This window comes from Mus musculus, chromosome 17, assembly GCF_000001635.26.
Source record: "Mus musculus strain C57BL/6J chromosome 17, GRCm38.p6 C57BL/6J".
In the NCBI taxonomy this organism is placed as follows: domain Eukaryota; kingdom Metazoa; phylum Chordata; class Mammalia; order Rodentia; family Muridae; genus Mus; species Mus musculus.
This window is the reverse complement of record NC_000083.6, coordinates 65,052,379-65,124,467: the sequence shown is the minus strand read 5'-3', so window position 1 is coordinate 65,124,467 and position 72,089 is coordinate 65,052,379. Positions and strand designations below refer to the sequence as shown.

Sequence of the window (72,089 nt, the reverse complement as noted above, 5' to 3'; positions counted from 1 at the left end):
TTATAACATTATAATTAAAGTTATAACTCAGTTACTTCACAACTCTTCTTTCACTGTTACAACCTCTGAATAATTTCTGTTTTCAGTTCATTGAGCAATCAGATTAAGGTTCTACATATGACCCAAGATAACCTCCTTCCTCAAGATTATTTATTTTAAAAAAGTGAGTAGTATCCCCTCTTTCCTGTAAGATGACATATTTAGAGATATAAAGCTTGCAGCATGGACATCTGTAGAATGCCACTGGTCTCTATGTCCCACTTTTAAAGATAAGCTTTAATTAAGAATATTTCTTGACCTAACTACTTCTCAGCTGCTCTGTACTATTAATAAATGGTGACCGAGAGTTTCCAGGTCTCCCTCTGCTCCATCAGAAAAATTGGTTGATTTACGTCTGCATCATCTCCGATAACTGATCGTGACTTTCTTTCCTCGTAGCAACAGACCTGTGAGATAGTCACTACAGGGGTGGCAAGAGAGGCAGTTATGCACTTGTTAAGCCTGTAACAGTTTGATAGAAAATATTTTCAGCAAAATCATAGAAGAAGATTTCTCTAACCTAAAGAAAGAGATGCTTATTTATGTACAAGAACACCAAATAGATTGAACCAAAAAGAAAATTCTCTTGCCACAAATTACTCAAAAGTTAATGAACAAAAAAAAAGAATATTAAAAGCTGAAGAGGAAAAAGGCCAAGTAATATATATTAGAATTATACCTGACTTCTCAATAGAGAATTTGAAAGCCAGAAGGGCCTGGGCAGATAGATGTCATGCAGTCTCACAGGTGCCAGCCTAGACTACCATATTCAGCAAAACTTTCATTCACCATAGAAGGAGAGAACAAGATACTCCATGACAAAGCCAAATTTAAACAATACCCATCCACAAATTCAGCACTACAGATGAAACTAGGAAAAAAAAAAAACACCTCCAACCTTAGGAGGTTAACTACACTCAAAAAAACACAGGTAATAAGTAATTTCACACCAGGAAAAAAAAAAAGAGGGGAAACACATACTACCACCACGAAGAACACCAAAATAAGAGGAATTAACAATCATTAGTCTTTAATATCTTTCAACATCAATAGATTCCCTGTCAAAATAGATATCTACAAAACATTTCACCCCAACAATATATATATATATCTTATTCTTAGCACCTCACAGAACCTTCTCCAAAATTGGCCATATACTTGTCACAAAGCAAGTCTCAATAGATGCAAGAATATTTAAATAACCTCCTTTATCTTATCAGAACATCCTGGATTAAAGCCGGACTTCAACAACAACAGAAAGGACAGAAAGCCTACAATCTCCTGAAAACTAAATAACTCTCTACTCAGTGACCACTGAGTCAAATTAAAAATGAAGGAAGAAATTAAAGACTTTCTAGACGTCAATGAAAGTTGTGCTCCTCCACCCTCCACCCTGCCCCCTCCAGCCTTGAGCTGGCTGAACAATCTCTGACACTGGAGCCAGGTGTCTGGCCTTGCTACATTTATATCTTCCTGACAGAGAACTGAGAACTGCCAGCCTGCTGAACTACTGAAGAGCCTACTTTGCAACTCATTCTGGCTGAAACAAGCAACAGAACCCAGCTGAAACAAAGGGATGGGTTTTCCCATATATATTTAGTGTCATACATTAAAATTTGAGCCTTGATCAGAGAGCTTTGTCTTGGCTTGTTATTTCTCTTGATCTCCTTCCCATCCATCTTCAGCTTTCCCTTCAGGAACCCAGTAACCCCTAGGTGGCTACAAAAATGAAGGCACAACATGCCCAAACTTATGGGACACAATGAAAGCACTAAGTACCATCATAAAGAACTTAGTGAGATCTCATACTAATGACTTAACAGCACACCTGGAAGCTTTAGAACAAAGAGAAGCAAATGTACCCAAGAGCAGTAGATGGCAGGAAATAATCAAACTCAGGGCTGAAATCAATAAAATTGAAACAAAGAGAACAATATAAAGAATCAGTTAAACGAAATTGGTTCTTTGAGAAAATTAACAAGATGGACAAACTAACTAAAAATAAGAGAGAATATCCAAATTAACAAAGTCAGTAATGAAAAGGGGACATAACAATAGCTGTTAAGGAACTCTAAAGAGTCATTAGGTCTTACTTCAAAAGCTGTACTCCACAAAATTGGAAAATCTTAATGAAATGGATGATTTTCTAGACCGATACCACTTACCAAAGGTAAATCAAGATCAGGTAAACTATTTAAACAGCCCTATAATCCCTAAAGAAATAGAAGCAGTGATCAAAATCTCCTACTCAAAAACAAAACAAAACAAAACAAAAAAACAGACAACAAAAAACAAAACAAAACAAAACAAAAAACCAGAGCCAGATGGTTTTAGTGCACAGTTCTACCAGACTTTCAACAAGAGCTTATACCAATACTCTTCAAACTATTCCACATAATAGAAACAGAAAGATCACTGGCAAATTAATTTTATGAGCCACAGTCACCTTAATACCTAAATCACACAAAGACTCATATGACAATGCCTGATGTAACCCACCATATAAACAAACTGAAAGCAAAAAAAATCATAGTGTCACATGGTTATCTTGATGCTGAAAAGCCTTTGGCAAAATCCAACACCCCTTCATGATAAAAGTCTTGGAGAGATCAAGGATACAATGTACATACCTAAACACAATAAAGGCAATAAACACCAAGCTGATAATCAACCTCAAGTTAAATGGGAAGAAACTTAAAATAATCCCTCTAGAATAATGGATAAGACAACACTGCACACTCTCTCCACATCTATTCAATATTATTCTTTTGAAGTTCTAGTGAGAACAATAAGACAACTAAAGGATAACAATAAGACAACAAATTGGAAAGGAAGAAGCCAGAGTATTGCTATTTGCAGGTGATATGATAGTATACATAAGTAACCCTAAAAACACAACCTACCAAAGAACTCCTACAGCTGAAAAACACCTTCAGCAAAGTGTCTTAATTCAAAATTAACAAAAAAAAAAAAATCAGTAACTCTCCTATATACAAATGATTAAGCAGGCTGAGAAAGAAATTAGGGAAACAATACCTTTCACAATAGCCACAAAAATATAAAATATCTTGGTGTAACTCTAATCAAGCAAGTGAAAGACCTGTATGACCAGAACTTCATATCTTTGAATAAAGAAATTGGAAAATATATTAGATGGTTGGAAGAGCTCTCATGCTCATCAATCAATAGGATTCACATGGTAAAACTGGCCATACTATCAAAAGATTCAATGCAATTCTCATCAAAAGTTCAACACAATTCATTACAGAAAAATACTCAATTTCATATGGAAAAACAAACCAGGATAGCTAAAACAATCCTGTACCATAAAACAACATCCCTGATTTCAAGCTGTACTACACAGCAATAGTAATAGAAACCATATTGTACTGGCACAAAAATAGACAGGTTGAGCGATGGAATAAAATCTAAGAACCAGAAATAAACGCACATACCTATGGACACTTGATTTTTGACAAAAAAAAAAAAGCCAAAACTATACATTGAAAAAAGAAAACACCTTCAACAAATGGCACTGGTATAACTGGATGTCTGCAGGCAAGAGGAATGCAAATAGATCCATATTTATCACCCTGCACAAAACTCAAGTTCAAGTGGATCAAAAACCGCAACATAAAACCAGATACACTAAATCTGATAGAAGAGAAAGTGGAGAATAACTTTGAATGCAGGTACAGGAGGCAACTTACTGAACAGAATGCTAATAGCTCAGGCACTAAGATCAATAATTACTAAATGGGCCTCATGAACCTAAAAAATGTTCCATAATGCAAAGAATAACATCAATAGGACAAAACAGCCACCAACAGAATAGGAAAAAACTTTTACAAACTTTGTATCTGACAGAGGGCTAAAATATATAAACCATCAAAAAATATATAAAGAACTCAAGAAACTAGACATCAACAAACCAAATAACCCAATTATTAAAATAGGGTACAGATCTAAACAGAGAATCTTTGACACAGGAATCTCTCTAATAGATGAGAAACACTTAAAGAAATGTTTAGCATCCCTAGTCATCAGGGAAATACAAATAAAAACACTCTGAGATTCTATCTTTTACCCATCAAAATGACAATTCATGCTGGTGAGGTTGTGGAGCAAGGGGAACACTCCTTTGCTGGTGAGAGTACAAACGTATACAACTATTTTGGAAATCAATTCGGCAGTTTCTCAGAAAATTTGGAATAGATCTACCTCAAGATCCAGCTATACTACTCCTGGGCATATACCCAGAAGAAGGTTGACTATACCACAAGGACACTTGCTCAACTATGTTCATAGCAGCTTTATTCATAATAGAAAGAAACTGGACAGCCTAGATGTCCCTCAACTGAAAGATGAATAAAGAAATTGTACATTTGCAATGGAGAATTCCTCTGCCATTAAAAACAATGACATCATGAAATTTGCAGGCTAATGGATGTAACTAGAAAAGAGCATCCTAAGTGACATAATCCAGACCCAGAAAGACAAACACGGTATGTACTCACTTATAAGTGGATATTAGTCATAAAGTAGAGGATACCCATGCTACAAACCACAGACTCAAAGAAACTAGGTAACAAGGAAGGCACAAGGGAAGAAACTTGAATCTAACTAAGAGGAAATAGATTAAATATTGGAGGTAGATAAGGGGAGGGGAGTGGTTCAGGAAGTGGGTGGGAATGGGAACAGATGGGATGAAGTAGGGGAGGATGGGGGAAGAGATTACTGTGAGAGAGAACTGGGAGTGGCAGAGATATCTCTAGGACAAGCTAGAAACCTAGGACAATGGAATCTATGAGGGTACTTATAGCTAAGACACCTAGTAATGGGGGATATGGAACCTAAAATGGCCAGCCTCTGTAACTAAGCAAGACTCCCAATGGAAGGATTGGTACACCAATACAGCCACAAAAACCTAGACTCACAATTTGTCCAGCCTAAAAGATGTACATGGAGAAAAGATGGAACAGAATTTGAGGGGAGGGCCAAGCAATGATTGAGACCATTCCATGAGACCCATTCCATGAGAGAGAGAGTCTACTCCCAACACTATTAATGATGCTCTGCTATACTTATAGACAGGAGTCTAGCATAACTGTCATCTGACAGCAACTGATGGGAACTGATGCAGAGCCCCACAGCCAAATATTAAGTAGATCTTGTGGAATCCTGTGGGGGGGGGGTGGAGAAGAATTAAAGGCACCTGCAGGGGGAGGGGGTCAAGGACACCACAAGGAAACCTACAGAATCAACTAACCTGAGTGAATCAGGCTCATAGATACTGAACTGACAACCAGAGATCATGAATTGGACATATCTAGGCTTGCTGCACGTATGTAGCAGTTGTGCAACTGGGCCTTCCTGTGAGACTCTTAAAGTGAGAGCAGCGGCTGCCTCTGACTCTGTTGCCTGCCTTTGGATCCATTTCCCCTAATGGGGATACCTCGTTTAGCCTCAACAGAAGAATATTTGCCTAATCTTACTGCAACTTGATATGTCAAGTCTGGTTAATATTCATGGGAAGACTCCTCTTTTCGGAGGAAGAAGGGTAGGTGGAAGGGGAGTGAGAGGGACAGAATGGAAGGAAGGGAGGGACAGGAAGCTGTGATTGGGATATAAAGTAAATAAACGGCTTAATCAATAAGAAAAAGAAAACATCACTATCATCTCCATAAATCTCTAAGTATGAAAGATTAAATATTTTAGGTACATCTAAGAACAAAAAACAAAACAAAACCAAGCCAAACCAAACCAGACCAAACCAAAACAAACCAAACCAAACCAAACCAAAACAAAACAAACCAACCAACCAAACAACCAAGAAAGCAAGCAAGCAACCAACCAAACCTGATGCCCTATACCTGATATCATCAGGTAGATGACAGGTAGGTAGGTAGGTAGATTAGATAGATAGATAGATAGATAGATAGATAGATAGATAGATAGATAGATAGATAGATAGATAGAGGTATAGGTATATATAGATTTAGATATATATTACTGTCAAAGAACAAAACAAAATAAAATCATTCTGCTCACTCCAACCAAACAAACCCGATGCCCTATACCTGATATCATCACATGCAGAAATTCCAAATAAATAAAATGTAAGTTCACACTCTTTATCTTGAGTAGAAATTGGAAGTTCCTTGGAGAAAGTGATCACCATTTGTCTGAAGATAAGCACAGGGGGCCTGAGATCTTCCCATGACAGTCTTTCTTATCTTACAAATGCCCATATATAGACCTGCTCCCCTTTCATAAAACATAGTAACCATCCTTTTGGTTCTAAAACCAACAACAGCAACATCGATTCATGAAAGCCAGACTTGTCATGAGGCAGCTGGTTCAGTCTCAACCAGAGCAGGAAGAAAGTTTGAATAAAAAAAAATCTCAGCGTTTTAATTTGGTGGTTAGTTCTTCAAGGAAAGCTATACCATAGACCGAGGAGAACCATCTATCCCATTAATGAGTCAAGCAGAGATGATCAGATTTTCTAACTTCTGAATAAAATAAAGCCACTTGCATAGGTTCTTGAAAACACCATGGTTTATGATAGAAACAACAGCACCCTCTTTTCTCTGTCTTCTCTGTAGAATGCTTTATGAAAAGTTTTCCCTGGTTTAGAGAAAGATGATGAGTAAGACTCAGGCTAAAGCTCATCTGTGTTTCAGTCTGGGTCTGTGGTACCAATGGTATATCTTCCTGTGGGAGGGTGGGAGACATGGAAGAGGAGTCGAGCTGGAGGGGGTGGGGAGAGGATGCGGGGGCATGGGAGGAGTGGAAGGAGGGCAAACCGTGGTCAGGATTTAATGTTTGAGAGAAGAATTAAAAAAGAAAGAAAGAAGTTGAAGGCCATCAGTAACCTTAAAAAAATCACGGTCCTTTGCCCAGACAATGGCTGTTGGTTCATTCTTAGATACTCATAATTTCCTGGCAACGATGAGCAGTCTCTGGTGAGCACCACACAGCAATATGTACCAGGAACAACGGATCACCATCTGTCCCAATGGACACTTACTTTGCTACTCACATATGAGTGCATGTCAATGCCAAACATTCTTAACAGAAACAAAATTAAAATGAATGTTTAGGGGCCCAAAGGCCATCGGTCTCCCCTGGACTGAAGGAGTTGAAGTGAGAGCAGGGCGTGGCTTACTTTGAGTACGCTGGACCCATGGACTGTCTTGGTACTCACTACCCAAGATGCTGAAGAACTGATGACAAACCAAACCCAAGGTGATAGCTCTCCATTCACTTCTCAGCCTGAAAGGCAGAGTCAGGACAGAGGGAAGCTCCTTGGCAGCCAACAGCCTTCTCTGCTCACTGTCAACACAGAAGAACTGAAGAGATTCCTGAGAGGTCTGCTGCGTCATATATTCATGTATTATGCCAGGATGGCATTTTTTATGAAAGCTTGAGAATAACAGTGAATCACCTCAGATTTGTTCTTCATAGTCTTAAACACTGTTGCTCCTGCCACCCCTTGTATAAGCAAAGCAGATTACAATGATTTTAGGTTTATCACCTGGTAAATGGCAACTGACATAGTTTTCATCTCAATCATGAGGGAGGGCTGAAAGCAATTTGCATTCCTTTAAATTTACATGAGACACCTACAGTCTTAGCTTTGTCTGTGTTAACTGGCTTTCTCTGTGTATAATATGGTTCTGAGGGATCCAGTCTGTTTGAACATCACTCTACCTCACGATGTGCAAGGATAATAGGCTACCACAGTTTGAGTAATTCATAAAGGACAGAAATCTATTCCCTCCCAATTCTGGAGGCCATAAAGTCGGAGATCAAGGCATTGGTATGTAACGATGCCTTTCTTATGATTGCCAACTAGAGAACAGAACAGAATGGTGGTGAATACTTTGTGCCCAGTCATCAGAAGACTATGAGAGAAAGGATCTAACCTTGGCACCCTTGTTCTGTGTCATTAACCGATTCCTGAAGGCAAGGCACTTAAGACCTAAAGCTCACACTGAGCCTGTCTCATCTCCAATACTGCTGCACTCTGCACTGGTGATGAAGTTCCAAAGCATGAATTTGTGGTGACTCATTTTTAATATAGAAGATATTCAGAAGAAAATTGCAATGATCCATTTACTTATAATGTCCTATTAATCAAATTGGATGAACAAATCATGACGAAAATGTTGGAGCTGTAGTGAGATGCATATGACCCAGGTAGTTGGAAATAAACCTCAGAGTCATTTCATATCAATGAATATTTTAAGAATTAAGTAATGGAGACACATGAGGATATCACTACTGGTGGAAAAGGTAAATGGTTGTGTTTCAAATAATTGACACAGAAGCACAATGCCTAATGGGCTTCTTTTGTTTCTGAGGACAATATATTTCAGTCTTTGAAGCATTTCCTGTGACCACTTATCAATGGCACAATGGCTTAAATTTGGGATCCAAGCCAAGAGAGCCTACTGATGTGAAGCCAGCCCCACTGTGTGATTTACAGAAATGGACAGATATCTAATAAGAGATACATATATAGTGGGAGGTCTATGACTCTGTGATACATGTTCCATGCAGCATTCTAACATTGCAGCATGGAGCTGAGCGTTCTAGCACTGCACTATGTGCTAGGCATTATAACATCGCACCATGCAGCTGTGCAGAAGGAAAGCTGTGTCATGGCTTGGCCATTCAAAAAGAGTTTCTGGCACGGTACTAGGCTCCAAGAAAAGTAGAAGAACTGATCATAGTCTTGATGCTAGAATAATCACATGAACTTGTTTATCTCAAACCCACTGACGATGGCCAGTTCATCACAAGGTAGAACTATGTTTGGAATCTGGTAGGGTCAAGGCCAAAACGGAGTAGCAAGCTGCAGGTGCATGGGTCTCTAATCTCTAAGTGCTCCACCACAGATGTGCTGTTTTGGTTCCTCACCTCATATCCTCAGCGGCACAATGTATAAATTTATAAAGTTTCCATAAGACTTCCATGGACAGTCTGGCTGAGTATGGTGGTCCAGGCTCAAATTGAATTGTTTGCATCTTGAGATGCTGAAGGAATGTATTCTGATGAGAATTTAAATAGTGAGTGTGGTCATTCACATGCTGCAAAAAGAGATGTTTATACCAATTAACTGACATTAATGAATGGCTTGAGTAGATAAAGATGGGATGATGTGACAAGGAAGGAGGGGTATGTAAATGTGCCCATGAACACTGTACAGAGGACAAGTCTTCATGCCCTCTTATTAACAACCACCTGACTTTCCTATGGAAGAAACTCACTATTCAGCTTGACAGAATGGCTTAATCAGCTCACCTTGATCTTGTCCATCATCAGCAGTGTTCATGTTTTCACCAGTTAACACGTTAACAGTTACTGAACGGGAAGAGTGGAGGAGCTGCAGGGGATACAACGACAATTCTTATTTCTCCCACTGCCCAAACATCCAACTTCTCAGAAAGGAAACTGAATGCTGAGTCCTTGACACAGTGCCAACCCACAAAAGAAGCTTAAGCAATCCCAAACCGAAATGTCCATCACACTGAAGTGTGCCCATTACTGTGTATTCACTGCAGAGGTCAGCATGCCCTCGGGAGAAAACCTGATACGTATTCTTCACATACTTAAAGTCTTTTGATTTGGACTCACTGAATTGGGACCTTATCTAATGAAGCATCCACTGGAGCATAGTTTTATAGATGGAAACAAGTGCGCTGAGCACAGGACTTTGAAAGCTGAGCCTGCCCTGTGTGATGATGAAAGAATGTAATTCCAGTCCTTCAGAGGCTGAGGCTGGAGAAGCAATCATTTGAGGGCCACCTGTGATGTATGTCAAGTTCAAGGCTACACAGGATTAGATATTGAGAAAAGAATGAAGGGGGAAAAAGAAGGAAGGAAGGGAGGAAAAGAAAACAAAAAGAACATATAAATAACCACATGTAATAGTTCTGAGACAAATCTAGCAGCCTTTTGAAGGCAACACTACATCTGAGGTATCAGTGTAGTTATAGCACTCATGATTCCTGAACAGTGCTGGCCGAGATCCTACAACTGTTACAAGGTGCTAAATCCAGAGTATGTGAAACCAAGAGATGGGCTTATATTAAGCAAATTACAGTAGTGTGAGAAAAATGAATTCTGTGTTTTTTTCTCATTTATCGATCCTAGATTTTATATAGTTACATAAAATCAAGGTCGACCTGAAAGCAGAAGCAAAACAGTATTGGATAGCAAAGAATCCTGAGGGGAGGTGTGGAGACACAAAGGAGGGTACAGTGATAGGACCTGAGAATATGCTCAAAGCGTGCTTTATAATTACAGGAAAAATGTCCTTATGAAACCCAGTACCATGTACAATGAACATATGTTAATTAAAAGAGTTTTAAAGGAAGCAGTAATTCTACTCACCTTCATTCCCAGGGACCCACTTAGAGTATTTTATTTTTCTTTCATCAGCTTTCAATCTGTGCACAGATATCTGGGTTCATAGAAGAAATACTTTTACCAGAGGACAAAGACCCACTAAAGTGTCTGATATTGTAGTAGTATCACTTGGTGTTTCTGGTGCTCAGCAAAACAAGCCATGAATAACTGATGTTCTGTCAGGCCTAATCTGCCCAAATCATAGGTAGGAGGCAGGTTTGCTGTTCCACACTGGAGGCTGGGGATCCTGGTGGTTGCTCAGGGTACCCCAACGTCCACCCTAATCAAATCAATCAGTGGATAATTATGGTAAGTGTAGCCTAGAGAAGTCACGGAGGCTGAAGGTATCAAAGGACCCTTATCAAAAAAGTCCACACAGACAAGCAGAGGTGTTAAGGAAAAACTTAACTGAGTAACAGAGGAGAGAGAGCTTGACCTGAAAGTGCATCTCCCAGTGAGTTGAACTTCCATGGCAGGAAGCTACAGTCTGTGCTATTGAACATTTCATCTATCACAAGGTAAAATGGACCACAGTCCTACTGAAGCTCTTCCCCAATAGGATGAGAAAGACTTTACATGAAGCTAGTAGGTCTCAATAGGCTATAATGACAGCTGTTGGGTGCTACCCAGTTCCCCCAAGGTACTCCTCCTCCAGCTGCCAGGGTGTTGCCAGCCAAGGGCTCACAGATTGCTAATCGACCTCAGCTGACAGTTTTGGCATCCCACATGCTTACCCATCCTTCCCCGGGGCAGGCTTCAGCAACCACTGGTTAATATGAAAGTACAAAGGCCTAATCGCCAACTGGGCCACTTGGTAAGGACCAGCCCAGCTCTCCAGCTCTCTTTGGAACAGGATGAGGCCTCTGATGCACACTGTTTCATATTCTTTGCTTAACTCCCCTCCCTTCCGTATCTCACTGGCAGTGTTGTGAGGATCCCATGGTGGTGTTTCTGGTCCCATGAACTCTACAGGTAAATGTATGTTAGGATCTGCTTCCTGGTACTGAAAACCACAGATCAATCACATCATGGTTACCTACTCAGAAAACACAGCTGATGAAAACATAGGATTTGTACTTGTAAGGCTATAACGTTGGTGGTAATTTAGGCTCACTAAATGTAGAGATGGCTCAGTGGGTAAAGATGCTTGCTATGAAATCCTGCCAATCTGAGATCAAACCCCAGAACCCACATAGAGGTGAAAGAACCAAACTACACAAAGCTTGACATAGATCAATGTAAGATTATGTATAAAAATTACATAGAAATTAGACCTGAATTTTGGGTGGTTTCCCTAAAAGCTTTCCAAAAAACTGAATATCCCACTTTGGAAAAGAATGAAGTTTGTCTGTTTGTTTTTAACTGAAAATGTATGCTGCTATGACAAAAAGTACCATAAACTAGGTAGTTTATAAAACACACCAATGTATTTCTCAGAACTCTGGAGGCTGGGAAGCCCAAGATCAAGGCAGGTATCACCAATGTTTGATGTGAGAACTGGCTTTCTGTTTAAAAATTGTCAGCTTCTACCTGTACAGTTACATTTACAAGAGAAAGGCAGGCATGTCAGGCCTTTCATATGGCACTGGTTTCATAGGGCTCTTTCCTCATGATCCTATCCCACAATGATCACCTCATCTCATGCTGACCCCCTAGTAGGTTAGCATTTCAATATACACATTTAGACAGAAGCTAAAAACACTCATGGGTACATGTAAGGAGAAACCATATATTTGTAAACATTGTCAATATCATAAGATAAACTGTGAGTTATGTGTTAGTTTATTCGATAACAATATCCCACAAAATTATTGGGATAAAGTATGGAAATATATTATGTCACAGTGGGTCAGAAGTCGGCCATGTTTTGGCTGAATTTCATCAGAGTAGCCAGGTCTGCAGCATCACCAGATGCCTGGATCCCTCTCTTGAGTTCACATAAATGTGGGCAAGGTGCACATTTACTTGCAACTATTCAACCGAATCCCCTCTTCTTGTCAGTCTGGTCCCCTCAGATTACTATAGGACAGTAGACGTCCCTTTCCACAGGGGCTCACTAGAGTTCATCACACGCTCATGATCTTTCAAGAAGAGCCCGGGATCTTTCCAAAGACCACTTGATTAGCTCATTCCCACTAGGATAAATCATCTGATAGCCAATGGATTTCCAGCACTACCATAAGAGGGGTACCATATTATACTGCAGATTGGGCCCATACTCAATAGCAGAGGCATTGCACCAAGGGAAGAGATATCTTGGAAGCCACCTCAGAAGTCTGCCTGACACAAAGTGTTTTCCTCCTGTGCATTTCCAGTGTTCAAGTCACATGCTTACTCAGAGGTGGTCAGGGAACTGAAGGTTTCTAGGATGACAGATATGCCTCCTGGATGGTGGTACTGTAACAGTATGAAATGAGACCATCCTCAATCAATGGTGCCTCAGAGGTGTCTTGGGTTACAGCAGTGGGATCTGAATGTTTAAAGCAGTGGTTCCCAACCCGTGGGTTGTAACCCCTTTGGGGGGGGTCAAAGGAACATTTCACAGGGGTCACCCAAAACCATCAGAGCACACAGATATTTACATTACATAATTACTGTTATGAATTACAATTCATAACAGTGGCAAATTACAGTTATGAAATATCAATAAAATAATTTTATGGTTGGAGGTCACCATAACGTGAAGATCTGTATTAAAAGTCACAGCATTAAAGGGAGGGGGAGGGGGAGGGGAGGGGAGGGGGGGAGAGTTGAGTATCAAAGGCCAGCTTTGACGTCATAGGGTAAACTGAGGTAGAGTGCAGACTTTTCTCTGAGGGAATGACGGTTGATTCTCTGAGGCCAGCAAAATATTCTCTGGGGCCATCAAGAAAAAGAGAGTCAGTGCACACACGTGTGCACTCATACACACACACACACACACACACACACACACACACACACACACGGTGGTTGGAGCAAATCTTTCCTACAAGTTTATTTTTTTCTCCCACAGCTTATATATCTCAGCAAAATCTTTCAAGCAGTATAAAAATTATGATATGATTACATTCTATTTTTCTTTAAGCGAACGATTACAGTGAGTATATGTAAAAACATTTTCCCAATACCCTCACATGATCTAATGTTTCACATATTATCAGTGAAAAGAAAAACCAAATTATTCCCCCTACATACATTTATAACTAAGCAACTTGTTATAGATTAACAAAGTGTAAGCAAGGTAACTTTTTCAGCCAGTTTCTCTTACTGGCAGGCTGCAATTTGTAGATATGAAGAAAAGAACAATTATTTTATTATTTATCTTAAAAAGTAATCTTATAAAATTCTTAAAAGAATCACAAATCTAAACTTTTTTTTAATTAGGTATTTTCCTTGTTTACATTTTCAATGCTATCCCAAAGGTCCCCCATACCCACCCCCCCAATCCCCTACCCACCCACTCCCCCTTTTTGGCCCTGGCGTTCTCCTGTACTGGGGCATATAAAGTTTGCAAATCCAATGGGCCTCTCTTTGCAGTGATGGCCGACTAGGCCATCTTTTGATACATATGCAGCTAAAGACAAGAGCTCCCGGGTACTGGTTAGTTCATATTGTTGTTCCACCTATAGGGTTGCAGTTCCCTTTAGCTCCTTGGGTAATTTCTCTAGCTCCTCTATTAGGGTTATATATATAAAAGAAAACCAATTAGTCGTTTTCACTTTAAATCCTTAGGGTACACATCTACTTATTAACAATTTTTTATTAAGTCATATCAGGAAGCTGAGGGCAAAATGGGTATAAGAAATTATCACCTAGATCACCAACCCAGCTTTAGCAAAAGAGTCGAGACAGCTAGGACTAGTCAGGCTTTCATTGTTCTTGTTCCCTGACCTAAAAATATCCCCAGCTCAACTATTAAGAGTGTGCCTTGCTGAACTTCAAATTGTTCCCTAAGATTTTTCTACATCAGAACCATTAACAAAAACATCTTAACCCAACTTTACTATTTCTAAGGCATTTGAATAATTTGAATCTACTTCTTCAAATTATTTCTAAGGGCGGTGGTCATTGCTAAGAATCTACATCTCTTATGTTCTTTTCCAAAGGTGGTGGCTGAATCATTAATCTGCTTCAGCAGCAATAATTGAGAATTATCAAGAAATATTATTAATAAATGTCAATGACACTGCCCAATAAGGAGCTGGACTCCCCACCCCCTTAGAGTTTCCATTCACCTCAGAGATTAGGAGGAATGTGAAGGCTACAAGCAGAGCAAAACTCCACAACAGCATGAAGTTTGTAGTCCTTGGGGCTCTGCTTCTCCAAGGCAGACCCACTGTGAGTATGCTAGCCATTGGGACACATTCTATGAGCTCTAAAGCTGTTTGGTGTCCTCCTTCCATGGCCACCAACACTTGATAACCACTGGTTTAAAGCAACACCCATATTACTCTCACCTTTCTCAGAGACCACAAACCTCACAGGTCTGGGGTAAGCTGGGACATGAGTACTTTACAGCACCAGAAAGAACAGCTTCAAACACCCAGGACATTGTCTGGCACTAGGAGACACACGTTCTGGGAAAAAAACAGTATCTCTTAGGAATGAAATCGGAAAGGGTCCAGTTCTCTTTAGCTAATTCTTTCTTTCTGTTTTCAGATTTTCACTTGGAGACTAGTGTGTTAGAATATTCTGTGCACAATTACAATAGTCACTAAACTGAGGACCCTTTCTGAAGAGGAGGGGAGAATCACGAGGCTGGAGTTCAGAGATGGAAAGCCATACGCTCTAAGAACCTGGCCACAGATGCTGCCAGGCCCTAAGGTAGGCGAGGGAAGCATAATTATCCCTCACCCTGATGGGCCAGCATAATCTGCTCTCATTGTATGCGGCTACTGCCTCCTGCAGCCAAGGACCTCCAAATCAGACAGAAAAGGATTCATTTGGCTTCATCGAAGTGGGAAACTGGGAAAAGCATGGATTCTCCTTACGTCTTGGCTTCCGGTTATTGTATCATTGGCACCAAGCGCTGAGCCAAGCAAATAGATCTTTATCTTTGCTCAGTGAGCAGCACATCTAGTCACCTCTGTAAACAAGTGTTCACTGTTGGGCAGCTTCTAAACAAAGGGGACATGCATGGCAAAGCATTTCTAAGGAGATGGATCTCCTGTTAAAATCATGGCCAGGTGAATGTTAAACAAGCATTCAGGCAAAATCAAACATACTCTTTTTATAGGCAACAAAGCACTTAATGTATTTGAACTAAACATTTTTTTTGATTTTTACCTATATTGAATTTTAAATATGTTCTATTAGGTTTATGATTATTTCAATAACCGAGAGAAAGGACTAAAGAGAATGAAGAAAAGCTTCAAAGAAAAATACAAAGGCGGCTTGTTTTCTTTATTTGGAGATGACCAGCACAAGTGTTTCAAATTATACCCATCACAGCTTTGATATATTTCATATGATCATGAATGCCATTTGGTAGATTGAATACTTTAAATAAAAGTATATCATGCATGAGAGTGAGATGGCAAGGATCATAAATTCCTCCAAACCTCAGCATCTACTCTTGATATCACTCTGGGACTCCATCATGAAACCTCTTAGCAGACTTTGCTCTCTGGTGTGCTGGGCCATGCCTGTTAGGCAATAAGAAATATGTTAGCCCTTCTCATTGAGGGCTGCCTGAGAGAGTTTATTATTCCATTTCTTCTAGATCCATAGGCTCATTGTAGATGAAAGGGAATCTAGAGCCCTTTCACACAGGCATCATAATTATTCTGTTTGTCTTTGGTCATAACAAGTTATCCACCATCTAGCAATAGCCAGGCTCCCTTCTTTCATCTACAGGGTCCTTTCAATAAGGAAGGAAAACAATCTTTCCAATGCCTTTCTCACTCTTAGGAATCATCAATGCCTGGCATTTTAGCAAACATTTTCTCAATTAATTAAATATTTGAATACTTACTTTTCGTGAATCAAGAGTATTCCATTTTCTTCATGGACTTTACTCCTACTTTGTTGGAATATTCGTGCTTCTCAGCATCTTAGTTTAGATAAAATGATGTTCAACGTCCATCCTCATGGCTCTTTCAAAAAGATTTCCTTATCACTATTTAACAAAAGAGATCGAAATCAAGAGGTAATATTGCAAAAAGAAAATTTGAAATCAGAGAGAGATGCAGCAAAAGAGAAAGAATGGGACAAAATAAAATCAAAATGTCCAGAGCATAATTTACAAAATGAAGTAAATCAATAAGTCACCGCCTATCAATAAGGACAGGTAATACTCTCCTTGATGCAATAGTGATACAAATGTTATAGGAGCAACCTACAACTTTCTGATTGAATTCAAAGCCTACTCCACGTGACAGAACCCGTGCCTGGTACCATTGATGGAGACGAACTTGGTGAGTTCTCATCAGTGAAGCATTTCTTTTCAGAAGATGATGATTAATATAGACCCATAACTGAGCAACATGCAAAGTATAAAGGACTGTGGAGTGCGAAGGTTTAAATGGGACATCTATATCATACACATCTTCTAAGGCTTTGGGGATCACTGCAGAGGAAGGAGGGGATGAGTCTAAAAGCCAAAGGTAGTAAACTCTTGCATGAAGCAGTATTTGACAGACATGACATTGTCATTGCATGCGTGGATCGTTGGGGCTATGACTGTATGTATGCACAAGGCCTGCACAAGATCAAACCAGACAAACCCCAGGATGAAAAAGGTGGGGTTCATGATATCCCATCCCTATCTGAAGAGCTATTAGCAATTTACAACTGCTGAGGGTGGGAGAGTCTGTCTTCTTCACGGTAGCTGCTGGGGGCTACTTGTGCCCACTCCTCTATCATGCCCAGCCAGCACTAAATAAACTCAGTGGGTTTTAGAAAAAGAGCATATGAATTTTGGAGGGAGAAATGGCAAGTCAGGGATAAAGGAGAAATCAGGGGGAGGGGATAGGTGGTGGAATATCTTTTAGGCATGTATGAAACTCTTAAACAATAAAAAAAAAATCAAATAAAGTTACTAACGTATAAAACCAGACATGAATTATTTAGGCTTTTTTTTTTTTATGAGAGCAGATAGGATTAACTGATATAAATCAGAACTTAGAATGAAATTTAAAAATAATCTTTGGTAGAATGTATCTCTAATAACTAAACTTGAAAGTTAATTAGTATTGTTAAAAAAAAAACCCTACTGAGTAAATAGTAAAATTCTAAGTTATTTATAGCCACTATGGAAATAGAAGTTCTTTGATTTATATACAAAGCTTAAATGGCAATATTATTTAATACCATATCTAGACTTATATCCAAATGAAATTAAGTCAATACCTCAGAAAAGATCTACCCTCATATGCATATCACAGCACTATTCATACTAGCCAATCAGAAGCATGTGCACAGATACACACGCACACACAAAGCATATTATTTTATTTAGGCAAAGACAAGAAAGAAATTCTTCATTTCAAAAACCATAGATATTCATGGAAGACATTCTGATAAAATGGAATAACTCAGACATAGATAGACTGTTAAATCTTTTTAAATATGGAACATGCAAAACTTTAAACTGGTAATTTGGTGATTAGCAGGTACTATTATGTAGGATACATACAGGAGTATTAGTTAAAATGATAACACATTCAGTTACAATTTGAGTAAGTTCTGCGCTCTGATTCATGGTGTGGTTACTATAGTTGATAAAAGAGTGTGAGATGAATATAGATGATAGGCTCGGGAGAGCATCAGGGAAGAGAGTGCTTGTCGGACATTTTTTTTAGGGACACTTTTGTCCCTGTTACTAAAATGCAGGCTCCTGCTCCACCTCCTTTTGTCTTATTCCCTGTGCTTAGTTTCCCTGGGGACACAGTAAAAATATATTCAAACTATGGGCTGAATATCTCCCAAGGGAATAGCTCTGCAGCCAAATTTCCCTGTTCCTTAAATAGTTGGTAAGTCTGATTCCCAAGAGTATGGTGTTAACATCAAATTATCTGTCAGGGATATTGGGAGTGGGACATCAGGGGGCAGAGATAACTTCATGTGCAGATAATAGCCCAATAGAGAGGATACTCTATGTGTTTATTTAATTCTTGCTAGATCCCATAGATGTGACATTACCTTGAAATAACCATTTCTTCCTACCTTATCCCGCCCTCCAGCTTTGCAATCTGTTACACTCACACACGCTATAGAGTCCCATCTAAAAATACTGTTGCATGGGTTTATGTGAAAATACCATACCATAAAGACAAATAAGAGATAGAACCCTCAAAAAGTAGCATGGAGCTGTAAGAAGAGAGCTGAGCTGAGCTGAGTTGGCCAATGAGGTGCACTGGCTCATAATTTTCATCCTCTCTAAAGGTGCAACCATGTCAATCTCTAAGCTTTGACTCTTGCAAGTAAGCAGTTTGGGTACCATGCAACCTGAATCTACTCTAGGGCACAGTCACACACATCTGCATGCTAGACAAATGAAGGCTTTTTTGTTCTGCTTTGAATATTTCTATCCATGAAGTCTTGCTTTATACCTATTTATTTTTTCTTTAAATTCTTCAATTAAAAGCCATTTTTTTTTTGGCATATGCACAAAACAGAAACCCATGCCTTAAAAATTAGCCAAGAACAGGGCCTGGAGACAGAAATGAGAAGATCAAGCAACCAACTCCAAGAGCTGGAGAGGTGGCTCTGTGGTGAAGAGCATCCATGGCTCTTGCAAGGTTAGTTTCCTAACACCAATACTGGGCAGTTCATATCTACCTGTAACTCTAGCTCCAGGGGATCTGTTATCTTCTTCTGACCCAATACCCTCATGTCTATGTCTTGACACACACCCAAACACACCTAATTAAAAATACGAATAAATCTTTAATATTTTAAAATTTTAGTTTAGTATTTAGTTATTTTTAAAATTACAACATATTTTGTCATGTTCACTCTTTTTTCCCCCTCCCCACCAAGAGTTCAAGGTCACTCTAGGATACATAGTGAGATCTTTTATTAAAAACAACAAGAAACACCAACAAATCCATTTGTATTTTAGGATTTGAATTCAAATTTGAAGTTTTTTTTGTTTTTCTGTTTTTGTTTTTTTTTACTTAATTAGAAAGTAAATCCTGAAAACCATATTGAATAGAAAGACAGATGTAAACTTCTGAGATAGAAACATTTCTCTCACAGAAAAATTCTTTTCCCTAAAAGTAAATTTCTTAAATCCTGGCAGTTCTCAGTCTTATTTAATCTACTTTCAAATTACATAAAATGTCTGGAGACACTATGGGCTCTCACAGCTGGTGGGAGCATTAGCATTATGCTGGCTAGTTTTTATGTCAACTTGACACAGGCTAGAGTCATTTGACAGCTGAGAGCCCCAAATGAGAAATTGCTACCATAAGGTCCAGCTGTTTCCTGAAACTAATTTTCTTAATTAGTGATTGATGAGGAATGGCTTAGCTTATGGTGGGCAAGGCCACCCCTGGGCTGGTGGTCCTGGGTTCTATAAGAAAGCAGGCTGAGCAAGCCAGTAAGCAGCACACCTCTGTGGCTTCTGCTTCTTGCCTATAGGTTCCTGTCCTGTTTGGGTTCCTGTCTTGGATCCCTCTACTGGACGGCAACTTCAGAGATAGAAACCAAACTCCCCTCCACCCCACTCCCCAAGTTGGTTGTGGTCATGGTGTCTCATTACAGCAATCCAACCCTAACTAAGATAAGAGATTAAAACAAACAAACAAACAAACAAACAAACAAAAACCAAACCAAACCAAACCAAACCAAACCAAACCAACCAACCAACCAACCAACCAACCAAACAAACAAACAAAAACAAAAAACAAAACAAAACAAAACAAAACAAAAAGACAGGAGAAAGGAAAAGAGTGTCAGAAAGAAGTAAAAGTTACAATTACAAAAAAATGTGTAAACAAGATTAGATAAAAACAAGCAGAGGAATAAAACAGAGGAATAAAACTTAAACAAAGCAACAGTAAGAAAAATAAAGTAAGAGCATAAAAAACTAAGAGATGTAGATGTTCCTTTCTGTGCTGGCTAGTAACACGAAGCCACCATATCTGGGGGCAGGTGGGTCATGAGTTCCCCACTCTTCCCACCACACCAGCTGGCCCTGAATGGGAGCTGCGGGCCACACTCGTCAAGGGCATGTTGTCAGCAACCAGGCTGTACTCATCTGAGAGGTTTCCCTTCTCTGCATACGAGGACTCTCTGTTACAGACCCTAATTCATTTTGTAGTCTACCTACTGCAAACAAGAGAGCAAGCCATGAGGACAAGCCAGGAAGCAGCGCCCGTCCATGGCTTGTGTGTCCACACCTGTCTGCAGTTCCTGCTGTGTTTGGGCTCCTGCCCTGACTTCCTCTGATGATGAGCTACAAGCCAAATACTTTTCCTCCCAGCTCATGCATTTCATCATAGCCATAGCGACCCTAACAGAAGCTGTTTGCATGTTGCTATTGGATAGAAACAATGGATGACGCTGTTAAGTTTACTATAGTGCACAGGCAGCTCAGAAAAACAAAGGATGATCTTGCCCAAAGCAGTTAGCATAGAGGGTGAAAATCCCAGATACAACCCTTTCAACACCATTCATCACACTATACCAAACTCAAAATACTCAGTTTGACATTGAGACTCATAACCTCAGTACAAAAGTTCTCTTAAGGTTTTGGACTTCACACAAGTAAATATTTCTATATTCGGAGTTAAAAATTCCACACACTCAGTTATTTTGTACTCTGTGCATTATTATTTCACATGCTCATTTCTAAATACTTTCCCAATCAGTAGCAAGAACAAAGCCACCTACTGTGAATTCTGGTCACATTGATACATGTGAAAATCCAGGAGGCTTGTCAGACTTGGGGGCATTGCTGAGAACGATTAAATCAAGAGTTGTTAGCAGGGAGACACATGATCCCTTGTGTATCCCATTTCAAGCTATTTGCTTCTCTGTTCTCAGGCTATGGCAATGGAAATCAGTCTTCAGTGTAGTTCAGATAGTCACTAGATGGGAGGAAAAGAAGAGAAGAACTAAAAGTGATGGAAAGGTCTAATGTGAACTACATACATTGTAAGCATTTCTGGGAATGTTACATGCTTGACACCTGTTAGACACATGCTAGAGTTTTCTGGAAAGGGTGAGCCTCAGGTGAGAAAGTGTCCCCATCTGATTATCTATATGCCGGTCTGCAGGGCATTATTTTGGTCAGTGATAAGAAGCCAGGCTGAGCATGCCATGGGAAGCCCCAGTCAGTAGAAGTCCTACATGGTCTGTACTTCACTTCTTGCCTCCAAGTTCCTGGCATCTGGTTTTGCCTTCATGACAAACGACAACTGAAACAAAAAATTAACCCCTTCTTTGCCAAGTTGGTTTGGATCCTAGTGTTTTATTTAACAATAGAGAGCAATGTCAGGTATAGGGTTTAAACATTCTTCCTTCTTCTTTTCTGTTTCTAAACTAAGTTTTTGGCAGTTTCATTGGCCAACACATATGTCAAAGTCACAGAATTAGAAGTGATGGCCTGTGACAACTTATGAACAAAATTTAAACAAAGAAACTGCAGGTAAGGGTGTTTGGTGGTAGAGCATTTGCAAGGGCCTGGACTCGATCTGCAACACAAGAACAAGGGGGAAATCTACCCAGGGTAACACAATTAAACCTGGTAGGGTTTTGAGATTAAGAAATATAAATGATACAAAATAATTGTAAAGTAGGGAAATGAAAGGCTTGTGTGGAAATATATATATTTCATAGTGACTGTAGTGTTTCAGAGCAGATTTTGGCCCTTTCTGTATGGAAAAGGCAAGCAAGAATGTGGCACTAGGTGAATTTAGAAATCACCCGCAACACACACACACACACACACACACACACACACACACACACACACCCCACAGCACTGGATCTGAATCCATGCATGGGAAAGCAGTAAGAAAAGTCAACATGGAACCATAAAGTAAAGAAAGCACTTGGCTCTGACTCTCTAGTGCCAGTCACACCACTTTTATTCCATGATCCCCACCTCAGAGCCCGTAGGCTGTTAATTAGAGGGCTTCAAGTATAAACCAAACTGCACAGATTTATGTACAACTGAAGGTGTGGTTGCATTTTTATAAGACCATCCAGCATATTAATAATGTTTTGTAAGTTTTAGATGTTTTAAAGCAGGACTAAAACTGATAATGACCCAGGCTTTATTGGGAACTGCAATCATGTCAAAAACAAAACAAAACAAAACAAAACAAAACAAAAACACCAAAACATGTTCTCCATTTTTTTAAAAAAAGCAAATGGATATCAATAGGCCAGAGGTCATAGACTTCAATCTGATATATCTCTATCTGAATTTCATACTCTGTAGAAATGGTAAAATATTCAGTGAGAATACTTAGAGTCAACATTTAATATAAACATGGATCTCATATTTATTTATTTATTTTAAACCATCCTATTGTGAACATGGCAGGCAGAGGCAAACCTGAAAATCACACATATATTTGAGAGCAGGGCAGCCCTGCCTCCTCACTTGCTAAATTTAGCAACTGGAGCTACAGAGGCGTTGAAGAGCAGCTATTTCTGTTGATTTCTCTCTGGCCTCAGTGTGACCTGACACATGGCGTAGAGGAAAACGGGAGGTTTCAATTCCACAGAGTGAGCAGAGGGCTCTCACGATGAATGTAGCCAGACTTCCATTCTGGGAATGGGAACTTGATGCTCCATAAAGCTTTGTGAAGTGTGGCCACTGCAAAGCTGAGGAGGGAAGCGCATCACTCCTAAGAGCAGCTGAGAGGTGAGAGGCGTGAGCCTTTGCAGTAGCTTGGCCCAGAAACCTGTAAACGTCCAGCATATCGATCAGAGGAGGCAACTGAAGCAAAACAGTTCATTTGAGAATTGCTTTTCCCAGAAGAACCAATCTCGCGGTGCCTTCGAGATCAGTTACACACATCTGCTAGGGTGTACTTAAAACACAAGTTGTGGGGCTCCTTGAAATCCATTTTGGAAATCATCATCATATATACAACAGACAGGCCTCACAGAGATCACCAACACCCGGCAGAACAGCTCCACTGTGGAGGTAAAAACATGCATACTTGTGTATCTGGGTGTTTTCTCAGTCGGTCAGTTGATTTCATTTTAATTCTGCTTTGTGTTATTGAAGGAAACGAATTTATTTATAGCATAAGGCATATATTTAACATGATTCTTTAATATTTCAGGACTCAGCTTGTTATCATCTTTTGATTCCAGGTCACTTAATTTCTCTCCACATTAAATGTATCAGAGAGAGAGGAAGAGAGAGAGAGGGAGAGAGAGAGAGAGAGAGAGAGAGAGAGAGAGAGAGAGAGAGAGAGAATGTGTGTGTATGAGAAAGGCAGGAGATCTTCAGAATGTATGGTTAAAGGTGTTTTTAAGAAGTGTACATGGTTTCAATGTAAAGAGGTATTGCTGATGTTTCCATCCTTAGAATTCTTACTGTAGACAATATTGTGCTTTAAAATAATTTTATCCATGCATTTTAGCCTCAGTTCCCCTGAAAAGTTGAGACAAAGGCTTCTACATAGGGTTTTTTTTTGTATTATTATTTTTTGTTTTACAAGCTCAGAGTACAAGTTCTGAGAGTCAACACAAATATGTTCCTATGCCTCACAGCCTCGGCCAACTAACTGTCCTGCTTCTTTTGAACTTACCCACATTATTGCAATAGCAGAAAAGTTTTCAATTTCACAAAATCAGTCAAACATCATTTCTGTGTTTAAATTTGTAGCGTAACTATCTGACAAGAAAACAAATGCTATTGGTTCTCCCCAGATATGGGAAAATGTGAGACAACTGTGCTGTCGACAAAGGATTTTCAGCACCTGGACTCATTATCTGGCTGCCTGCCATTTTCTTAGTGAGTATATTGGGAAGTGTGTAGTTCGAAGTCAAGGTTCATGGACAGAGTCCTGCCAATTCCCTAGTTGGCTACATTGAGAACTGTGTGCCCATGTTTCATTTCTCAGAGATATTAAATATTTGTCCACAAAACACAACATCAACCGCTGCTTTGAAGACTAAGATGATGAATATGAGAAAATATAAACATTGATATGTGTAGCATATGCCCTTCCTACCCCATTGGAGATGGGTGACTAGGTTAGGTTTGCTATGATAACAGCCACCAACTCACACAGAACTTCCTCATGTTGTCTGTAGAAAGCTCTAAAAGCCTGCCTTTAGTCTTAGATCAGCACTTGGGGCTCCTTTGATCTTAGGCACCTCAACTGCAACATACTTATTTTATGTTGCAGGAGAACAGGAGATAAAGAATCAGGCTCAGAAACACACACACACACTTTCACTGTCGAAAACAAACTCAAAGGCCTTGGGAAATTAATATTCTGTGTAGTAGTCAAGGAAGCAGAAAGGGGCCTTGATGGATTCGTTTTCTCTACCAGGTAAAGAACTAAAAAGCAGGGAAAGCCCAGAGTGCAAAGGTAGCAACAGGGAACACCTCTGACATAGCAGACAGCATCAACCAGTAATGAAGACTTTTGTTACAAGTGAAGAATCACACTCACATAGCAAGGCAAACACAGAGAGATCATGTGCAAAGCACATGGCAGAATTGGGAAGCCAAGGTCTAGTCTCTCCTTGAGGGATGGGGGATTGGAGGAGCTTTGAAGGTAGGGGAGGTCTTCCCCAAACTGAGGGTTAGTTGGTTTGAGCAGAGATAGGGAGACAGATAGGGCATGGATACCCTAGCCTGACCTTAAACTCCCCAGGTTGGTCTGCTTGCCCAGCGTGCCTACCAGGAGAAGAAGTATGCCAGGCCTTTGTCTCAAGTCTGGAGACTGAGGAAGAAGCAAGACATTTGCTGCTTTATTATCTATCTGTTCCCACCCCGTGTCTGTCTATCAGGGATCTTGCTAACTCCTAGCCCCTCGGTATTAGTGAGCATGAGTGGCAAGTACCATTTAGCTTAACTTCTTCATGGCTCTTGAGAATATCCAGGGTAGTAGCCCAAGGAGAAAACTATCTATACCTCTTAAGCTGAAGGAATTGTCTATGAACATGAGCACAGTAGCTTAGTCATCTATGGAAGGGGAAGGCCAGAATCAGTCGAAATGGTTTTCCTTCCCTTTCTAGTAGGTTACAATCAATTATATCAAAGAGAAACAATTGATGAGCAAGTAAGAAAAAGGAAGATATGAACATGTAATACAAAAAGTGCATTTCCATGTTTGAAACAGACACTTGTAAAAGCACATTAGCATGCATGTGTCGAACATGAGGAAACATGCATGTACATATGCATCCACATATGGACACAAATATATATGAAGTTAGGTTTATTTTGCCAATGGTATTTGTGTGTGTGTGTGTGTGTGTGTGTGTGTGTGTGTGTGTGCACACACTCTCCATTTGACCTTGTTTCTTTAAATCATGGGAGTTACATTCACAGTGCCCAAGAAACATGATAGAAATGTGTAGGTTATGGCGAACACAGCATGATAAGTTTTTAGAAACAGAATGGACGTTGTAGGCCAGTTCAAGTTAGTATCATCCACCCCTCAGCTTATTTGTCAAAGATAGCATCTGGTGTCCAGTGTGCTCTACATGAGGGCACCATGAAGGCTAGGAAGGATTGTGCTTACGCTCTATGGCATGTGTTTTGTGAGTGCTGACAGATTTCTACCCAGCAATCAGCATAATACAAAAGCACCAGAAAAACGCACCTGGACAAAGTTTAGATGACACAAACCCAGCCCAATTATTGGTCTGTAAGTCTACAGGCGAATTGCAGCTTGTCATTTCCATGCAATTGGAAATGATATAATAGAATTTATACAAAAAGCCATGTTTAAGGATGTGGATTCTTTATGTTGAAGAGAAATAGAAAGAGAGAGCTTCAGGAAGAGACAAGAAACATCTGATGTTGTTTCTCTACTCTATGTGAACAAAAAGGCTGCCAGAAAGCAATGGCGTATGCAAACTTCAGAACATGAGGAAACATTTAACGTTCAGAAACCCAGTTGTCATAAGCTGAATCATTTGGGCATAGCATGATGATGTCATGACCTTGTTCAAATGGACAAAGGACAAAATGAAATGCATTATGGGTACTTCATCAGAAGATAATATTATTTATTGCTGGCCAGTGCGCTAACCTGTTCCCTCCATTCCCAGTCCTCCCTGTATTGCCCTCTACTCTTTTCTATGTCCCCAATCACACCAGCTTTCCATTGGTTTCCTAGACAGTCCTCATTTCTTGTGTTCTGTCTTCCTTCAATGCTACATGCTTTGCTAACTCACTTTTTTCTGGATTAAATCCCTTTTACAGAGTGAACCTCCTGGGTGCCTAGAAGTTTTCCCCTTTGATAGTTACAAGCTCACCATGTAACTACTTCACTATATCGATCTTTCCGATCAGTACTTTAAGGTTTAGTGGGAGGAAGTTTTCCCTAAAATCACATTTCTTATTATGCTCCATAACTGAATTTTAAACCCCCATTTCTGTCAAAGTTGAAGATTGCTGGCCTTTACCAGCAAACTTTAAGAGATGATCCTCTTGAGACAGTCTCTTCCAGGCAGAAAAGGACTGAGGCACATACAAAACTCACAGAGACCGGGGCAACATGGCCAAGACCTGCAAGTAGTCCAGCCAGATGGGGTCCCAGAACTCTGAGGGGGAAGTGTACCCTGTTCTACCTCTAACCAAGGGTGCCTTGTGCAATTGATACCCATTTGAAAAGGGAAAATCCTTCCGTCCAATGGAATATCACTGGGTATTTTGACCACTCTTCATGCCAGGCTTCATACCAAATAGTTTGCCAACACAGCATAAACTCAGTTAACTTATGAACTTAAAAAAAAAACATTTTGCTGTTTTTTTCATTGCTTTTATTGGTCATTGGTTTGTCTGTTTTAATTGTGTGTGTGTGTGTGTGTGTGTGTGTGTGTGTGTTGGGTTTTTTTGTGTTTCTTTTTTGTTTCTTTCCTTTTGAATATACAGTTGGGCGCACGGAGGATGGAGAGAATCTGGGGGAGAGTAAAACATGATCAAATATATTGTATGGAAAAAATTACAAAAAAGGAAAAGATTACCCTTTTGCTATATTATAACATCAAATTCAATCAAATGAAGGCATGTTTCTTATCATATATTATGTACAAGCTACTATCAGAGCACTGGAAGTAAAAATTATCCATACAAGAATTATTTTTGTGTTGGTCAAAGTCTAGGCAGGAGATGTTACGCTTACTGGTTGCTTTAACAGAAAGAAAGTCATATATACATGCAATGAAGAGAGCAAATCAGAAACTCAACTACTGCAAAGCTACAAGCCTGGGAAGTTTTCTGATACGGGGAAGGCCATAGGACACAGTTTGAACCTCTGGGATTGAAAGGTTGGAAAAGGGGTAAGATTTCTAAAACTGGTCATCGTGAAGATGAAGATCCAAAATTCTGAAATCAGAACCTCTAAAGCAGAGGTTCTTAATCAGCCCCATTGGGCATTGCATGACCCTTCCACAGCCTTTGCATAGCAGATGTCCTGCATGTCATGTTTACAGTACAGTTCATAATGGTAAAAAAATTACAGCTATAGAGTAGCAAGAAAAATGATTTTGTGGTTGGGGGTCACCACAACAGGAGGAACTGTTACAGGGTCAAAGTGTTAGAAAGGCTGAGAACCACTGCTCTAGGAGAGGGCAGACCTCAGATATGACTGTATCTTAGCTCACAGGAAGGTTGTACAGCTTGGTAAGGAGATAGTCAAGGAAGGCTTGGCTGGCTGAAGCTGGGGTCTCTGACAGGCGTAGTGTCAGTTTTGCAAGCTAGAAGGCTGTAAATTAGAATCCAGAGCCAGATGACCTAAGTCCTCTGAAATACAGAAATTTTGCAAGTATGATCATCCTGATAAGAACAGAAAGCAATTAGTGAGTAAGTAGTCCTTCTTGGTCAAACCTTCCTTCTCCTCTGGCTTCCCATGTGGCAAAATTTAAAAGCTAGTCAATGCTCTGAAAAATAAAAGTTGAGAAATAGCTAAAAAAAAAAAAAACAAAAACCATCATCCCTAGCAATTGAGGTAAGGTAGATCAAAACAACTCTGAGATTTCATCTTACCCCAGTCAGAATGGCAAAGATCAATAAAATATCAACAAATGCCAGAAGGGGGTCCAGATAAAAGGGAAACTTTATTTGCTACATTTATTTGCTACATTGGGATCTCAAACTGGTGCAGCCATTTATACAAATCGGGGTGGAGAATTCTCAAAAAGCTAAAACTAAATCTACCGCTTGACAAAGCTGTACCACTCCGTGGCATGTGCCCAAAGGACTTGACACCTTACCCTACAGATTCCTGCTCTGCCGTGTTCACTGAGGTTCTGTTCTCAATACCTGGGAAATGAAAACAACCTAAATGCCCTGCAGTCATTAAATGAATCATGATATGTAGTACATACACCCTATGAAACACTATTAACCTGTAAAGAAAATGGAAGTCATGAACTTTGCACATAAAAGATCATATTGAGTAAAGTAGCCCAGACCCAGAGAGGTAAACATCACATGCTCCCTCTCGTTGGAAACTTCTAGATTAACATCTTTAGATATGAGCACATATATTGTAGTAACTACAGGAACCAGGAAAATAAAAATGGGCCATTGTTGGGTTGGATGAAGAGGGATAGGGCAATAGAGAGCAATAGAAAGAGGAGTATCAGGGTACAAGTGATTGCATTGGGGGAAATTGGAAAGATGGAGAGAAAAGTATAGAAGGGGAGTAATATAAAATAACAGTAAAAATTGTCTGAAAAAAGTCATAAGAAATCATACTATTAACTATCTACATAGAATAGAATACCTGTAAATCTGTGCATAAATATACACATATAGTTAGATGAAAGTCTCTCATCTGAGATAAGAATACTCCTTTCAAGAACCAAAGAATACCTAATAAAATCCCCGACACCTACCATGAGAAGCCTTGTTGTGAATTTTTGACTAGGGTTGTTTAACAGACTTTCAAAACTTATAGATTATGTTGTACTCCAGAGGTAGCAGATAAGTCCATATTGCTAAAGACATCATGCACTTCAGGATGGACGCAGAGGCCCCTGTGGTAGAACAGACCTGAATGCCTCCTCCCTGCAGACTAGCCTTCATGGTACCAGAATGCAATATGTAAAGTTTCAAAGGAAGGGAGCAGCCAATAGTCCTGCCCAGCTATGATACCTATGAACCACAGCAAAGTACAGCAGGGCACTAGAAGCCTAAGGTGCATCAGTGGTGCACATACCTACATGGCAAACAACTGCTCTCCCATTGGACTTAAAACCCATGAACCCTGCCTGGTACTGGAAACCCAGTTAACTACCCAGGTCTAGTGGAGTCATAGATCTTGGAGGAGAGCCTACACCTATAACCTTATTAAACCAACACGATTCCTAACCACATTCTGAGGATTTGTCATTATACCCACAAGTAAGGGTAGCCCTTACCTCTCTCATGAAGGAAACTTCTCTTTGCAACAGAGAGAGACCATTATAGAGAATCACAACCAATACAAGCACAGGGTTGTAGAGCCCAGTCTCAGTGGATACATCTACCAAACAATTCTCACACCTACGGCTTAGAAAACAATGCAGAAGAGGAAGCAGAATGCTTGTAAGAGCCAGAAAATTAGAGATTGTGTTTCCTAGGAATGCTAGAAGCTACAGCCACAAAGTCACCTGCATGAGTACCTAAACATGAGCCAAACAAGCTGCACCAATAAAGCCTCACCAGCATGAAGGGCAACCACAGTAGACATGTCAAAGTGGGTGGGACAGCTCACAAGGCCTCTGCTGTACACAAAGAACTACAGGCAGCTAAGAAATACTGAGAGTGGGAGAAATAGCCTTCCCCAGGGAAGAGCACACTAATCAGTTATCCAATACCAAACAGTCAGCTTTTAAAACATACATACAAGTAACGTTATACAAAATGAGTAGGTTAGGTTTAGCATGTGTGTGTGTGTGTGTGTGTGTGTGTGTGTGTGTGTGTGTGTGTGTGTGTGTATAGGGCAAAGCAAAGAATGGCAGAGAAAGCAGACCTGATGTCACAGAGGTGAGTGTGAAGCTCGGGCAGTAGGTCACCATGTTACCCACTTGAGGATCAGTCTAGTAAACTGACATTTGCAGATTATCACAGATGGCATTTTTAATATTGCCAGGACATGGGGTAAAGGGAAGGCATGACTCTACCCTGTAAACTCTTGTAGACAGGAAAATAGTCAGTGCCTTCCCTATGAATTCTTTGACATCTGATTTTCAGTTCAACTGCAATCACTATGATGGTTCCTTCTCCAGAGTTTGCACATCCTTTGGCATTCTGTGGTGTGCAGAAGGTTGCTTCTGCAATTCCCAGGAGTCCCTCCTCCTTCCCCGGAGACATCAACAGCACTTCTTAAAACAACTTAGGGCTTTACAAAAGGCATGGAAAACCAGGCTTCACATGCTATTTTGCTTCAGGATCTACAAAAACACCTTGAAGCATGAAAATATTAAGGGGTTATTTACTTGCTTGGAAAAAACATGAGAAAAGTAAAAAGAAAAATTAATATTTTAATATGCTTGCTTGCCACACAAATACAATGCTTATGGGTATAGAATTAATGAGACTTGAATAAATGCAAGTGAAAATGGTATTGCATACCAAAATTAAATACTATATTCTATCTTATACCTACTGGGACCTGTTCATCTCCCAGGTATTTAGACAAGACATTATACTGTCTAGATTATTCTCCATACTATGATGGAATAGAAAAGGTAAACATGTCCTTCATGACAAGTTCAGCTGATATTTACCTACGAAATTGCAAGTCTTTTGACAATGAAAAGCTGCTTTCTTTTGCTTTATCATCATCAGACTTTTCAAAATGCCTAAACCACTAATTTCTCCAGGCTTGCATTGCTATTGGGCTCCATGAAAAACCGCTCCCAACTCTTGGCTTATTTTTCTCAATGCAGAGAAAAGGCTTTCAGACATTTTCCTTAATTCCAGCCCTAGTGTCAAGGTCCTTGGAGGTAAAACAGACACACAGCTTGATTTACATGTTAAGTGTTACTTGCCTGCGTGATTTGTGTTTGTGAGACCCTGAATGCACTGTGGAGTCTGGGCCAGTGCTCAAGTGTTGTGTGCAGGGGCTCTATTTAGAGAAGGCCTTGGGAAATGAGGCTCCTGCTCCTTCAAACAGTCCTAGGGATACCTATTACTGGCAGGTGTGCAAACTATGTGCAGCAACCTGAACACAAAGAAAGCATTTTCTAAGTGACTTCCTACGGCTGTGCATCGCTGACACACTGCCTCTGTTTCATTGGATTTTTAAAGCAACCCTGTTTGGGGTCTGGTCTCTGCCTGTGGATGGATTTTAGTGACTATTATACCCCAGGAATAACTGGGCATGATAACAACAAAAGACTCCATCACAGGGCTGGGAGATGGAACCACATATTGTTATCAGAAACAAAACAGAAATCTGGGAGCTCGGTTACTTTTAACACCTCGCAAAGGTGAGATAGCAGTTCAAAGTTATTTCCTAGTTAGATTTTACATTTGAACCATACTCCCGACCCCAGAATTATGACAGCTAGTCTGTCTGTAGGATCCACCTCTGCGTATTCTGTACTATTGTTATACAATGATTTCAAGTTACTCAGCTAGAACCCTCCCTACACCCTATAATGAATGCTCATTAAAAACAGATATAGCGGTCGCCATCTTGGTCCGGGACCCGCCGAACTTAGGAAATTAGTCTGAACAGGTGAGAGGGTGCGCCAGAGAACCTGACAGCCTCTGGAACAGGCAGAAGCACAGAGGGGCTGAGGCAGCACCCTTTGTGGGCCGGGGACAGCCGGCCACCGTCCGGACCGGAGGACAGGTGCCCGCCCGGCTGGGGAGGCGGCCTAAGCCACAGCAGCAGCGGTCGCCATCTTGGTCCGGGACCCGCCGAACTTAGGAAATTAGTCTGAACAGGTGAGAGGGTGCGCCAGAGAACCTGACAGCTTCTGGAACAGGCGGAAGCACAGAGGCGCTGAGGCAGCACCCTTTGTGGGCCGGGGACAGCCGGCCACCGTCCGGACCGGAGGACAGGTGCCCGCCCGGCTGGGGAGGCGGCCTAAGCCACAGCAGCAGCGGTCGCCATCTTGGTCCGAGACCCGCCGAACTTAGGAAATTAGTCTGAACAGGTGAGAGGGTGCGCCAGAGAACCTGACAGCTTCTGGAACAGGCAGAAGCACAGAGGCGCTGAGGCAGCACCCTGTGTGGGCCGGGGACAGCCGGCCACCTTCCGGACCGGAGGACAGGTGCCCACCCGGCTGGGGAGGCGGCCTAAGCCACAGCAGCAGCGGTCACCATCTTGGTCCCAGGACTCCAAGGAACTTAGGAATTTAGTCTGCTTAGGTGAGAGTCTGTACCACCTGGGAACTGCCAAAGCAACACACTGTCTGAGAAAGGTCCTGTTTTGGGCCTTCTTCTTCGGCCAGGAGGAGGTCCAAATACAAGATATCTGCGCACCTTCCCTGTAAGAGAGCTTGCCAGCAGAGAGTGCTCTGAGCACTGAAACTCAGAGGAGAGAATCTGTCTCCCAGGTCTGCTGATAGACGGTAACAGAATCACCAGAAGAACAATCTCTAAACAGAGTCAACTATAACTACTAACTCCAGAGATTACCAGATGGCGAAAGGTAAACGGAGGAATCTTACTAACAGGAACCAAGACCACTCACCATCACCAGAACCCAGCACACCCACTTCGCCCAGTCCAGGGAACCCCAACACACCTGAGAACCTAGACCTAGATTTAAAAGCATATCTCATGATGATGGTAGAGGACATCAAGAAGGACTTTAATAAATCACTTAAAGAAATACAGGAGAACACTGCTAAAGAGTTACAAGTCCTTAAAGAAAAACAGGAAAACACAATCAAACAGGTAGAAGTCCTTACAGAAAAAGAGGAAAAAACATACAAACAGGTGATGGAAATGAACAAAACCATACTAGACCTAAAAAGGGAAGTAGACACAATAAAGAAAACTCAAAGCGAGGCAACACTAGAGATAGAAACCCTAGGAAAGAAATCTGGAACCATAGATTTGAGCATCAGCAACAGAATACAAGAGATGGAAGAGAGAATCTCAGGTGCAGAAGATTCCATAGAGAACATCGGCACAACAATCAAAGAAAATGGAAAATGCAAAAAGATCCTAACTCAAAATATCCAGGAAATCCAGGACACAATAAGAAGACCAAACGTACGGATAATAGGAGTGGATGAGAATGAAGATTTTCAACTCAAAGGTCCAGCAAACATCTTCAACAAAATTATTGAAGAAAACTTCCCAAATCTAAAGAATGAGATGCATATGAACATACAAGAAGCCTACAGAACTCCAAATAGACTGGACCAGAAAAGAAATTCCTCCCGACACATAATAATCAGAACATCAAATGCACTAAATAAAGATAGAATACTAAAAGCAGTAAGGGAAAAAGGTCAAGTAACATATAAAGGCAAGCCTATCAGAATTACACCAGATTTTTCACCAGAGACTATGAAAGCCAGAAGAGCCTGGACAGATGTTATACAGACACTAAGAGAACACAAACTGCAGCCCAGGCTACTATACCCAGCCAAACTCTCAATTATCATAGAGGGAGAAACCAAAGTATTCCACGACAAAACCAAATTCACGCATTATCTCTCCACGAATCCAGCCCTTCAAAGGATAATAACAGAAAAAAACCAATACAAGAACGGGAACAACGCCCTAGAAAAAACAAGAAGGTAATCCCTCAACAAACCTAAAAGAAGACAGCCACAAGAACAGAATGCCACCTTTAACAACTAAAATAACAGGAAGCAACAATTACTTTTCCTTAATATCTCTTAACATCAATGGTCTCAACTCGCCAATAAAAAGACATAGACTAACAAACTGGCTACACAAACAAGACCCAACATTTTGCTGCTTACAGGAAACTCATCTCAGAGAAAAAGATAGACACTACCTCAGAATGAAAGGCTGGAAAACAATTTTCCAAGCAAATGGTATGAAGAAACAAGCAGGAGTAGCCATCCTAATATCTGATAAGATTGACTTCCAACCCAAAGTCATCAAAAAAGACAAGGAGGGACACTTCATTCTCATCAAAGGTAAAATCCTCCAAGAGGAACTCTCAATTCTGAATATCTATGCTCCAAATACAAGAGCAGCCACATTCACTAAAGAAACTTTAGTAAAGCTCAAAGCACACATTGCGCCTCACACAATAATAGTGGGAGACTTCAACACACCACTTTCACCAATGGACAGATCATGGAAACAGAAACTAAACAGGGACACACTGAAACTAACAGAAGTGATGAAACAAATGGATCTGACAGATATCTACAGAACATTTTATCCTAAAACAAAAGGATATACCTTCTTCTCAGCACCTCATGGTACCTTCTCCAAAATTGACCACATAATAGGTCACAAATCAGGCCTCAACAGATTCAAAAATATTGAAATTGTCCCATGTATCCTATCAGATCACCATGCACTAAGGCTGATCTTCAATAACAAAATAAATAACAGAAAGCCAACATTCACATGGAAACTGAACAACACTCTTCTCAATGATACCTTGGTCAAGGAAGGAATAAAGAAAGAAATTAAAGACTTTTTAGAGTTTAATGAAAATGAAGCCACAACGTACCCAAACCTTTGGGACACAATGAAAGCATTTCTAAGAGGGAAACTCATAGATATGAGTGCCTTCAAGAAAAAAAGGGAGAGAGCACATACTAGCAGCTTGACAACACATCTAAAAGCTCTAGAAAAAAAGGAAGCAAATTCACCCAAGAGGAGTAGACGGCAGGAAATAATCAAACTCAGGGGTGAAATCAACCAAGTGGAAACAAGAAGAACTATTCAAAGAATTAACCAAACGAGGAGTTGGTTCTTTGAGAAAATCAACAAGATAGATAAACCCTTAGCTAGACTCACTAAAGGGCACAGGGACAAAATCCTAATTAACAAAATCAGAAATGAAAAGGGAGACATAACAACAGATCCTGTAGAAATCCAAAACACAATCAGATCCTTCTACAAAAGGCTATACTCAACAAAACTGGAAAACCTGGACGAAATGGACAAATTTCTGGACAGATACCAGGTACCAAAGTTGAATCAGGATCAAGTTGACCTTCTAAACAGTCCCATATCCCCTAAAGAAATAGAAGCAGTTATTAATAGTCTCCCAGCCAAAAAAAGCCCAGGACCAGACGGGTTTAGTGCAGAGTTCTATCAGACCTTCAAAGAAGATCTAACACCAGTTCTGCACAAACTTTTTCACAAGATAGAAGTAGAAGGTATTCTACCCAACTCATTTTATGAAGCCACTATTACTCTGATACCTAAACCACAGAAAGATCCAACAAAGATAGAGAACTTCAGACCAATTTCTCTTATGAACATCGATGCAAAAATTCTTAATAAAATTCTCGCTAACCGAATCCAAGAACACATTAAAGCAATCATCCATCCTGACCAAGTAGGTTTTATTCCAGGGATGCAGGGATGGTTTAATATACGAAAATCCATCAATGTAATCCATTATATAAACAAACTCAAAGACAAAAACCACATGATCGTCTCGTTAGATGCAGAAAAAGCATTTGACAAGATCCAACACCCATTCATGATAAAAGTTCTGGAAAGATCAGGAATTCAAGGCCAATACCTAAACATGATAAAAGCAATCTACAGCAAACCAGTAGCCAACATCAAAGTAAATGGAGAGAAGCTGGAAGCAATCCCACTAAAATCAGGGACTAGACAAGGCTGCCCACTTTCTCCCTACCTTTTCAACATAGTACTTGAAGTATTAGCCAGAGCAATTCGACAACAAAAGAAGATCAAGGGGATACAAATTGGAAAAGAGGAAGTCAAAATATCACTTTTTGCAGATGATATGATAGTATATATAAGTGACCCTAAAAATTCCAACAGAGAACTCCTAAACCTGATAAACAGCTTCGGTGAAGTAGCTGGATATAAAATTAACTCAAACAAGTCAATGGCCTTTCTCTACACAAAGAATAAACAGGCTGAGAAAGAAATTAGGGAAACAACACCCTTCTCAATAGCCACAAATAATATAAAATATCTCGGCGTGACTCTAACGAAGGAAGTGAAAGATCTGTATGATAAAAACTTCAAGTCCCTGAAGAAAGAAATTAAAGAAGATCTCAGAAGATGGAAAGATCTCCCATGCTCATGGATTGGCAGGACCAACATTGTAAAAATGGCTATCTTGCCAAAAGCAATCTACAGATTCAATGCAATCCCCATTAAAATTCCAACTCAATTCTTCAACGAATTAGAAGGAGCAATTTGCAAATTCATCTGGAATAACAAAAAACCGAGGATAGCAAAAACTCTTCTCAAGGATAAAAGAACCTCTGGTGGAATCACCATGCCTGACCTAAAGCTTTACTACAGAGCAATTGTGATAAAAACTGCATGGTACTGGTATAGAGACAGACAAGTGGACCAATGGAATAGAATTGAAGACCCAGAAATGAACCCACACACCTATGGTCACTTGATCTTCGACAAGGGAGCTAAAACCATCCAGTGGAAGAAAGACAGCATTTTCAACAATTGGTGCTGGCACAACTGGTTGTTATCATGTAGAAGAATGCGAATCGATCCATACTTATCTCCTTGTACTAAGGTCAAATCTAAGTGGATCAAGGAACTTCACATAAAACCAGAGACACTGAAACTTATAGAGGAGAAAGTGGGGAAAAGCCTTGAAGATATGGGCACAGGGGAAAAATTCCTGAACAGAACAGCAATGGCTTGTGCTGTAAGATCGAGAATTGACAAATGGGACCTAATGAAACTCCAAAGTTTCTGCAAGGCAAAAGACACTGTCTATAAGACAAAAAGACCACCAACAGACTGGGAAAGGATCTTTACCTATCCTAAATCAGATAGGGGACTAATATCCAACATATATAAAGAACTCAAGAAGGTGGACCTCAGAAAATCAAATAACCCCCTTAAAAAATGGGGCTCAGAACTGAACAAAGAATTCTCACCTGAGGAATACCGAATGGCAGAGAAGCACCTGAAAAAATGTTCAACATCCTTAATCATCAGGGAAATGCAAATCAAAACAACCCTGAGATTCCACCTCACACCAGTGAGAATGGCTAAGATCAAAAATTCAGGTGACAGCAGATGCTGGCGAGGATGTGGAGAAAGAGGAACACTCCTCCATTGTTGGTGGGATTGCAGGCTTGTACAACCACTCTGGAAATCAGTCTGGCGGTTCCTCAGAAAATTGGACATAGTACTACCGGAGGATCCAGCAATACCTCTCCTGGGCATATATCCAGAAGAAGCCCCAACTGGTAAGAAGGACACATGCTCCACTATGTTCATAGCAGCCTTATTTATAATAGCCAGAAACTGGAAAGAACCCAGATGCCCCTCAACAGAGGAATGGATACAGAAAATGTGGTACATCTACACAATGGAGTACTACTCAGCTATTAAAAAGAATGAATTTATGAAATTCCTAGCCAAATGGATGGACCTGGAGAGCATCATCCTGAGTGAGGTAACACAATCACAAAGGAACTCACACAATATGTACTCACTGATAAGTGGATACTAGCCCAAAACCTAGGATACCCACGATATAAGATACAATTTCCTAAACACATGAAACTCAAGAAAAATGAAGACTGAAGTGTGGACACTATGCCCCTCCTTAGAAGTGGGAACAAAACACCCATGGAAGGAGTTACAGAAACAAAGTATGGAGCTGAGATGAAAGGATGGACCATGTAGAGACTGCCATATCCAGGGATCCACCCCATAATCAGCTTCCAAATGCTGACACCATTGCATACACTAGCAAGATTTTACTGAAGGACCCAGATGTAGCTGTCTCTTGTGAGACTATGCCGGGGCCTAGCAAACACAGAAGTGGATGCTCACAGTCAGCTAATGGATGGATCACAGGGCTCCCAATGGAGGAGCTAGAGAAAGTACCCAAGGAGCTAAAGGGATCTTCAACCCTATAGGTGGAACAACATTATGAACTAACCAGTACCCCTGAGCTCTTGACTCTAGCTGCATATGTATCAAAAGATGGCCTAGTCGGCCATCACTGGAAAGAGAGGCCCATTGGACACGCAGACTTTGTGTGCCCCGGTACAGGGGAACGCCAGGGCCAAAGGGGGGGAGTGGGTGGGTAGGGGAGTGGGGGTGGGTGGGTAAGGGGGACTTTTGGTATAGCATTGGAAATGTAAATGAGCTAAATACCTAATAAAAAAAAAATGAAAAAAAAAAAAAAAAAAAAAAGAAGTGGTGCCGAAACCTGGGAAAAGAAACATCTTCAGGCAAGAGCGAAGACCCCCTGCTACAGGGAGGATTCAGAACTGCATAACGGGGAAGAAGGGGTTAATAAAGGTTCTCGTAAAACAGACTGTTGAGAAGGATCTGGCGTGGATTCAGAACTCTTCAGCTGGGGAACGGTACTGATGAAGAGAAAGAAGAAAGATGAAGACAATAAACTGCTGTTAGAAGGACTGGTGGTCGTGTCGTTCTTGCTGGTCAAGAGCGGACGCGACAATTGGTGGCCCGTATGGGGAACCGACTCCCCCACCGAGTTCAGAACTTTCAGCAGTCAGTGGTTGCCGGCAGGGTAAGTTCACAGTGAGTGAAACTTGCAACCCCAGGAGTTTGGGAAGGACATCGGATAAAATAGAGGCGAATATAACGTTGCCAGGAAGCAGGTACAAGGTAACTAAAGGTTCATGGCTTTGGGACAAGTTAAGGTTCACGGTTTCAGGACAGATTAAGGAACTATGATAACCTCAGTGTAGTGATCAATAGATCCTCGCTGAGTAGTTATGCTTTTTTCTCCCATTGACCCTTTGTGGGTAGGTCTGATAGTTTTGATCTTGTTTGTTCTGATATATGGACTCTGTTACTGTTTGAAACTGTGTGTAGAGGCAGTCAAGACAGGTCAGAAAATCCTTATAGAGCAACAAGAAAATATGTCGGAAGAGGAGAAGGGCTTAAAAAGAAAAAGGAAAAAGAAAGGAGACACAGTGTTATCAGGTGGACAGAAAGGACAAAATAAAAGAGCTGAGGCGGAGGAGGAAGGCGAATTAGCTTTTGCTCCCCCTCCCTATGCCTCCTTGTCAGCCATCTATGGGCAGACCTTCTGTCCGGAGGTCTGGAAAGAGGATAGATTCTCCTTGCTGGGATGTCCTATTTTCACTGATCAAGCTAAATTTGCATGGGATAGAGATATGCTGCTTGATCAAGGTAGATTTGCACAACAACAGACAGGATATCCAGTGCAGGTGTTTGAGCAGGTGAATCAGATTCCTATAAGGGCGTGGAAATCATTGCCTAACAGAGGGGAAGTTAGTGAAAACTTGACTCTCATATTGACTCCCCAGATGGACACACAGGTGATTGAGGTTATGGTCTCATCACCACGAGGTATTGTGTCCATCCCCCCTGGGGATCGAGTAGATCAGGTGTTGACGTGGGCGAGAGGGTCTGTTTGTGTGTTTCCACAGGACCAGATGGAACCTCTTTGGGTGCTGGAGAGATTGGTGAGACGCTGCAAGAATGAGGCTCCTGATCCAGTTGCCCCTGTGGATGTGGTGGATGATCCCACAAGCACAAAGGATGGAGCCGAGATGAGAGATCCTTTCGGTATTCCAGAAGCCGATACCAGCTCGACATGACATTCAAATTTTTCCACGCTTTTTGATCCCTGAATTCCCCTTAAAGATATAGCCCCTCTGGCCATCTATCCCTTGCTTCAGGGAAGATGAGCGGGGATGAGAGCCCTGGGATGTATGCTTGTTATAGTGTGTGTGTGTGTTTTTTGTGTTTGGCACATGTGTTAGGTGCAGAGTGTGCGGCCCGCACTTTCGCCATGGTAGCGTAGGCTTTTGCTGCAGTGGAGGCGGGACAATCTCCTCAGATTCGGTTTGCCACTCTAAAAGAAATTATGCTGCATTATGCCGTGGGGTGCAAGGCTAAGCACTGCACAGAGGATAGCTGCTGTTGGCATCCTGTGGAAGGCATGTCTGATTGCATGAAGGTTCAGTGTCCTAGTTCCCTTCCCTCAGGAAAAACGACACGGGAGCTGGCCAAGACCTCTCTGGGTGATGAGCCTAAGAGATGGTTTTGTGTAGGGCCCCTATGCTTGCACACTGGGGATCAGACCTCTACCTTCACCCATGAGGCTTGCTTGCAGCAATTAAGATCTGGCCATAGGTTAATTAACATCCTGGCCTTTTGATGCACCTGCCGCAAGCAAAACACAATCTCCCCAGGTGTGGCTTGGCATGATAGAGAGGTAGTCAGTGATAAGACTCCCTGGGCATGTCACCAACCTAAGACAGGGATCAAACCAATGCTGTTTGTCACCCAAGGACGGGTAAGGGGCATGGTTGCGAGGGGCTATCTACAGACATTCTCTCTGCCAAAAAAGAAAAAAGGGGGAATTGTGGGGAGCGGGTGTGGCGGCAGTCCCAAAGGCGCCAGGGACTGCAGCTAAGTCATATGACTTGCACCTGACTTCCTCATATAAACCACAAACATCTTGAGTGCTGCGCAGGTGTACCAGGATACAGGTGAATCCAATTTGGTGGAGATTTGCCCCTGCTGCCCTGATTAGCTGAAGCTGCATGCCTGGTGAGGTGGCGTGGCCTGCTGTGCGTGGATGGGAACTGAGAGTATAAAAGGAGTGAGAGGCCCAGGGTTCGGGGGAGATATAAAAACAAGGGAGATATAAAAACAAGGGAGATATAAAAACAAGGGAGATATAAACAAGGGAGATATAAACAAGGGAGATATATGGAGAAAGAAGAAACAGGACTGAATAAATGTGTGCAGAAGGAAAAAAAAAATAAAAACAGATATATACAACAAAAGAATTTTCTTTCAATTTATGCTACTGTAGCAGAGAATACAACCATTAAAAGCATCAGATTTGTACCTTAGTGTTTGTATGTAGTTGAAAAGAGAATTAAGGGAACTATGTGTCATTTCTGTAATTATGTGCACAAAGGAATCTTGTTCCTGTTTAATTGTTGTTGTTGCTGCTTTGCTTCTTTAGTTTTTAATAATAGGCATATATCCTTTACCCCCCAATATAAGAGCAGTCCTTTTTGTAATAAGGTTGCTTCCTTCTACCAATCCTCAACAGCACCCGGGGAAAAAGAGTAAATTAAAGCCCTTGCCCATGAATCACTAAGATTTTTCCAACCTCTCTGAGCCAGAGAGATTTATGGGATGAAAGTGGGAGCTTTTAGCAACCTGTCTTACAATGCGCATCGTCTGCACGGTAAGATATGTCTTCCTCTCCTTCTTCTGTGTTATCTAGCCTCCAAAGGTCACAAAAGCTAAATCCAAATATAATGACACCCAGTGGCATCTCTATTGCCAAGAGACTACTAGCCAAGCATAATGTAACACATTCATTAATGCAGAGCCGCGTTTCCCTGAGCGTTTATTACGCTCCTGAGCATAGGCTCAGATCAGCATATGTTTGCTCTAAAGAAAGAGCTATCCTGAATAGAAATAAGAGCGGAGGTTCTAATCATGATCCTCATTATAAAAAGTTGAGGTTGGCCTTGGTATGTTTTTTGTTAGCTAAGGCAAGAAAATTCAGGATAATTCCCAATAGATGGCTTTCCTTTTGTTGTAGCAACTAGCCCATAGGCATATATAAGTATGTATATATTCCTGTGAGAAGCAAATATTATGCTATGTAAAACTTTACATTGAATTCCAAATTGAGCTATTGGTCTAGGAGCGCATTAACCTGTGGAGGTTCAGAAATCTCCATCCCAGCAGACTAGGAATAGCTTAGGACTTGTTGGACTCCGTTTGAAAAGCAAGAGCCAAAAGAGAGGTTACCCCCCTGGCTGTCTGTCATCCTCCTTGTTTTGAAGCCATCTCTTTCTTTCTCTCAGTGCAATCAAATCTCTGTGGAGAGACTGAGTCTAATCAGTCCAGTTCTTATGACGACTGAACTGCACACACCTCCATACAGTATGTTATTTAAAATCAACCTTGGCACCATGCAAATAGAAGGCCTTCTCCCTTACCTCATAAGACCACAGGCCAATTATAATTTAAGATCATTATTTCCCCCCCAGTGGGGCCTCTAAGAATAAAACACAAAGATTTCTCTGCTGCGTGGCTCCAACGCCTAGCTAATTTAATGGCACTGAAAAGCTCTGCTGGTTTGCACAGCACAGATAACACATTAAAGTGTAGCTCAGGGTGAGAAATAACGTGGCATCAAAGCTTCTTGGGGAAAAACACATTTATTAGACATGAAAACAAGAGACAAGTTCAAGTCTGTCCTCTGACGGAGTGTGAAAGTGTCAAGATTCTGAGGTCACAGTAAATCTCAGAAAACCAACAAAGGCCTTCTGTCTTTGACGAAGCTGCTTTGCGGCAAGATGGCACACACTTAAAGAGTTATGTCACATTTAACCCAGATTGCAGGTTACAGTTTCTACCAAATGTTCACACTTGTGTTCCAATCCATCGATTCCCTGGAGGAGAAATGAAGATGGTGTTATCTGCTAATGATGCAACCCTCGATCCTCTTGAGGAGGAAATGGCTGATGTAACAAAGCATCCTCTAAGGAGGAAACAGCCCCTGGAGGCTTGGGCACACAGAGATGAATGGCTTTGCTGTTTTCTCAACTAAGTGTGCAGGAAGGAGCTGGACTCAGAGTCAAGGATCCGAGCTTCCCTTCCCATCTGCACTTTTGCCTCATCTATCAACCAAAGCAACCAATGTGCTTTGCTAACCTTGGCTTACTATTGATTCCATCCTAGCATGCAGGAGCCTCTGGCAGTTCCTCCACAAGTAAGCTCTTTCCAACAGTCTGTGTGGCTCTGTCATCCGACCATCGTTAATGCTCTAGCTAGGACATAGAAAATCTAAATATGAGATTTGTCTTTTATTGTGTGTTTTCTAGACTGAAACTGGGTGTTTTGGATGTCCTGCCCTTTAAGGAGTAGGTTTAGGTGGGCAGAAACAGAAATCTGCATAGGAGTTTGAAGAGGTTTGGAAGCAGCCAGTGCTCAGGACCCTCTAAAGTTTATATACCGCTGCTGCTGACTCACTTTGCATAATGAAGCAAACACCAGCGGAGGCTCATAGAACTTCGACTTCCACAGAATCTCTCCCTCCATTTATTGTTGTTTTTACCCACAGGTATGTGTGTAATTCTGCAGCAAAGTTTCCAGGTGCCCCTGCAGCTTTGACTGCCATCAAGGCTACATGCAGTGAGAGCCTAATGAAGCCTCCAGTTGGTCTTTGTGGAGCCCGCTTGTCCCTGAATGGTACACTATGTCCCCACTGGATGTCCCGATCTCACAATGCAGCCTTTCCTGCCAACTCGCAGTAATGACAGCCTGCTCCAGTTGCAAAAGAAAAAGCATTTCCTAAGAGTCTCCTCCCTCATGGGCACGAGGAACAACTTCTCTCTAAACCCTTGACAATTTACCTTCTGAACTTTTACCTGCTTGGCCTTCCTTAGCTAATTAAAAAAAAATCTAACTTTCATATTAATTGTTTATTCCTGGTCTTTCATTCCCTGATTGAAGTCATCTCACAATTTTGGGAATGGAGCAGTGAGGCAGAATTCTACAGGGTGATTCTTCTGGCCCCAGGTGGTGACTAGATGATGAGGCAGCGCTTAGCTGCCACTAGACTGTCCCACAAACAGTGCTGGGATAGTCATGAGAGGCTGGAGTTCAGATGAAGATAGTGGTGTGTCTGTGCGGGAAAGTGTGGAGATGAATTTGGGAACCAGTGGGGTATAGCTTCACACGGCAAGCAGTTGTTCTCTAGAATTGCATATCCTACCTTCAGGAGTGCAGGATGGATTTCGTTCTCCCACCATCCACTAAGTCTCCCCAGGACTCTGCTCTATGCAGACGAATGAACACGAAGGTCTATTGTGAGGGTCTCTGTGCCCACCCACAGCCAGCCCAGAGATAATCTGAGTGAGATAAGAAGACAGTTGAATTCAGCAGCACTACTCAGTAGCTGATGTTGGTGCAAACTTTGAGTGTGACACTGGCAAGCTTATTTCAAGCATATTTGAGCATAGCACAGTTTTGGAAAATTTTCCTGGTGATGATTCATGTGATTGACAAATCTTAAGACATAGCTACGTTGAATACAAGTGGTATTGATTGAAGTAAATGTAAGAAAGAGTCTAGGGAGGCCATTATGGCCTGGCCATTTAGATAGTGCAGAGGTCACTGGGCTACTAAAAGCATTCCCAGCCTTCTGGGCAGAAATGGTCATACATTTTCCCCCTTTAAAGAGACAATTCTACATGTTTAACATTCCTGATTTTCCAGGTGCTTATCTGTGGACACAAGTACCTATACTTATCCTATACCTTTTGGTTATGTTAGAGTCCAAGAATCACTCAAGGAAGACCCCAGACTCAAATGCTATGGGAAGTCAAAGAGCGTCTGTTCTGCAGCAATTACTAGTACATAGGGGTCAACCATTCATTAAAACGATGACCACTTGAGGGTCTCTCTGGTTCCTTTTTATGCAGGGTTAGGGGAGTTTCCCAGAAAGGCTGGTTCAGTAACCAGCTCTGTTCTGGCCTTGTTATCTCCTCTGGCCAGGTGTCCCAGGAGCTGACTCGGAGTTTCAGACTGATCCTCCCTAAGTCAGGGTTGTCACGGACCAACAGCCCACTGTCAGTGGCTTCCTCTGAGGAGCCCAGATTGCTTCCCAGGGAATTGAAACATTTTATTCCAAGGTTTTTGGACCTCTCAGTTGTTTTCCAAATTTCTTTTCCTTCTGATTACATACAATGCATTCAGTCCCTCCAGGTACCTATCAAAGCCATGTGTGCAAAACGTCTGCTACTGTTTTCTTCAATATAATCTCAGTCAGCTGGGGCCTAAATGATAGCAGAAGGGAGAGTCTTTTCCAGCCAGTCCACCTACCAATACTGTCATGGCAAATAAACCCCAGGCCTTATGCTGTTGAGTAATAATCTAGTTAACAATGATCCAACACGATTTACACACAGAGACATATAGACACACACACATACACACACACACACACACACAGAGAGAGAGAGAGAGAGAGAGAGAGAGAGATTCAAATGGTTGAAAATTTAATCTTAAAAGCTGTCATTTGAAGTAGTTGTAATACTATGAAGTTTGTCTGCAGGAAACTTAGACTTTATTGTGAAAATTATTAAAGCTTATTAAAAAATATTGAAGAAAGAAAGAGAGATGTTGATGAAGCAGAAGAGGAAGAGAGCCAGGTATACAGGGAGGTCATGTCTGCACAGAGGAAAATTCAACAATGTAAAGATGCCACCTTTCCTAAAACTGCACTTCAAAGGAAGAAAATGCATCCTAGAAGTTGTCCGTGAGCTGCTTTGTGAACATTGGTGAGTTTACTTAAACAGATGCCGAGTAAAGATGGCTCATGCGTAAGTATGAAGGAAGAGACACAGTTCTTTTTTGAGATATTATAAATTTTAATTACTGGGAATAAAGTAACATGACATTCGTGTAAAGACTCCAAATGGAGAGCCCTGAGAGAACCAACCAGGCATACACTGAAAAACCCATACTTTCCAGAATGGAAAGGAAAGACCGTCAATGATGGACTTAGAGGGGAAATCGGTAATCTAAAATTATATTTAACTTTAAGTGAAAAAGCAAAATTCTCTAAAACTTTTAGAAGTAATAATATTTATTTATTTATTCATTTATTTATTATGAAGCCATTTGTTTATTTATGACTTAAAGTCTGGAAGCTACTTTTTTAATCAAAGCAAGTGAGATGACTAAATACAGACCTTTAACTTGCTACTTTTTGTTTATCAAAATATAGCACATAGGAAGTGAAAGTGGGAGCTAGCTGCAAGGTCCTACAAAAGTACGAATCCCACCATGAGGCGCATGCCTGTCACACCAGCACCTGGGAGACGGAAGCAGCATTAAGAGTCTGGAAATCTCTGGTGATAAATGTCACCCAACAAGCCCATGCCACCTAACCCTTGCAGAACAGCCTCCCCACACAGAACCAAGCATTCAAGTGTATGAGCCCACGTGAGCCGTGCTCATTCAAACCACCACATGATTCATTAAGGCCCTTCTCTGAATGATTAGATAAAAGCAGGTGGGTGCATGTTACAGTAATATAGTCCTGTTATTATAGGTTGATGAATAAAATAGTTCAGCCTCCACAAAAAAAAGAAAGAAAGAAAGAAAGAAAGAGAGAAAGAATGAAAGAATGAAAGAAAGAAAGAAAGAAAGAAAGAAAGAAAGAAAGAAAGAAAGAAAAGAAAAGAAAAAAGAGAAGAAGGGTTCAACCCCAGGCTCACCTACATAGCAAGTTCTAGACCAGACTGAATTGCATAATGAGTCCTCATCTCAAATAGACAAAAAAGCAAAACACGGTAACTGCAACACAGACATAAGAAAATGTCAGCGTGGCTTTTAAAATGACCAAAGATTGGACATAGGGGCCTGGCCAATGGGACAGCTTAGGGGAAATAGTTCTTGACACCACAGTGGCACGAGAGAACCAGTTCTCACCGGTCCTCTGACCTCCGTGTATACGCATAGTGGTATCCTTAGATCATCAATCCCTCACAGCCATACAAATACACACATAACAAAAAATGAGTACACGTGCAAGCTCTGACTGCTAGTTGAAGTATTTATTAGCTAATAGAAACTGAAAGCCAGGGACCAACCACGTGTGTCAACGAAGCAGGGGGTGATAGGCCACGGAAGAACTGCAGTGTACAGCGTTAGTAAGCATCACAGCTCCACAGCCCCAATGGGGGAGCAACCTCAGGCGCAAAATGTTGATTTAAAAAAGCAAGCTTTAGGAGAAACCACATCTACAAAACATCTTGTATGAATTTTAAATGCTATATTCTCTCAGATACATGTTTAAAATGCATTACAACTAAAAAAAAAAAAAGCAAGCCAAGGAAAATATAAAAACTAAATGAATACCTGGTACAAGAAGTATGGTACCTGTTTCCTAAAGTTGTACAGGCCGGAATTTCTTTCCCCCTGACTATCTTACCTCTGGTCTGTTACATGCTGACAGGATCCAGTGACATTGAGAAAAGAAAAGAATGAAAAGAACAGCAACAACAACAAAAGCCAAACAAACAAAACACCCAGACCCACTGAAACCTGCAACGAAAATCACTGCAAGTCCTGAGATGTCAGAGTTTAAGTGTCCCTGTGATGACTGTTTCCCCAGATGAACAAATACACAGTCAGTGCAGGGTTCTTTCTGTTTGTCCTATTTTGTGATGGGATTCTTAACTCTGTTTTGAGTACATCTCCGTGGCTTAAAATATCTTACCTTCAGGCTTACACTCTGGTTGGGGAACCAGACTGTTGACCCGAAGATAGAGGGATGGATCTTTCTGAATAGGTCCCCCGCTGGGTGGGAATTATATCGGAAAATGAAATCGACCACACTTAGATAGCCTTTCGATGAGAAACGGCCTCCGAGCCCGAGGGTCATTAGACCCATCAGGGAAAAAGCTAAGTGTGGAATCATATGAAGCTAGAAAAATAAAGCAGTCCTTAGACAATAACAGATCAAATGTTCACCCTCAGGTAGTGGCACGAAGTAAGGTAGCAAATCCAGAGAAACATTTACTGATCTCCCGCTGGAGAGCCCACCCCCGCAGCCTGGCCTATGGGCGAGAGCCGTGTGCAGTCATTTTCTCCAACTGCTTCCGTCCCCACCCGACAGACGCAGCTTCGCCACCGACCTTTGATTTATACCTACAGCATTTTTCCTCTCTGCTGGCGGCATCCTTATTCTTTGCTTTTTTTTTTTTTTTTTTAAATAGAGAGTGCTTTCAAATAACTTTAACAATATTTGCCTTTCACAGTCTGAAGTCTCTTCTTATTTTTTTTTTTCTTCTCTTTCTTTCCTCTCTTTGTGGAATCCTTTTCAATCTCTCCTGGCTTGAGTTATTTCTCAGTGTTGGCTGACCGTCTACTGGGTAGACCCACATGTTTCTCTGGAGTCTCAATGTGTTAACCGTTCTTAAACACAAACACACAGATGCGCCTCCCTTCTCTTCCAGTATGGTGTCAGTGCTCCAGTCTTAAAGACTTTCATGCTTTCTCCTTAGCTCCTATATTTTTAAAGATTAAAAAATAGATCTTTTTTTTAACGTAATATGAAATTGATTTTTGCTTAAAGAATGTTAGGATATATTCAGGTCCAGAATTAATAGAGAGATATGAAATATTTAAAGTGCTTCATTTAATTTTAAAGGCTCTTTTCACAGATGCATCAAAATGCTAAATATATGCCCTACCTTATACCAGACTGCTTGACCAAAATTATCCCAACAACTATATACAGCAGAGTATCTTCTGGAAAGTAATGATCAGGTAGGTTTTCTATTTTCACCCATGTCATAGCCTTGGGTCAAGTGACATCTAGTCAGTATACTCTGCTTCTTCAACTGTATTAAAGTATATTAGAAATTGGAACATCTATTGATCAATATGAGAAATAAAATAGAGACTTTATCATATAGGATTCAGCTGCTGCCAATTTTAGAACAAAGCTTGTATGGATATTTGAGGAACAGGAAGTGTGAGCACCATCTATGGTTCATAACCATCCATGTGTCGCTTTCCTGCTGCCTATGTTTCAGGCACTTCCTATGCTGCTGTCTCCCTCTACTGATAGTTTCCTTGTTTGTGTGTGTGTGTGTGTGGGTGGGGGGGGTGAGGAGGAGATGTCACTGTTTTTTCCAGGGCTCCATGTGATCTGGCCCAAGCCAATCAGAACATGTCTCAGATGCAGTGACATGTGATCTGGCCCAAGCCAATCAGAACACTCCTCAGATGCAGCGAGGAAAAGAGGAGATGATGTTATCAGCTACGATGAGAAAAATAGTTGGCATTTCCTAGAACTTCCATTGGAGCACCGTGTGCCTCTGTGATGGTTAATCATGGAGATCAAACTGACTGAAGTGAGCGATGCCTTCAAGCTTAGGAAAGCCACCTCTAGTACCTCTAGTACCGGTGAGCATTTCCACCGGGGAACAGATCACGAAAGGTCTGACATAATCGACGGTTCATAACTAGCGTAGACAGACAGATGGCTGTCTCAGTAAGGACAGCAGGCCAAACGGGGCACCAGGGCCAGTTTTGAAAATCTTGCCTTGCCCTGGCTCTTTGCTAACTTTACTCCCTTCTGCCTTGAGTTGAAGAGCTCCGCTCCCATGATTCCTCCTCACCATGGTGGATGGAAACCTATGAATCCATGACTAAAATGCATCTTTTCTATGTTTTTAAATTAAAATATAATTAAACAATTTTCCCTTCCCTTCCCCCCTCCGACTCCCTGTTGCTCTCTCAAATCTATGGCCGCTATTTCTTTTTTCTTTTTTCAATTTTTTATTAGGTATTTTCTTCATTTACATTTCAAATGCTATCCCGAAAGTCCCATATACCCTCCCCCTGCCCTGATCCCATACCCACCCTCTCCCACTTCTTGGCCCTGGTGTTCCCCTGTACTGGGGCATATAAAGTTGGCAAGACCAAGGGACCTCTCTTCCCAATGATGGCTGACTAGGTCATCTTCTGCTACATATGCAGCTAGAGACATGAGCTCTGGGAGTACTGGTTAGTTCATATTGTTGTTCCACATATAGGGTTGCAGATCCCTTTAGCTCCTTGGGTACTTTCTCTAGCTCCTCCATTGGGGGCCCTGTGTTCCATCCAATAGCTGACTGTAAGCATCCACTTCTGTGTTTGCCAGGCACTGGCATAGCCTCACAAGAGACAGCTATATCAGGGTCCGTTCAGCAAAATCTTACTGGCATATGCAATAGTGTCTGCGTTTGGTGGCTGATTATGGATGGACCCCCGGGTGGGACTGTCTCTGGATGGTTATGGCCTCTATGTCTTTCATTGTTTTTACAAATATCACAACAGCTGGGACTGGAAGGTATCAAGCTCATTTTTGACTCGGCATTTGTACCCACATTCTTGCTTCAGGCAATCTTTTTGTAGAGAATCTTCAAGGATGCTTCCTATATAGACACTGCTTTAAAAATTACCTTTCAAAAAGCCATACTCCCAGCCACTCTGTCTAAAGAATTCACCAAATCACTAATTTTCCGTCATAACTCTAGAGTTGATGTTTGTAAGTACCTACTTTCAAAACGGTGTCTCCATTTTATAGATAAAGATAACACTCATTATTTCAATGAATAAAATATCAAGGCCTCAAGAAATGATACTGGAGACAAAAAATTCAAACAAGCAACCTGGTGGACTAGCCAAAGAGTTGCAGTAAGTGGCATTCACAGGTTAGCGGTAACCAGTAGCTATCTAGTTGGACTTGGGGTCTGCACATCAGGAGAGAAATAATCCATGACACTGAAAAGCAAGCCAGCTTTCTAGAGCTAGTGATGTCACAAATTCTAGAAAAGGACCTACTACTGCCACTTTGTTGGACCAGCATAATTCCTTAGGACATTCTAAATTTTATCCTTATACCCGCAGAGAAGTATAGCTACCACCCACCATCAGAGACGCCTCTCCTTGTAGTAAATGGAGACCATCACAGAAAACCACAACTGGACACAATATAGAGATCAACTGTCCATGGGCAGCCCAGCTATAATAAATAAGTCTAGTTCACAGTTCCGGCATCTAAGACCAAGACTGTCATGGAATGGGATGTGGAATGATTGTAAGAGCCGGAACACTAGCAAGCCTATGGTAGAAATGACTCTCTGAGAAGTGGCCGCATGGGTGAGATCAGAACAATGGCAGTATCAATGGATATCTGACGTGAGAGGGGACATGAGGTCTCTTCCATAGACTAATGACTGTTGGGAGAGGGAGAAATAGCCTCTCCCAGGGCTGAGGCCCCATACTGGTTGTTCAATACAGAGAGGTGAGTAATATATACTCCACTGAGTTGTTGTTGGGTTAGAGAAGACATTGTGTTAAGTGGTGAGGACCGTCCCTGACATACAAATTGCTCCCATATACTGGATGACTACAGCTGTCATAATGATTACAAGGTTTGAAGTGGTACACTGCACGCTCATTACGGGATATCTGGTTGCAAATATCAGCTGTTAGGAATCTTGAGATAATTGTGGCAGAACACTCTCTGAGTATATTTTGCAACTCTATGACCCTCCTGAAATAGCTTGTGGTATTATGGAAGGCTCACTATCAGGTGATACTAGAATTTTTTCTGTACCCTTGAAGCCATACATACAAACAACAAAAATGGATTTAGCATATTATACTTATTTGAGCATACATACATCATACATGTATATGTATATTCATACATACATACACACATCAATGATAATCAAAGACAAATAGGCTATTAACTTGAGAGTTGAGGGGGAAGACATGGAGTGGTGGGAGACAGGGTACTTGGAAAGAACTAGAAGGAGGAAAGGGAGAGGGAAATAATGTAATTCTATTTCATCTAAAAATGTATTAGAAAATAAAAACAATAAGACAAAACAAGACATGAATGAGATTGAAATATTGAAGTAGGAAGTTTCGTCTTCATCCAAATTTAGGTCAGACCTTTATTTAGCCCTCAATTATTAAGACTGTTTACTTGAAGTTAAACACTTTATGCTGGGCATGGTGTCAAACCGCTTTAGTCATAGTGCTTGGGAGGCAAAGGCAGGTGGGTCTCTGTGAGTTGGAGGATGGACAGGTCCACAGAACGAACTCCAGAACAACCAGCAAGACATAGTAAGACCCTGTCTCCAGAATAAATAAATAAATAAATAACTTCATCTGGCAAAATAGTAATGTGGACAAGGTATTTCAAATAATAAAGTTTAATTTCTGAAAGACTGAAATGTTGCCCCCCCCCCCCCAGCATGCAGCATAAGGCCAAAGTTTAAGATATCAGAGAACAGGGTGTTAAAACTGGTCTACATAAGAGGATCATATAATGAAGGAATAAGACAGGATTGTAGATTTGTGGATGACACAGGAAACAGCATGGTGATAACTAGAGAATAAAAATAGAAATAAAAAATGTCATCAGTGTAAGACTTGTTTTTCCATGAAAGAAGTCCATTTCTTCTTAAAAAGCAAAGCTTCTTTAAAAACAAAACAAGTTATTTTGAGGTCAGGTCATAGATAAAGTATGAGTTCAAATACTTTTAACCTAATAAGATTTGAATTTAAGTAGTAATTTCATCAAATAGAAGAGTGACTCTTACTGTGAACTCTCAGGGAGGGAAGGTAGCATGGGAAGAGGTGTGATTGCAGATCTGAGTGCCAACCAGTTAACCCTGTCGGTGCCAAAGGAACCTTCTCCAAGCCTTTAGTATTTACTTCATGGCATATTTTAAAACAATTGCTTATTTCCCCACTGGAAAAAAATTAGTAATAGGTAGCTCCGAGATGGCTGGACATACTGAAGAAACAGAGAACTGAAGCAGTTAGGAAGTAGATGTGAGAGGTTCGGACTGGAGCAGTAACTTGGAAGGCAAGGATTTGATTGTAAGGAGTCCCTCAGGGTCTCATTCCACTCTTGCACTCCACCTGGTGGAGGTTTCTGGGAACTTTAGGAGGCAGAGTCCTGATGATTTGCAGAAGGTGGGACTTTGCTGAAGGTTATATGTTGTGCTTTGTATGAGAATGGCCCCCATAGGCTAATATGGCTGAATACTTCGTCCCCAGTGAGTGGAACTGTTTTGGGAAGGGTTAAAAGGTATGGTCTTGTTGGAGAAGGTGTGTCACTGTGGGTGGGCTTGGAGATGAAACACAAGCTGTAGATTACATGGGAGAGGAGGCTGCTCGTTCCACAAGGGACAATAAGTAGAAAGTATGGGAAACACTAGGCCATGTGTGTCTTAGTTACTGTGCTATGGCTGTGAAGAGGCACCATGACCGAGGCAACTGTTAAAAAAGAAAGCATTTAACTGGGGCTTGCTTATACTTTTAGAGGGTTGGTCCAGGATCATCATGGCGGGGAGCTTGGGAGAGGAGGCTGCTATATTAGAAGAGAAAATGGGAAAGTGCCTCGAACACATCCAGGGAAAATTTTCTGAACAGAACACCAATGGTCCAGGCTCCTAGATCCACTATAGACAAATGGGATCTCATAAAATTGGAAAGCTTCTGTAAGGCAAAGGACAAAACGGCAACCTTCAGATTGGGAAAAGACCTTTACCAACCCTACATCCTATAGAAGACTAATATCCAAAAAATGGGGTACAAAGCTAAACAACGAATTCTCAACTGAGGAATCTCGAATGGTTGAGAAAAACCTAAAGAAATGTTCAAAATTCTTAGTCGTCAGAGAAATGCAAATCAAAACAACCCTGAGATTGCACCTCACAGCAGTCAGAATGGCTAAGATCAAAAACTCAGGTGACAGCAGATGCTGGCTAGGATGTGGAGAAAAAGGGGCACTCTTCCATTCCTGGTAGGATTGCCAATTGGTACAACCACTATGAAAATCAGTGTGGCTGTTCCTCAGAAAATTAGACATTGTGTTACCTTTGAGGTAATTAATACATATTAGCCTATGGGGGCCATTGTATTACCATTGAGGACCCAGCTATACCACTCCTGAGTATATACTCAAAAGATGCTCCAACATGTAATAAGGACACATGCTCCACTATGTTCACAGCAGCCTTATTTATAGTAGCCAGAATCTAGAAATAACCCAGATGTCCCTCAACAGAGGAATGGATACAGAAAATGTAGTATTCACCTATTAAAAACAATGAATTCATGAAATTCTTAGGCAAATGGATGGAGCTAGAAAGTATCCTGAATGAGGTAACATAGTCACAAAAGAACACACAGGGTATGTACTCACTGATAAGTGGATATTAGGGAAAAAAAACCTTGGAATACCCATGATACAACTTATAGACCATATGAAGCACAAGAAGGAAGACCAAAGTGTGGATGCTTCAGTCTTATAGAAGGGTGGACAAAATAATCATAGGAGGTAGATGTGGGAGGGGCTTGGGAGGAAGAGTGGAGGAGAGGAAAAAAGGGGGGGATCAGGTGTGGGAGGAGACTGAGGACATGTACAGAGGGTTAGGAAATTGAACAGAGGTGTATAGCAATGGGGGATGAGGAACTGGGGGTAGCCAACAGAAAGTCCCAGATAGCAGGAAAGCAAGAGGTTCCCAGGACCTAATGGGGAAAAGATTAGCTGAAATACCCAACAAAGAGGAGAGAGAACCTATGAAGACCATATCCAGAGGTTAGGCACAGATCCTAGTTGAGGGATAGGGCTACCCACCTTTCTTAAAATTTTAACCCAGGATTGCTCCTGTCAAAAGGAAATACAGGGACAAAGAATGGGGCAGAGATTGAAGGAAAGGCCACCCAGAGACTGTCCCACCTGGGGATTATCCCATATGCAGCTACCAAACCCAGTCACTGTTGCTGATGGCAAGAAGTGTTTGCTGACAGGAGCCTGATATGGGACATCTCTGGTTCTTCCAGAGCCTTACTGACACAGATGTGGATGCTTACAGCCAATCATCTGACAGAGCAAGGGGACCCCAGTGGAGGAGTTAGGAAGGATTGCAGGAGCTGAAGGAGTTTGAAACCCTATAGGAAGAACAACAATATCAACCAATCAGACCCTTCCCCTCACCCCCAGAGCTCCTAGGGACTAAAACACCAACCAAAGAGTACACATGGAGGAACCCATGGCTACAGCTGAATTTGTAGTAGAGGATGACCTTATCTGGCATCAATGGGAGGAGAGGACCTTGGTCCTGTGAAGGCTTGGTACCCCAGCATAGGGGAATGCTATGGTGGTAAGGCAAGAGTAGGTAGGTGAGTGGGGGAGCACCCTCATAGAAGGAGGGGAGAGGGGTGGGATAGAGGGTTTGCAGAGGGGAAACCTGGGAGGGGGATAACATTTGAAATGTAAAAAAATAAAATAAATAAATAAAACTTGGCTTTATACAAAATCTGATTTCCATGGGGGTAGTTTTAAAATGAGGAGCATATGTAACAATTTGGGCTTTTCTATGGCCACCTGGATAATGACACAGATGCTTATATTTATTAATGGGTGTATATAGGCCTTAGTCTAGGCTTGCTCCCCAATGATCTCATTTATTCAACCCCACTGATACTCTTCTATGTCTGCTGTGTGGCTGGTTACTCCTCCTTAATTTCCTACACCCAACGTCCTCCTAGGTGGTGAATCTCCCACACCTGACTCCTTCCTAGAATTCTTTTTTTTTTGGGAGGTCCCACCTTACTATTCTGCTTTTGGCTACAAGCCACAGCCTTTTTATTTTAACCAGCCAGAAGGTGGTGGAGAACATTGTTTACAAAATACCAAGGCAGGGGATTCTGATTAACAATACCAAAATCTGGCCTGCAATCATATCTCTGCCAGTTCAGAAATCAGCATCTGAATAATATAAGGATAATCTTTACACAGTGCACAAAGTCGTTACTCCAACAAACCTATGTCTATCTTCCAGGTGAATGTAGGCAACACTGTGCTGGAGGTAAGCTGAGGGTTCCCCTAAGGTCTCTGCTCACTCTTATTGTTGAAGTTCAAAGCAGTTATATTCTCAGGAATATGAGCAAGGGTTCAGTCCTTTGATCAAATACATTTGTAGCAATCCACACAAACCAGGGATTTTTCAAACTCTTCAGGTGGAAAGACAAACAGCAGCCTGGGGAAGAGACTTGTGGCAATACCAAGCTCCCCTGTGCTTGGCTTTGGGTCTGAGTAACATAAAGCTGATGATGCCTACTAGTTAGTACCTTTTCATTCCTCTCTTCTTACATTTTTAGTTTATTGTAATGAATAGTAATGACTATGTGTGAGAATGTAACAAGTACAGCAATATCCCATATGATTCCAACTTCTCTGTCTGTCTCTGTCTCTGTCTCTGTCTCTTTTCTCTTGCTAACTCACCTGGTGAAACTCAGAAAGTACAGCTGGAGTCCTTCAGGTCTTTTAAAACATCAACTGGAGGTCTAAACTCAAAGCAATGTGTCCCTCTACACAACCTGAAACCTAAAAGTTTCTCAAGGCTCTTCTGTGAATTAAATGGCCAAGTTTCAAACACACACACACACACACACATGCACAAACACACACATGGCATTTGAATGAAGTTCAGGGCAGCTGAGCAGAAAAATAATAAATTTAGCAAAAGAAGGGCAAATTAACTCAGTAAAAAAAGCAGGTAATCAAACACAAGAGGGAGCAGACAATGGATTGTGGTCGTGCAGAGCTTCCTGGGCCTCTGAGGGAGTGAGAGTTGCTGAAGGTCTGGGAATAGCCTGACTTTTCAAGAGTCCAAGAAGCCAATATCAAAGCACCATGGGGCCCAGACATGACTTGTGCGGTTTTCCTACTAGCCCTTTTCTAGGGACACCTTAAAACCTTCTGATCCACCTTAAACCCACTTTCCTTTGCAAATCTGTGTTCCCATGACTTCCTCATGACTTTTGCTCTTGAATTTGCCCCAGGCTTGGGCCAGAGATTCAAACTTGCTATTTCTTTTAATTTGTACAAGAACATTCTATACCAACTCCTGAGTCTCTTGACAATACTGTTCCCATCAGCACTTAGGGTATAGACAGGACAGATTATAAATGGTACATGTCACTGTCACAACACCCACTCCTTTTTGGACATGAGGTATGCTCTCATAAACAATACAATTCTGTCCCCAGTGCCAAATTACCTTTAATTATTTTCTGAGCAGAGAATGCTAGAGTACTAGACCATGTCGTCTGTGTCTCCTCTCTAACACTCACTCTGATGGCAAGCACAGCATTTCAAGATGCACAGTGGATGAATAGCTTATAGAATTGGTCAAGTGGGAGGAAGAGATGCCTGCTTCCCTTAGCGGCTTAGGGCCCCCAATAACACTAGAGATCAGAGAGGATAGAAAATACCAGAGTGGCCACACAGAACTGAGCCGGGATTCAGGTGTGTGGTTTTCATTTTCCTTTCTGACTTCCATTATGATCTCACCCCTTTCCTGTAAGAACCTCTTCTCCCATTCCACCTTCATTCTCTTGGGACTCCACCAAATTCTAACGAAGGGTCAGCCTTCCTTCTTCCTGTGGAGTCTCTCAGCCCTCCCCTCTAGGCCATTCCTATTCCTTTGTGCCAGTCTCCAGTACCTAGAATCACTCTGTACCTGGTACCCCCAGTAGCCACCCAGAGCTGGGAATCAGGTAGGTGATTCACACCCTAGTCCCTGTTCTTCGTTAAGATCTCTCGGTTCACACTCAGCCCTGTAGCAGTCTGTTTGCTGGTGCCCTGCCTTTGCCCCCAATTTCATTCACTGGTGACTCCAACTCTTGGAATAAACCTACCGACCTCCCAACCCCTTTATCCATGACCCTCCAGATTATTCTTTGTCTTGAAGCAGCTGATTCGAAGGAATACCTTCTCCAACCATATCTCTAATTTTCTAAGGATCACTTCAGCCCTTTCAAAGAGCCTCTCAGAATTCTGTCCCCTCCCACCAATCTCCAGTCCTCTCTGTCACGGACCAACCTGAAAGGGAACTCTCTACACAACAGAAGAAAAATCCACCAAGAGGGTACTGCAATTCTAAGTATTTATACACCAAACACTAGGGCAGAGCAAGTTCATAAAAGAAGTACTACCAATGCTAAAATTACATGTTGACCTCACACACTGAGTGGGAGACTTTAATATTCCATTCTAACTAATAGACAGGCCATCTAGACATAAACTAAATAGAAAAATGCTGGAATTAAATAACGTCACAAATCGAATGGATCTAATCGGTATTTACAGGACATTTCACCTAAACACAAAAGAATATACCTCCTTCTCAGCACCTCATGGAATTTTCTCCAAAACTAATCACATACTTGTGCAAAAAATAATTTTAAAGCCATTTTTCCTTCTGGCCCCTTCATTCTCATCAATGATGATTCTGAGACTAATTAGTTATTATTAAATGCACAGGTTATAAGCTTTGGCTCATTCCTGGCCAGCTCATAACTTATTTAACCCATTTAAACTATTCTATGTCTACCACATGGTTAGTTTCCTTTCCTTCTGTCCTGGCCACTTCTTCCTTCGATTCTCCTCAGCATTTCTCTGCTGGCTTACATCCACCTTCTCAGTCTGTCTCCTGTCTCAGCTCTCAGCTCTTCCTAGGTCTCTATTTTATCTCTTACTATTTCCCAGAATCCTCTCTCCTCCTGCCAGTGTACCACCTCCTATTTACTGTCTCCTCTCATTGGCCATTGGCTTTTTAATTGACAGGTGATGTTTATTAGAGATTCTCTATACATACTTGAACAAAAAACAAGTGTCAACAGAGAAAAGAAAATCAAAATACCACTCTGCATTCTATGTGACCATTATGAATTAAAGCTGGATACCAACAATAGAAACAACAAAAATCTTACAAGCTCATGGAAACGGAATGCTCACTACTGAATGAAAAGTGGGTCAGAAATCAAGAAGGAAATTAAAAAAAAAAACTTTAGAATTGAATGAAAATGAAAACACAACATACTTGAACTTAGGGGACACAATGAAGTCCGTTCTAAGAAACTAGTTGGAAGCTAATATTAGCAACTTAATAGCACACCTGGAGGCTCTAGAGCAGAAAGAAGAAATAACACCTCAAAAGAGAGGACGCTGAGAAATAGTCAAACTCAAGAATGAAATCAGTAATTCAAAAAATGAATCAACGAAACAGAGACTTTATCTCAGAAACATCACAAGATTATAAACCCTTAACCAGTTTAAAATTTAAGTCAATGACAGAAGTAGAAGATCCAAATTAGTAAAATATGGGTGAAAATGGGGTTGGAGGAGTCACAAGTCTAAGGAATAATAAAGACATACCTTATAAAAATCTGTAGTCCATCAAAATGAAAAATCTAAAACAGATAGATACAGCTTTGATATATATATATATATATATATATATATATATATATATATATATATGATCCACTTAAACTAAATCAAACCCAGATAAGCAATGTAAACCCATATTCAACATCAACCTAACTGGAGAGAAACTCAGAGCAAGTAACCAAGAACAAGCTAATGACGTCCACTCTTCCCATACCTATTTGATAGAGTACTTGAAGTCTTGGCTGGAGCAATAAGACAACAGAAGGAGATTGAGTAAGAATGCAGATAGGGAAGAAAGAAGTCAAAGTATCTTTATTGGCAGATGATGTGATTTTCTATATGAAAGACCCGAAAAACTCTAACCAGAAAGCTTCTTCTGCTGAAGAACACTTTCATGAAGGTAGCAGCAGGACACAACATTAACACAAAACCATTAGTCTTTCTACATGCATGTGGGCTGGAAATGAAACCGAAGAAACCAGTGAAGTAGTACCTTTCACAACAGCCTGGAGTTACCAGCAAGTGGAAGACTTGTATAGTAAGAAGTTTAAGACGTTGAAGAAGACATCAGAAGAAAAGATCTGCAGAGTCCATATAGTGGATTCATATAGCAAGAATGCCATTCTATCAAAGCAGTCTACATATTAAATTCAATTCCCATTAAAATTCCAACACAAAAAGTAACACAGTAATTCTTCACAAAAATTGAAAGAACAATTTTCAGCTTTGTATGAAAACACAAAACTCAGGATAGCTAGAAACAATCCTAGTCAACAAAAGTAGTGCTAGAGGTATCACACTACCCTCAATTTAAGGCTGTACTACAGAGCTATACTAATACAAACAGCATGGTGTTGGTATAACACCAGACACCTTGATTAATGGAACTGAACTGAATTTGATATATAACTCCATACACCTATGGGCATTTAGGTTTTGACAAGTAAGTCAGACACAGCATCTTCCAAAATGTATGATGGGCCATCTGGATGGCTACATGTACAAAAATTCAAATAGATTTATAACCTTGTAAAAAACTCAGCTCCAAGTGGATTAAGGACCTCAACATAAGATGAGATACCCTGAATCTGATAAAAGAGAAAGTGAGAAATAGTCTTGAACTCATAGGCACTGGAAAAGACTCTCTGAATTGAACGCCATTAACAAAGGCACTAAGACCAACAGCTGAAAAGCTTCTGTATAGCAAAGTACATTCTCATGAGGCAAAGTGGCAGCCTACAGAGTAGGAAGATATTTTTACAAATTGAGAGTTAATATTTAAAATATACAAAGACCTAAAAAAAAAAAACCAACTAGATATCAAGAAAACAAACAACCCAGTTGAAAACTGGCTACAGATCTAGAACAGAGTTCTCAAATAATGATGTACAACTGACTGAGAAACACTTAAAGAGATGTTTAATATCCTTAGTCGTTATAGAAATGCAAATCAAAACTACTTTAGATTTCATCTTTCAACACTCAGGAGAGTCAAGATCAATTAAAAAATATGACAACTAATGCTGGCAAGGATATGGGGAAAGGCGAGCACTTGTTCATTGATACTGGCAATGAAAACTTGTACAGCCATCTTGGAAATCAGTCTGGTGATTCCTCCGGAGGCCTGGGATAGATTTACATCAAAGATCCACTCTTGGGCAAAATACCCATCCAAAGGGCAACATCCTACTCCAGAGACTTTTGCTCAACCTTGTTCATTGCTACTTTACTCATAATAGCCAGAAATTCCAGTTTAGATGCCCACCAACAGGCGAATGGATAATCAAAATGTGAATCATTCCACTGTTAAAAATAAATTCTAATAAGCACATTTTAAATACTGACCAGAAAAAATCTTTTGCTGAGTGTCCAAACATATTGATCATAGCCCAAATATAGAGGTTGCAATGCTGTCAAACTTGTGGCCTGGTAAAACTGGTTTTCAATATTCCTGTGGAGCTTCAGTAGACTTACTCGGTAAGCCGACACATTGGATAATTAACGTATGACAAATCAGGTCCCATCTGAAGTTCCACTTCCAAGGCAATGGCATCAGGCACCCCAGTTTTATTGAATACAACAGTTGTTTCTATGACTGTTGGAATCCTTGAAGCGGAGCCACATTTTCAGACGGTTGACCTTTCCTAAAATAAGGTATTGAGTTATGTCATTAAATGTGCTCCTGTGCCAGAATATTATTAGTCTATAAGGAATTTAGAAGGATTAGGTGCCAAAATACCCAGCACAATACTTGTATATTTTTAGCATCATACAAAAACAAAATTGTAGGAACTAAGAACTCTCTAGACCATCCATGGTGTATTCCTTCAGTCATTTCAAACACTGCAGGGCCTCTCTCATTTTCTGCCTGCTCACTCTGTTTACATCACCCACCTTACACCAGAATACATCAGGTTTGCTTAGCCATCCCCCTCCCTTTAAAAAAAAAAAAAACTAAGTCTTGCACTGATTATTTAATGCCTTTGTCTCATTTTGTTCTGTTTTGGGAAACCTCTGTTTGAAAATCAACTTTGTTACAGAAGCACATATCTTCAACAATGTCTCCAGACAAAAAGCCTAACAGTTAATTTAATGTTTGCACTCAAAAGTGCAACCTAACAGGGAGGGCCTGAAAAAGAAATGAGAGGAGGCTATTAAATATTTTTAATAATATGTTGCCTTTGTCTTGTGCAGAACATGTAGAGTATGCTCTTTAATTCATTAAATATTTTAAGACGTAGAGATACATTGTTGTAGCTAACCAATTCTTTATCAAAATTTCTGAAATTTTTGTGTTTTCCATACCTATCAGCAGTTTTCCAGCTTGCTTGAATTATGGTTTTCCTCGTCTCTTCCCAATCTCTTGCAAAAAAGACAAAGTGGGATCTGCTAGTGAACTGAGCAGAAATGTTTCACATGCCTTTTGAGCTATGTAATTTAATAATTGGATACTTGATCATTTGTTTTATTATGTAATCAATAAAATAGTGATGTGTATTAATGTTAGTTCAACCATATACTTATACCATCTGGGAATGTGTGGTTATAGTTCTATGGGAGAAATAGTTTGTCAGTATTCACTAGCTTGTAAAAATTTAGTGCGAGAGCTTCAACATCTAAAGAAATGATGAAACTATAAATAAATAAATAAATAAATAAATAAATAAATTCTAAAATTTGCCAGTAAATGGGTTGAGCTAGAAACAGTTATCCCAAGTATGATCACTCAGATTCCAAAGAATAAATAGTGTGTGTATTCTCTTATATGCAGATGTTGATGATGAAGGCTTTTAAGCCTTCTATAAGCATGTTACAATCCATATAACCACAGAGGTTAGGTATTAAGCAAGGAAAGGGGGAGTACATCACAAGGAAGGAGAAATAAAACCTATATTACAGAGAGATGAGGGGGGTGGGAGTGTGAAATACGGAGCGAAAGTAAAGAGGCGGGTACACCTAACACTCAAAGCCACTAGAGAGATCCCATGGAAACCTGTAGAAGATTATATATGTATATATACATATATACACATACACATATATATGTATGTGTATATATGTATATATATGTGTATATATGTATATATATGAAATATAAATATATGTGTATATATGTATATATATGAAAATATGTATATATATATATATATACATACACACACATATACACATATATATGTATATACACGTACACATACATATATACACATATATATGTATACACACATATATACATATATACACATATATACATATATATATATACACACACACGTATATATATATGAAATAGAAAAGCAGTCACCAAATATCAGGGGAGAGAGTGCTTGACCTAAACATCTTTTGCTACCAGCCGAATCATCCTGTGTCATGAATGGCTTCCATCCAGTTTAGTTGTTGGTCAAGAGGCCCCATGGGAGCCCTCAGATAATTCAAGCTATTGTTAAGCTACTAGTTGCCCTAACACTTAACCATCTCACTGAACACAGAGACATTGAGTTAGTGGCCATCTAAAACCTTCACTCTGTTGACTAATTTTCACAGTACTGGAATTTACTCTGTGACTTACCAAAGGAGAAAGGTAACTAACTATCAGCCCAGCTACAAACCCTGCAATCTACAACAGTGACTTGTCTGCAAGATATTCTGGAGCACTAGTGGCACAAACAATATGGGAGTAACCAATCACTTTACCACTGATGTACGGGTACTTGCCAAGATGGAGTTCATTCCTAGCACTGTGTAAGCAGCCTACCATAAAATTGGTAGGCCGTGGATCTATGAGAAACCAAAAATGACTGTTCTGCTAAAGGAACATAGCAATAAAATGACTCCCTATGACATTCTGCTATACCTATAGATCAATGCCTCATCTGTCCATCATCAGAGAAGCTTCCTCTTGCAGAAGATGGGAACAAAATGTCTCACAACTGTACAACACACAAGGGAGAAACTTTGGAACACCGAGTCCTAAGGGATGCCTTCATCAATCTCCTCCCCCAAAGGCTGAGGGAGATGCCCCAAAAGGAAGAGTCAAGACTGTAAGAACCAGAGAGGTTGAAGGACTCCAAGTAAACAGTGTGTTTCTGACACAGCAGACTGGGATGCTCTTATGAACTCGGGGACTGTGGCAGCACACAAGGAACCTAGACAGGGTTAAGCCAGACAAGGTCTCAATGCTAAAAGGGGGAAGTGGACACAACCTTGCATCCCTAACCATGAATATATCTCCAACTGACATCTGCTTACCAAGAAAAAAAGTAGTTTTCTCCATTGGATTCTCACTGTGTATATTCAACACACTTAACAGTAGGGCTTATGCCCTGCAGTAGATCACCAGCGTAAGATGAACTCAATTACATTTTTTGTAGAGTTTTTGTCTCATGTTGCTTTGTTTGGACTTCTTTTTTTCTTGTCTTCCTGGTCTTTTGTTTGTAGATAATGTTTCTGATTTTGTGTTTTTATGGGTTATGGATTTTGTGTGTGTGTGTTTCTTAATGGGCTCTCATTGTGTTTTGTTTTATTATGATTTTTTTGACTTTTGGTTGCTTTCTCTTTGTTTAAAGAATCAAAGTAATTTAATTTAATTTATTTTTTACTGATTTTATTTTATTTCATTTATTGGTTATTTCATTTATTACATTCCAGTTGTTGTCCCCCTTCTTAGTTTCCCTTCCGTAAGCCCCCATCCCATCTCCCCTCAGCTTTCTAAACAGAAAAAGAAGCTGTGGAATTGTATACCTGTGGGGAGAAGGACCTGTGAAGTGTGGGGAATGGGAAAGGATAATCAGAATATATTGTATGAAAATTATTTTCAATAATAAGGATAGAGAATAACAAGAACCTTTTCAAAAAGCCCCAACCTGGGCCTTATAGCAAATCTGCCTTATTTTTATCCTTCAATTTAAAAATTTGCAGTATAACTTTTCCTTAATCCTTTTCTGGTACCTGATCCCATGGAATTCCAGCAAGGTATTACCCTGAAGATCTCTGGCCAATGTCTGGACCATGTTATCGCTGTTCTGCTAATTTAATTTGGCAGTTGTTCAGATACCAAAGGAAAAAACCTTCTTGCATGCATATTAAATTATATGGTATCTCACATGTAAGTGCACAAATGCACAGTATATGAAACCACATTTTTAAAAAACAATAAACAACTGCAGACTATGAAATGATTCCATTGCAAGGACAGAAGGCAAGCACAGTCTGTACCGAAATGATTAGGAGATAGCTAGCTAGCTAACAAGTTAGTTACAATGCATTGCACACATGTTGACCACTTGGAAGAAAGAATCTTACTCCTTTTTTGAGTTTGTTGAAAAGGGATATGCAGGTTGAAAATTGGCCTCTATGTGCCAGCACTAGTTATATTTTATAGGATGCTTTTTCTGACCCTGTTTTTGGCCATCATTTGGCTAAAACAAATGATGTGATTCAAGCATTCATCTATCGAATCAAACCAGAGTAAACTCTTCTTGAATGCCAGGTCCTAGCAGAAGCCGAGGTAGCAGCACTGAATCCAAGGAAGAAGGCCTGTCTTCGATACACTTATAACTCATGATGATGATTCTGTGATACTAGTCATGCCATTAGTGACATATAACTGCTCTGTATTATGACTCCGATAGCTCTAACTGACGGTTGAAGAGAGATGTATCATTTTCCCAGAAGGAAACTAAATAAGGTAGGGTGGTATTGGAGGGAGATGTCAAAGGTTGGCTTCTGAGAGGTGAAATTTCCACTGAGCTAAACTGTGAGGAGAGAGGTTATGCCTGGTAAAGACAAGCAAACACAAAGGCCATTCACTGCTTTTCTTAATTTACATCTGAGGGCATCTAGCCTGATCCTTGACCAAGACAATATCCCACGGCTGTGACACCTGTGTCTAAGTGTGACCTCCTTTGTAGCAGGTTTTAAAAGGACAGAAATACAACAATGAGATTGTTTCCCATTTTCTTTTTTTTTTTATTACGTATTTTCCTCAATTACATTTCCAATGCTATCCCAAAAGTCCCCCACACCCCCCTCCCACTCCCCTACCCACCCATTCCCATTTTTTGGCCCTGGCATTCCCCTGTACTGGGGCATATAAAGTTTGCCTGTCCAATGGGCATCTCTTTCCAGTGATGACCGACTAGGCCATCTTTTGATACATATGCAGCTAGAGTCAAGAGCTCCGGGGTACTGGTTAGTTTATAATGTTGTTGCACCTACAGGGTTGCAGATCTCTTTAGCTCCTTGGATACTTTCTCTAGCTCCTCCATTGGGGGCCCTGTGATCCATCCAATAGTTGACTGTGAGCATCCACTTCTGTGTTTGCTAGGCCCCGGCCTAGTCTCACAAGAGACAGCTATATCATGGTCCTTGCAACATAATGCTTGCTAGTGTATGCAATGGTGTCATCGTTTGGAGGCTAATTATGGGATGGATCCCTGGATATGGCAGTCTCTAGATGGTCCATCCTTTTGTCTCAGCTCCAAACTTTGTCTCTGTAACTCCTTCCATGGGTGATTGTTTCCAATTCTAAGAAGGGGCAAAGTGTCCACACTTTGGTCTTCATTCTTCTTCAGTTTCATGTGTTTTGCAAATTGTACCTTATATCTCGCTATACTAAGTTTCTGGGCTAAGATCTGCCACAGGATCCTAAGACCTCTGGTGAGTGGAACACAGCGCCTGCTCCAATCCAATCGTGTGGGACCTGAGACTGCATTAATTAAGTGTTTCTCATTTTCAAAGAGACAGAAGTGTCATCTGGCTAAGCAAGCCTCCCATACTGTGTGTCATAACGGCTCCTGTACTCATGAGTAGTAAAAATGCCTCCATGTGTCTAAAGGATGATTGTAAGCATGATACTAGGAGACACTATTAGTTAGATAGCACAGGATACATAGGCAGATCAAGGTCATCTCAAGGAGAAAGCTTATGTGACAGTTGTACCTGTTTCAAGTTTTAGTTATGACACATTCCTTCTTCTATACTAACATACTTTTCCATTTCTTTTTTTTTTAAATAAAAGATTTATTTATTTAATGTGTTTGAGGTTTTGCTTGCATGTGTGTCTGTGTACCATGTGTGTGCCTGGTAACAAAGAATGGCAGAGTTGGGTGTCAGGTTTCCTTGGGACTGGGCTTACAGTCATTTGGCAGCTTTCCCAAGGGTTCTGGGAATTGAACCCTGGACATCTGGAAGGTCAGTCAATGCTCTTCACAGCCAAACTATCCTCCATAGCTCCTCCTTTAAAATAGAAAGCAGCAGGCACATTGAACCTGGGACCTAAACTTCATTCCTAGACTAGATCTGAGCCTTCCCTAAACTTGTAATCTCTTATTTGACAAACAATAGCACCACCATTAAATACAAAGGACGTTGGAGGCAGGCTACTTCCGTCCTAATCCTGGAGACCCTGCTCTGCCTGGCTGTGTGATGTGGAGCAGGTTGGATCTCTCCAACATTAGCTCCCACATCTGTAAAGCAGTGGTTACAATATTAGCAGTGGGAACACTAGGGAGATCATCTATTCTCAGAATGCTCTCCATCAAAATCAGCAGGCAGGCTGTAAGAAGGGAGGACAGAAGACGGGGTCAGCATTATCTCAAACCTTGGAGAATCAACAAGAGACACCAGTCTTCCAGGCATCAAGAATATTTGGCTTCACCAAGCATTTTAGCCCTTACATAACAGATTTCAAAAGCCTTGGGTGGAGGGAAGAAGAGAAAAGAGACATGGTCCCTTTCCCACATTCAGTTTTCAGAAGGCTCAAAAAGGTGCAGAGAGAGTACATCTGTTTCAACTAAATATTAAAACAATTGCAAAAAAAAAATAGAGAAAAAGAAAGGTCATTTGTAGATGTCTGGCCATTCAAAGCCAACTTGTTTTCTACTTGTTCTCCAACAAGGGAAGAGGGAGAACATTTTGAAAGCTCTTGCCTCCATTTGAGGTCACTGCTGATTCCATCTTAATAATCCATCTCTGGGTGATTAATAAGTTTTCAATAATAAGTCTGCAAGCAAAAGAAGCAGTAATCTCACTCTCCCTGAATGCCCGTAAACATTTATTATTTTATGTCCTTCTGTTCTCCTCTTTCCAAGGCCTGTGACCAGGCTTGTTCTTTTTATATGCCAATGGCAGATCTAATTTGTGTAGCATTGGTTATTCATCTAATGTCCCTTGTCTGTTCCTCTGTAGATTGGCGGCCTGGTGACTGTTTCAAAGCCACGGAGTATTATATTGCTAATCTTTGTTTTCGCAAAGGCTGGCATAGTTCCTGGAACATTGCTTTCTGCTGAAGTTTGTTTAAGGGGAGATTAAAATGGAAGAAACTAGGTAGAGATGTCAGAAGCTGTGCTATAGATACAGTACAGAGTAACAAAAGGAGGAAAATTAAGCCCAGTGTGTTAGCACATGTTACTGGGAGGAAAAAGAAAATTAAAAACAGTGTTCCAGCTAGAGTTGGAAGGGCTAATGAACACTTATTTCTTATATACTTTTAATAATACAGATGGACGCAACCAGTTTATTCCCACAGAAATTAAAAAGAGATCCCAGGAGAAAGTCTAGGTCCCGCCAGGGTCAGCAGCTGGCTGGGGTCCTTTAGTGGTGAGCTCTCCATTGAAGAAGGAGGGGAACACAGTGAGGGTTCCTTGCCCATGTGTTGCCATGAAGGTGGCTGGACCCTGGCACTGCAGGTTTGATGTGCTTGTATCTGGAGTTTATCATGGGTGCCTGAGACACCAAGCTATACTGCCCTGGTTGTTTTCAGTCTCTGATTGTTGTGTGTGATCTCTCACAATAGTGAGTTTGATCTGCACTTGTTCAACAAAGACTCCAGAAAATCCCATCACACACACACACACACACACACACACAGACACACACACACACCTCCACTCCACTCTGCACTCATTATACTTTTCTTACACATCACCAGGGTGCTGAGGGGCAACAGAGGAAGTATTTCTCCTTTCTCCATACTCAGTGAACATTGTTGGTGTTTGTAACTGAGAGATTAAAGTAAACCCAAGCGTTCTCCATATTTCCTGGCATGGACGCATCAGGGCAACTGAAGATGGAGATAGCCTAGAGGGGACTGGGGCTGGAGGCTTTGTCTTCTGCGTTGACATTGCCTGACAGAAAGCAGCAGCTTCTTGTAAGGATGATCGTTTACTCAAGAACCTCCAGTTACCCCACATCTGTTATGGCCAACAGCTTACACAAAAATCCAAACTCACCAATGCGTAGAGAGTCAGAGACTCCAGAGTGCTCACTCCTAAACACCATGTCTGTACCACACCCCTCCCTTCAATGCTCTGGGATCTATTGGAAGAGCAGGTGGTTGGGAAGACTCTAAGAGTTAGAGGTAGTGGATGGCTTCACGTGAACAGTGTTTCCCAACATAACAGGACAGATGTGTTGATAAACTGTCCGCAGCAGCGGTGACAGCATGCGCAAGCCTGCATGAGTCTAGGCCACACACAACACCAGTGAGGAGAATGGGAGATGGGCACCAACTCTCACCTCTAGCTGAGGAGCTATTGACATTTGGTTACTGCTGGGAGAGTAAAATCAGTTTTTGTTTGCTTGTTTCTGATGTGATGTTTTGAATACTGACTGCACTGTAAGATAGGGCTCATGCCCGAGATGGATTATGAAGAGGGAGGTGGGGAGAAACTGGGTAAAACTGGGGGAGGGGGAGGAATACGATCAAAATACATTGTATGAAATGCTCAAAGGGGGGAAAACATTATAAAAAGGAATACATAAATAAAATGGCTGAGGAATTCTGTTTAGATTTGATTTAAGGTTGTGGGTGAAAGGTTAAAAATAAATACGCTTATATATTTTATTACTAATTATTTCTTTTTCTAACTTAATGCCTGACACTTATCTAAGGCATAAAGAAATGTGGCCCTGAAGTCTCCATGTAATTTTATATAAATTTATCTGTTCACATCTGTTCTCAGCAAGTTTCAGAAGGTTGTCTTTCTCTTACACCTTTGACAGGTGTTTGAGGCTTCCACATCCTAACAAGGTGCCTTGGCTTAGGAGAGAGCTCATCCTTGCACGCTTAGCTGGATATTCTCATAAGACTTAACGTACCTCAAGAACATTGTAGAGTATTCCATAGTTTAAATCCACCTCGCCTGCCCCTTTACCTCAATGTTTTCTGTTGCTGGTACAACAGTCAGGAATCCTCTGAATGGGGTAGGAGAGATGCTCAATGGGTTAGAGCATGCACTGTTCTTACAGAGGACCCAGGTTCGGGAAAGCACCCACATTCATCACAACCGCATATAAATCTAGCTCTGGGATGCTCCAATGCCTCTGGCTTCCATGGGCACCTATCCATGTGAACATACACAAACACAGACACATAATTTAAAATGTAAAAGCTTTAAAATAGTTTTATGATCTCTGTTGTTCTCAGTATGCTGGTCAGATGATTGCAACAGCCCCAATTTGGATTTATGGCATAATAGAAATTTTATATTTTCTTCAAAACTCAATTCCTTTGAATCAAAGGTTGGAGGGTTTAAGATAGGCTGGGAGTAAGAAGGCCATAGGCTGTGTTTACTACTGACCTTAAACAAGAAAAGAGGATCATTCTCTTCTCTTCTTGATACAAGGCAAATGGCATGTGGCTAATCTAGGCCCCCACTCCCCACAGGAGGGAAGCACAGGGCATCATCTCCTCTGATGATCAGAGTCTGAAAGGAAGGCCCTCTGGTCTTGAAGATAGGCAGACCTGTATAGTGAATCTAGCATGGCTTTTAGAATAATTTCTATTCCCAAAGATTCAGAGCAAATACTTATGATTAGAGCTTCCTTAGAGGAACGATGTTTTATGGAGAGAGTACCTTATTTTTAAGTTCTGTGAGAGCTGATGTCAAAGACAGGTTAGGCCTAAAGGCAGGAAATTTAATCTAAAATTTAGTTATGTTGAAGAAAGGGTTGTTTGGAGATGCTATTACTGTACCCCCATCCATGTTAAAAAACTGAGACACTGAGGGAAAGCGTCTCCAAAGAGTCTCATGGTGATGTATGAAACTTGACGAGTTCCAGCCACCTTACATTTACAGTTCTCATTAGCAGGTGCCCATGAGCAACATTAGCAGTTTTAATTGTTTTTTAAGTAATTTTTTTTTCACTGATCGTTGGATCTGGATCATTTACATCACATGTGTAGTGCTGTGGAGAAAGTATTTTGAGGGAAAAGGGGAAGAGGAAAAATGAATAAATATAGTTGGAAAGGAGAGTCCTTGGGCATCATTTCACACCTCATTTCATTCAGTCTTCAACCATATGTTCAGAGTGGAGCTGAATATGTATACATACATACACAGACACACACACAAATCATACATATTTACATATTCAAATATATATCAAAATGAAATAAAGTTCAGATAAGATTGAAAGGGGAGAGTCCCAAGGTATATGCACACACTACACCAAACACACACACACACACACACACACACACAGCAAGATTCATAGAGATTCTCAAAGATGCTATCCAACATTAGTCCCAGTTTTCAAAATTAGAATATTTGGAACAGAGAGCAAACTTTAAAAAGAGAAGTGAATTAAAGATCATATATTTAACTAGAGACACAGCTGGGGGGAGTACTGGTTAGTTCATATTGTTGTTCCTCCTATAGGGTTGCAAACCCCTTTAGCTCCTTGGGTCCTTTCTCTAGCTCCTTAGTTGCATATGTAGCAGAGAATGGCCTAGTCAGCCATAAATGGGAGAAGAGGCCCTTGGTCTTGTGAAGATCATATGCCCCAGTACAGGAGAATGACAGGGCTAGGAATTGGGAGTGGGTGGGTTGGGGAGCAGGGGAGGGGAAGGGTATGGGGGCTTTGGGATAGCATTTGAAATGTAAATGAAGAAAATATCTAATAAAAATTAAAGATCATATATTTACTTAAAGGCACCCTGGCTGACAAATTACAACTTTGGAAATATTAGATCTATGCTAGAGGCATAAGACTGATGTTGATATGCATTTTGAAAGTGCTCATTTCCACAAAGAGTACTATCTTTGGTAGAAACACAAATGTTTAGAGAAAAGGCAGAAGGTGAGGAGAGGAAATCTTGAT

General features: G+C 40.8%; 1 long non-coding RNA gene across 2 annotated transcripts; it reads left to right on the top strand.

Annotated features, from left to right (window-relative positions):
• Window positions 1–23,075: 23,075 nt before the first annotated feature.
• Gm35228 lies at window positions 23,076–44,104 on the top strand. Of its 2 annotated transcripts, none has more exons than XR_385700.2 (3): window positions 23,076–23,548; window positions 24,283–24,367; window positions 43,779–44,104. It is a non-coding gene; the product is annotated as a predicted gene, 35228 (long non-coding RNA). The 2 variants fall into 2 exon arrangements; XR_001782143.1 differs by having other exon boundaries at window positions 24,239–24,367.
• Window positions 44,105–72,089: the final 27,985 nt, after the last annotated feature.